Below are 51,167 nucleotides of genomic sequence, written 5' to 3'. Positions count from 1 at the left end.
CTTTTTCGTTGTAGATGGATATCTCTTCTAAACAAGACCGAGTAGTCTAGCCAGACTTGAAAACTGGAGTTCACGTATTTTGTTAACTTTATATGGGAAAAATGTATAGAACACATTAACTACAGTCCATCCTATTAGACGGAAGGTTTACCTTCATTGTCAATTAAAGGAATAAGAATTGGATGGTACCCTTTTTGCAAGTGTCATGCTTTTTCTTCCTGGCTGCGGTAAAGGGTGAAAACTTGGGCTTGTGTCATTACCTGACGATACTGTACAATGCGAATATTGATACAGGGGAAACATTACAATGCATTATCTCTTGCGCTCGAGCAAAAAATGTTTACAAGTGTAAGAAAACATCTTAGTCTTTGTATTTGTAAAAACAGCTCTTTTACTGTATAATAATTGCATGTAGACCGTAACAGGGCCATTTGAATAAAGGAAACACAGTGGGATATAGCCTTGAAACACACCACAGGAGAGTTTAAGTCCCAAAGTCACAGCATAGTGTCAGTAAAAGCTAATCCTGCCTTGTGAATCCCTGACACATGCAATGATAAGTTATGTAAAATATAAAAAGCTGCTGTAAATTTATATGAAAAGATTTCCTAAAGAACGCATATACGCAATGCTCGAACCGATATCGTGAAGAGCAAGTGATTTGAAGTCAGCCGGCCAAGGAGGCCCCTAGCCTCGTGAACCGGGTTACATGATTGTATAGAGCGATGAAATATTTCAAACATGAATAGATGCAAGATTTAGGAAGATTTCCCCGGGAAAAGGGCTTCTGTGAGGAGTGGGGATCACTCATAAGTAAAAAAAAATGGCTCGGTAATAATTTTGGAGATAAATATAACTTTTTCCTTCACGGAATAAATGCCATGTACATGTTAGTCAAGGTTTTAATTGTTTAATCAAACACCTTCAATTTACTATCACTTAATTCATATATACTGATATATATTGTAAATTGTGAATTATAATGAACATTAGATAAACATGAAATAAACAAACATTAACAAACACCGAGTGATGTCAACATTGTATGGCACATTGTCCCTCAATTGCCTTCTTTGCACAAATTTTTCTCCCGTTGATATATGGGCGGATCCAGTGAAAAAGGTAGTTTTTGTGCAAGAATATAATTTTGGCAACCTTAATAGCTTGTAAGTGAATAAACTTTCACAATAAAATAAAAGAGAGTGAGCCAATGGGACTCTTTCATTCCATAAGAGATGCCATCTTTTCAGTTATAACGTTTAAACGTAACAGATGATCATTTCAATGTACTCACATGTTTGTTTTTGTTGTAATACGCCGTTCTTTAGTTGGAGCATGCTCGTTACGTTGCTTGAAACAGTAACGTTAACCGGGAGCCCGTTCATTTTGCCTTAGCAATACGATCATTTACGTTGTGTAGTTAATGTTTAAACTATTTGACTTACATGACAGTAAATCAAAACCCAATCAGCCGTGGAAATTATTATTAAATGGATTATTTACGATCATTATTTGAGCCGTGTCATGAGAAAACCAACATAGTGGGTTTGCGACCAGCATGGATCGAGACCAGCCTGCGCATCTGCGCAGTCTGGTCAGGATCCATGCTGTTCGCTAACAGTTTCTCTAATTGCAATAGGTTTTGAAAGCGAACAGCATGGATCCTGACCAGACTGCGCGGATGCGCAGGTTGGTCTGGATCCATGCTGGTCGCAAACTCACTATGTTGGTTTTCTCATGACACGGCTCATATTTGTAAGACTTTCAATATAAAGTTTTCAATGTAAAGTCTACTAGTATTTGCTTGCTCCAAGCAAAAAGTTCAAACGGTAACTAAGTATGCGACATTTATTAAACTAATGGCCTACGGTAAATTAACGCAAATTGTTTGAAACAATACAGACAAGGTTGGCTGTTTACTCTTGTTCATCGCTTGCTACGAATTTGTAATACATTTGCACTGCTCGTCCCTTAAGAACTATGCTATTTTGAAATTATGAATTAGGTGGGTGGGGTACATGATACGATTTCTGAGGAATTTCGAAGTTACTGTAAAACAAACTTTTTTCCAATGTGACAATACATTAAAACTATGAAGTGCTGAACTCCTACTTTAATTAAAAGACTAAAGTGGGAAAAGTTATCAGTATGTTCATGTCACAATTTTCGGTGACAATATTCTATGTCAGCTTGCATAACTGCAAAAAACTATAACATACATAATAAACCTGAACTATCCGTGTAAATGAGCTGAGAGCTATTTTTCTATTTCCATTTATTACTTTTCTAAAAAAACACATTACAATTTACAAGGTGTTGGCAAAATTTGTCATTTTGTGCACATGCCTTTACACATTAAAGAAGTCCGAACTATAGGTATGGTGTGGGAAGGGTCCGAGCGCTTACGTAGTGCGCATTTACAGGGGTTGTACTGCTCAAACAGATATATATATATATAACTTTATCATAAGTCCGCAAAGTGCAACAAAAGAAATATCAGTATTAATTATGTAATAACATTGTTTATTTACACGGTATGTCTGACAAATGACATCGAGAATTCTTACTGACCTTTCAGAAAGCTGCATTTTCAAGTACCTGATATTTTCCACTTTGGTTAAAAAAGCATTTTTACAATAAATAACTGACTACAGAAGGTAATAAAAATACCCTTGATCTAGAAAATGCTACAACCGACTAAACTTCAAAGTTTAAAATTATATTGAACACGTTTGCTTTAATTTAAAGTGAAAATTAAACTAGAACTCTATGATTAAAATCGAATAGATCATTTCGGACATGTTCGACAGTGAGAAAGCAAACATATCGTACGTATTAATTAGCATGGATGATTTGCACTGTGAATACAAACTATTTACACTTAACATTATAATTTCACGAGTACATACTCATATACATATAAATGGGGGTGTTTGTCATGGGATTCGATCCGATAAGGCCGGTTTTTGAGCTGCGAGCTGAATGAATGGTTACCGACTTCTACCCGCATGGCGCCTGGCATAGTAGTAGGGGTTGGGAGGTGATTGGAAAGCACAATAACGGTGTCTCATAAGCCAAATTGGCTGGCCCTTTCAATAAAAGTGGCACTTTAATAAACAAGACCTTTACTTTTACCTTTTGAACATTAGGAATATGTTTGTTTTACATATAAGATCAAAGCATTAACCCTCGTGAACATATAATGCATGTGACGTTCACTGTTTATATATAATTGTAATTATATTACACTGAAACAAACAAATACACTTTTGCATATTCATTTATATAAAAATATAAACAAACAAACAAACCAAAACGGGAACAATTTTTATTTTGTATGATGAGAGTAACACCGAAACGACACAATGAACATTTCCCAAGTTTTGTTGGTGGGGAAAGACACCAAGTGCCCCTCCAGACATGTTTTGGGGCTTAGACTAGTACCTAGAGACACTAACCTCAGCTGGATGGCTTCCTTTCGTAAAAAGTATTACACATCAAGTGAGGGTTCCATCCCACGTCGGTAATGGGCGGGGAATTCGAAGCCAGCGACCATGACCATCACGTTTTTTGTGCGAGTATAAAACTTAAATATTCAATTAAATTTCGTGAACATAAATGATACTCAAAATGATATTTACGGTCAGAAATTACAAATGGTTTGTCGAATACACCATACTTTACCATACACATTACAAAAGTTTACACACCATGTGGGTCGGAAAGCACGAAATTTACGTTCTTGAACGTATATGTGAATCGTCATGTTTGAATGTAAACAAAGGAATAAAAGTTACTGTTTTCATGTTCGAGGAAAAGATCGAACTGTGATTGTCAATGTTCCCGATACGGAATATATATGAATGTATAAACATGAGCCGTTTCATCTTACAGGACTTGCAAAAACATTGTAAGCAATTGTTTATTTATTGTATTTATGTTCTAGTAACCTTTGACATTTTACTCGAGGACAAGCCGGGTTTGTGACATATACGTGTCTGTTGTTGGGCTGGAAAAAGATAGGTCCAAAATTTAAACTAAAAGCTATATTGCATAAATTCCTTGTTATTTCTGTGCATACTATTCGATTGTTTAAAGGTTAGAATATCAGAAAATTGCAGAAAATAAAACATATCTTTGAAAAAGTTCCGATCTTTCATGTTTGGTTGGCTCATTACAAATTCAATGTTAGTAGGTCGTGATGTCCATGAAGCCGTGTAAAGTCATAATTTTGATGACACGTTGGATTTATTTTATAATTGTGAGTGATCGTTAAGTGATCAAAAAGATCGGACGGTGGGATGTTATAAATATGTGATGCTTTATTTAGATTAGAAAGTGAATCGTACTATACAATAAGTAAATCCAAGGTAAAACACTACTTTTATTTCGTTCACTGAAGAAAACATGGCGGACATATTTTTGTAAAAAAGCGGTGCACGTGTGATTTGTGTAACAAAGTTTTACGGCAATTTCTTAGAAAACTAACGCTCAGCTCATTTACACTGACATATCCTTGATTTATTAATATATATATTGTATAAATATGAGAGACTTACGGTACCAAATAATTGCACCGAAAAGTTCTATGCATTTTTTTCTAGTACACTGTTGGGACATGCTTTTGAGTGTTTTTGATACTTTATAATTTACTTGGAGATACATTTTCTCATTATTATTAGTTTCTCTTTGATCCCCGTGCATTACTCGTGTTGTTACGACAATTTCAGTTTTACATAGGAATTTTACATATGTCAAAATAGCATAGGCCTTAAAGTCACCAAACTTCGATTTCTTATTATGTTTCCCTCGATATGATAATCAACGCTTTAAAGTGGATCTTTGGGTTCTGTGTCCCCTTGTTAAGTCGGTTGTTATGATTATAAGGAGCATAAACGCGCTGGCAAGAAGGGACAAAATTAATACACGTGGTACGTAACGCCGCTTTTCTTGAATGGAATGTTTGAAATATTACTTAAATCTGTAATGCTATTTTAAATCGCTTCGGCTGATCAGTACTGGGATTATTGCAAAATGAAACTTTATTTCAGTAAATTAAAACTACTACGTGCAAAATTGTTTGAGAGTTTTATTTGTACATCAAAAAAGCATTGTATTACAGGAAGACAACTCCAGTTAGCATTCTAAAAGAGAATTAAATTGTGGCCAACAACATAACATGGATGATGTTAATAATCGGCCGTTGTTCCAAGTAAACATTTAAGGTCTGTTACATCACTATAGGTTTTTATATGCAATTGCATGACTGGTGGTTACTCTTTCACTGAAATCTGGTGCGTTTGCAGCAGTGGTGTGAATATGATTTGCCATCTCTGTAAATAGAATAAAATTTCGTTTTTAGTTTTAGTTTGATTAGCATGATTAGTGCAATTTATATATTTTTTATATTTAAGCCCAGTATAAACCAATAGATAACTTCTTTTCGGTACAAAACCAATACACAGAAAGACAAGGCGCGTAGTTGCATTTTACTTTCAGCATACTTCGAGCATTCTTTCAGTATACTTTCAGCGAACTTTGAACATTCTTTGAGTGTACTTTCAGCATACTGTCAGCATGCTCCTAGAGTACTTTCAGTATACCTCCAGTTCACTTCAAATCTGCTTTTGCAGTATCTCTAAAGCATAAAAGTAAAAGTGCACACTTTATTCTATTCGTTGTTATTAGAGGAAACATGAATGCAGCATGTTTCAAGTATCAAACTGATGCGTCAACATATATCTGTTTATACACAAACACATTTTTGCGGTATCTTTCAGTTATTAAAATAATGCTTAGTGGTCATTGGGAGAACCGGGCACCAGTCCATGCACTGATTTTTATAACATTTGTCTAACTTGCAGCTGCTTTTCACTATAACTACATTACTGAAATGCTAGCTCCTTCGACATATTGTTAAAATGCCATATATACAACAACAACAATGCAGCCATGCTGCAAATGCAATAGATACCACCAATGCCGTATTTGTATCACTATGCACTGTAGCATGTACGAACTACTTTTCAAACATTAACATTATGCTGCAAATGCAACGCATATATACTGGAAAAGTGCTGCATGCATACATTATATATTGTAACAAATTCTTGAACTGTTAACCTGCTGATACTTAGAATAGCGGAAAAAGTATATTCGGACATATAAAAACTTTATGTTATTAGCAAAATACATTGTATTGTTGCAACATTACGCTATATTTTAAGAAAGCATTTTTAGTAATTTTTGAAATACTGGCAAAATAACAAATGACGAGTTAGCTGTTTTGTTAAATATATATAAGCAGTGTGTTTTGCGGCATAAATGTCGTTCCTTCTGCGCTGCAGAATATAATGCATTTCTGTAAGGGTAGAGCCAAACACTATTTTTCTCGCTGCTCCATTGCAGTTATAATACTGTTTAGGAAAACTTCAGGGGCATAGGTTAAAGAGGACTTGTCATGGCGTTCCCCTGGTAGAAATTAGCGTATACTTGAATCCTACAGTATCTATCTATCTATCTAAGTTATTTTCGTGTTAGGAAATATACAGAGACACGACTGAAATGTGGTGTTCCCTTTATAGTTACGTTACTAGTATTAGCGTATATCTGGAAGCTACAGGGGCATAACTCATGGATGAAATGGAACATATAGTTTCTGTCTGTGTGTTCCCTTTGTAGAAGACACCACGCATTGAAAGGGTTCTCGTCGCAGTGTTCCTTTTGTAGTTATTAGCTTATATATGAAAACTACAGGGACACAACCCACTGATGAACTGGCTATACTGTCTTATCGCAGTGTTCCTCTTGCAGTTGTCAACGTATATATGAAAACTACTGGGACGCAATCCATTGATGAAATGATTATACAGTACTTGTCGCAGTGCTCCTTTTGTAGTTTTCAACGTATATGATATGCAAAACTACAGAATCACAACCAACCTACCGATACAATAACCTTCAACCTTTAGCCTGCTGGCGGCTAGTGATTCTGCTTATGCGACCAGTGCAGACCAAGATCAACATGCACTGTTCGCTATTCAGTCAGTAAAGTTTCAGTGAACACCCCTTCGAATGGTAACTGGTATTGCCCAAATTGTATGATAGACCAGTTCATTATAGAAATTTAGCAGGGTAAAGGTTAAATTAGTTTAACTCGTTGAAAAAAAGATAAAAAAAACGGGCCGGCTGCATTGACTACTAATTGTTGTAATGGCATGGATATAAAATCTATTCAACCGTTTTGGATTTTTAGTTATTATACACTGTGTATGAAAAACTGTGTGGATACACAATACTTTAATACAAGATCCATGCATTACCTGATGTAGTATTTCTCTTTTAATCATTTTAGGTATTAGTGTATTAATATACTAGTATATATGTAATCTACAAGAACATAACTCGTCGATAAAAGGGCTATACATATACTAGTATAATGGTACCTACCGGTCAAACTGTTTATTTATAAATGTGTGTATAAAACTACTCAATTACAAATCATTAAATTAATAAATAGTACGGTACCCGTCGTAGTGTTCCCCTTGTAGTTATTAGCGTGTATATGAAAACTACGGGGATACAACTCATTGACACAAGAGCCATACAAAACCCAATTGCCTGAGCCCATCTAGGATAGATATATGTCTTCTCATAGGTCAGCGGTTTAAACGACACTATGGAGAAAATAAATATCGCCTGAAAATGAAAACAAACTTACAGTTAGAGCTGCAAAAATGAGGTAAACAATTAAATGTTGACACTTGTTGTATAGAACATATGTATATCACATAGTATATATCACATAGAACATATGTACATAACACGAAATATGCAATATGCAGTTGCGTCTTTCAGATGTTCATAAGTTGAAATCAAAATAACCTATGATGATATTTTAATATTTTATCATATCTGATTGACTTCTGTTTAAGACTAATGCGAAATATGCGTGCTAATAGCTGTAATACCAGAACCTTCCTCTGAGAGTATTCGCGAAAACAGATTCTAGTTCTCGAAAATGCTATGTGTTTAAATAGCTTAGTATTTCACAAGTGTGTCAATACACACATCCCGAAAATTTTACATTTAATTGACCTGTTAGCCTCGCGAAATTATCTAATTACAGTCAACATATATTGCCTACAGCACATCGCTTCTCTCAATTGCAATTATATGAAATAAACATTTGTTGCTTTTTCTATATTTTAAAATTAAGTTGTCGTAACAGTCTTTAAAGAAACACATTTTAAAAAATACAATATCATAAACATACAGAGGTTATGACTGGTATGATGTATTTCCAACACATAAAAAACCAGCATGGAAATCTCCGTCCTATCATCATCTCAGCTGCTTCCTGGAAACGTTCCTCTCCTGGAAGAGTGTTGAAATACTGAAGCAAAATACAAAGGCAAAACCAGTTCTTTAGACGTTTTTATTTGAGTCAGCTTATATATTTGATTTAATTGTAACAAAACATTGTTAAATTGAGGTTAGGCAATTTGATGGTTTTATACTCGTATGTATAGTGTGGCTTTATCGAACATGTTTGCATGGTCAATATTTTTATAGATGAATTGTGTGTTTAAAGAACAATTGACGGGAGTCAACTCCGCATTTGTAAATGATATAAGTGGCACGAATTTCAAATTGAAAAAACAACAGTGATACAGGAAAGGAAGTGGGGATCATGCAACTGGATAAAGTTCTTATCTAAAAGGTAAGATTTAGCTCTACTTTTTTCGTTGGATTAAAAGTTACACCGTTACAATTATAGGACATACGAAGATTTTGATTTTCCGTCTTTTTGTCATAGTGGAGGAATTCCATGGGTTTTTTCTCAAAGCATAACTATAGGCAGCGACCCTCTGCAAGCCAGCTTGATGGCTTCTTCAAATGATAACTTCTACACACCAGATAAGGGTTCAATTCCACAGTGCCGAGGGTGATTGAAAGTAAGCTAGCATTGCCACTCAGCCACGGAGGCCTCTACGATGTTTGTACTCAAAACAAACATAGCAGATCCTATAACACGTTCGTTTGTTAATATGATATTTTAAGACTTGATGCGAGTCACTGCAAATATCCTGCAGCATATTTTGGTAACATCGCATCAAATTACTTTGTTTCTTTTTAAGGACATTTTCATACAGAATATAGATTGACTATCATTATGTAATAAGTACTATTTTTACTGGTATAACTAATATAAAATATTTCTAACAGTATAAATGTATGTTTCTGAATTTTTATACCAAACACCCATGAGACAACAACTGCCTCAAAGAAGCAAATCCATAGCAAGACCAGTCCACTGGCACTGTAGTAGTCAAAGAGTTGAAACACATACATCCCACCCTGCATACAGAAAAAGGTCAACAAAGAATAATGGAGAAATAAAGAAATTATGCTAGTCATTTGTTTACACTTAGCAATTTACAATACTGCTTTCACTTATGAATGTACTTTAGTTTTTCTTTCACGTTAGATTCTAAAACGTATCAAGGATGGGGCGTGTATTCGAGTCGATATGTACCAGTACTTACAGACAACTGTAGAAGAAAAAAAATAAATTAAACCGCTGAAAAGCTGAATGAAATAATGAATTGATTATCGGTGTCAAATTTCTATTTCTATCATAGTTATCGGAATAAGAGCTATAAAATACCTCTGTTAGCATCGATAGTCCAAGAAAATAAGTAACTACACAGTAAACTGCGGTAAGAATCATTCTGTTTCTCTTCCGGTACAGGTATTGTGGGAAAGCATCTATAATTGGCGCCAATAATGCTTCTACAGCTACAAACTTTACATAGATAAGATTAACAAGATAAGTTCAAAATCACGCTTCTCGGCAAAATCGGATTTATGTATTGAAAGCAAACAATAAACATACATCTTACCGTTTTCATTCAGCAAGAGTCAGAAAGGGGGTAATCAAAAACGGATTCAGCTACTTCAGCTATGTATATCCCCATTTTTTCACCCCTATGAAATGTATCTCAGATTGTATTTACTACATGTATAAATAGGAAATACATTTTTACAACAACAACAAATTTGACAATCGAACTAAATAAAGCCATTAATTAAGCCTTTAAAAGAAGTCAAATGTTTTTTTTTCATAAAACCGTGTTCAAGTTAGAGTAAAAAGCTGTGTTGGCATTACCGTACATCAACTCACCTGACTGTCAAACCCAACCAGTAATATCATGAAGAAAAAAAGTACAGCCCATAGAGGTGATATTGGCATCTTCGTGATAGCCTTAGGATAGGCAATAAACACTAAACCAGGACCTTTCGAGAAAAAATACATTTATTTTGTTAAATGGTTTATTCATGATTATAAAAAGCGATTTTCCGTCAGCTTTTACTAGGGAAAAACAATGCTGCTTGGGTAGGAGATCGATTTATCTTTTCACTAGGCACATTGTAACTTCATTATTTTTCCGTCATAAACTAGATCTAAATGCATGGTGCTAGGGGGCGTGGGCAGTGTTTCATTTTCCATTTAAGATTTTTTTTATACTTTATTTACAATGGTAGGCTAGTGCACGCTTTCTCACTCCCGCTGTTTCTCGGGATAGGAAAGCTCTGTCATACAACTTCAAGCGTGTAAGATCCTTATAATTGGGAAACCAGGATACTAGGTAAATCATATTTTAGAAATACTTCAAGTGAAAATCTGATATGTATTAAGGACTCGGTGAACATAAAAATGTGTGAATGATCAGCTGATTAAGTTTTAAAGAAATTCATTAGTTGACCAAAATCTGATTAACCACCTTTAAAACTTAACTTTTCCTTACAACATTAAAGGTACAATAGTATATTTAGACAAAAGAAATTACCAGATTTGGCAACTTCACTGACAGTAACATTTTGCTCCTTCGCCATGAATCCAAGAACTGAAAACACTGCAAATCCGCCATAGAAACTAGTACAGCTATTAAACGTCGCTATGATAAAGCAATCCCTAAAATAAAAAACATCTTAGTAAAGTTATGGACGTTCGTAATTGGAAAATAATTTCTCTATATCTAAATTATCATATGAAGTGTGCCTGTTATTTGATAGTTGTTATATTTCGTTTGTGTAAATTTCCGTTGCATGATCTCCGAGATGTTAGACATGTTCTTAATAAACGCCAACTGCGTCGGTTTATTTTTGAAAAAGTCACATATTCAAGCATGTTCTAATGATCTCCAATTTGCTATAGTTTCTTTTCTGAAATGTTTTACGAGCTATTAATTTGTCAAATTAATAATACCTCAATGAAAATGTATACTGACGAGATAAAAAACGCCTCATCCAAAGTCGGCGTTAATTTCGTTACGTACGATTTTATTCCTGCTCATGATGTCTTCATGCTGCCCGTGTGTGTCAGCCATGTGATTTTAAGGGGAAATGGGACAGTTGTGTGTTTTATTTTTATATAGACAAAGAAAGAAAATTTTAACTAGCGGAGAGAATTTTCTTAAACATGGGGGTCCCGGTGCTACTTCTTGAGTTATATGCCCCTAAATGCGAGTGTTTTGTTCCTTTAGGTCATTTCCAAGGGCAGATAACTCAAGGTAATGGTTAGTTACACTTTATTTGATTTCAGATTAGTGTTTGTTACTTTATTTCCTGCAACTGTACAAAATTTGAGGGAATTTTATGAGACGGATTTTATTCTATAGTCGCTTACGCAAACAAATAGAAATTTCTTCCAATTATGCCCTTTTTTCAAGAAAAATGCAGTATGTTTATTCATTGAAACACAGCAAAAATACTGTTACATAGAATGGTTAAAAACTTTGCATAATGACTGGTAGGTAATAACAAAAAATAATGTGAAATGAAATAAGGTCTCCATATGCTAGATTTTGAGTAATCTGCCCTTGAAAATGACCTAAAAGAGCAAAAATCTTGCATTCAGGTGCAGATAACTCAGAAAGTAGCCCCGGGACCCCCAGTTTTGTTTGCATAAATTTGTTCCTAATAAGATGCTCTATGATCATGCAAAGTTTAAGAAAATTCTCTCCAGTAGTTTAAATTTTCCTTCTTAGCCTATATAAAAACCCAACACAACTGTCCCATTTCCCCTTAATGAGCGAATTTTACAAAGGTGCATGTGTTAGTCGACATACGAGAATATTTTCAGTCATTTTCGGACAATAAATCAGTTTTTGATAATGCCGACTTATATTGCCGAGGCTAAATTTCGAAGAGAGGGCCCAAGTTTTGGACAAGCTCGAATGTGGGCGAACGCAATAACAAGTCGCTAGACCTTTTAACGTCTCTTGTTTAACAATACTGCATCTTATTCGGCGTGTCAGAGACATAGAAACGTTTGTCGATTGACCTCTGTCGGACAGACAGCGTGTAACGTCAGTACGACAGGACAATTACATATATATCAACGCTTTTTGCGTGACATATTTGCGATGGCTGAATCCGCATCACTTTTAGTGGTAGGTGACCGTAGACGGCCTTTAATTCGATATAATGAGAAATCGGCTTAGAGAACGGGAAATTATCTGCCGTAGGCCCTACTGGGATTTAGTTCTTACGGTACGTCACCGTCACCAACGTCTAATGTGGTCCCGCAACCACCGCGATCACCGTTTGCAGAATGTAGTGTTTAGTGATGAGTTACGTTTCAACATGTGGAACGCCGACGGACGTATCCGTGTCTACAGAAGACGCCGTGAACGTTCTAATTCGTCGTGTGCCAAGGTAGTCTCACAGCAAGGTGTTACATCGATCAGATATTAAGTCCTGTGGTTGTCCCTATGTTCTGTCAACGGATTCTCAGCATGACAACGTGCGACCTTACGTTCCACGCGCCACCTGCAACCTTTTACAGACGAGCAACATTGAAGTTTTGCCTTTGTTGGCATGCTCACCGGACTGCAATCCGATTGAACACACATTATTTTGGACGACGGTTACGTCAACGTCAACCGCAGCCTGCCGATATCCAGGACTAGATTGTAGCGCTCCACCAGGAGTGGGCCAGAATTCAACGGTATCTGCTACATTACATTTGCGGGCCCATGGGCGGCGTCTTGCTGCTGTGGTTGCCAGTAGAGGTGGCCACATGCACTATTGATTGTGTCAGTGAAATTCATCTGACCAGTTTGTTGAAATTCAAGGTTTGAAGCATATGCGACCATAAAATGCTGTCTAATTAACTATTAATTCTTTTAAATTATCAGATTTGTGACCCTTTGTTCTTTTCTAATTTTGAAGCACGGTTAACAAAATATTGTACAATGAGTTTGGATGAGGCGTTACTTTTTCTCGTCTGTGTATATTGATATGCAAAATATTTAATACTTCTATATTGACATACTCTTTGTAATATAACTTAGTTAATGTCTAATTCCAATATTGCCATGCAAGTGTTGTATGGTCTCCTTTAAAGTTGAATATCCACCTGACGAGCTGCAAACCGTCTTGATGTGATTTAAGACGAAACAGAAATCTGAGGAAAACATCAGTGTAGCAACAGAGGCATTTAAGAATCCCAAGTTGTTACTCTATGTTTCTGAAAGAACATGTAGAATCTGTTATTGTAACATCTTGTAACTCTTGACACTACCTGTAGAAGTTGTTACGATATTTATTGTAACTGCTGAGCGTAGTAACAACGCCAGTTGCCAGGACATAGGAGAAGAAAATCTGCGTCCCCCCGTCTACCCAAACCTGTAATTGAAAGTAAAACATCAGATGTTACCACGAGGCATCATTATGAGGTAGTTATCGTGTTTATAGCACGTTTTGAAACATCAATAAATTTAAGATGCGGGTAAGAGGTTTCAAACGACATTAACGAAAGTTAATTTAAAAATTTTCATACCAAATAATCTTCAGTACCTTGCAAAAATATATTAAATAGGATCGTGCCTTGGTTCATTTTACATGTTGTGCTATTGAATGAAGAACAGATAGAATATGCGAAACAGCGACCGTGCGCATTGTATCCAATGTAATACTATACCATTGCTATGCTGATTTTGATAATATATTGCTAACCTGTGGATCTAAAAGTCTTGAGAAGTCTGGCTTGAGGTAGAAATATATACCGTCCCTTGCTCCATCTAGAGTCACCCCACGTATAAGCAGTATTGTTATAATCACATATGGAAATAAAGCAGTAAAATAAACTATCTGAAAGACAGAGAGGAAATCTGTATTAGTTTGAGCACAAATTAACGTGATGGTTACAATAGTAGTTCAATAGATTTATATTTTTGAAGCAAAATAGAAACCGATACTGCTGGAAGACTAGTATCATTTGTTCATATACATGGGAGGCTTACGTTGTCGATTGCTTCTGTTTGTTGACCTCGAGGTCAAGCTTTGAACTCACGTTATCAAAAACATTGATTTTAATGCCTTCAAGTTTTATTATATCAAATCTGTTCACTGTGACTGTGTCACGTTTGTTGTCATGCACCATAAACCGGGTCGTCATATTCTCTGTGTGACAAAAAAAAAATGACAATATATACCATTCCTAATAACATAAGGATTGTTTGTAGCCGTGTATTTAGATGGCTGACTTGAAATCATTTGTTTCTCACTAACTTTGTTTGGGGTTTAGACTTCGTTCAGTAAGGAAGCATTCCAGCTGGCTTGCTGAAGGTCGTTTCTGCCAAGGTACCCCCACCCGAGCCAAAATATTGCTTGAAGGTGTCTGGGGTCTATACAAAACTAGAAAGATGCCATATGACATAATTATGTCGGTTTGATGTTAAACCCAATGAAAATCTAATAACGCGATAGCGTACCTTCTATTAATCATTGCTTTGTTATATAACTGAGTAGATATTTTACTTATACTCTTCACTATTAGTTATAATTAGTGGGCACAAACCATGAATATAGTTTATAATGACCTTTTGTAACATTTTAATAATTAAATAATTTAGATGATTGTGTCTGCGTACAATCAATGTATTTCTCACGAGAAGCGTAGACGCGAGCGTGGAATTATTATTATTATACCAGATTTATATAGCGCCCTTTTCATGTTAAACATTACATATAGCAAACGCAGTCAAACAGGGTGCGAAATTCGTCCTCTACTAGTACAGACACAGAGCGATATGACCAGAGGGACAGAGTAAGACAAAGCCCCCAGAACAGATAGAGAGAACTTTTAAGATACAGACTTGTCCGGCTAACTTAGCCTAGCTTTTTGCGAATAGACAGTCTGGTTATTTTACGTGCCCGGTGTATAGCACTGGTACACGCGAAGCCGTCTTTCCTAGGAAGAACCAGTACAGGCCTCTAAGTTAGGTGGGGGACACTCAAGAGCATCTCAGAAATTTACAGTGCCTGGACCGGGATTCGAACCCCGGACCTCTGGATTGACAGTCAAGCGTGTTACCACTAGACCATCGGCCCACAGAATTATCTCTTATGAACAGGAGAAATCGAACCGAGTCTGGTATTATTTTGATATTATTTTGTTTGGTGGAGTGTTATGTCTCTAATGTATCTTTCTATAGGGTTTTGTATGTCAGTTCTATTGATTAAATGTGACAAATGATTTAAATACAGTCTTCATCAGGTTATTGCCAGTTTTTTATGTACTTTTCCGCTAACTCTGACGCCTCTGCAAACACATAGATATACTAATATCCAGATAACGAGTAAGGATACAGCCAACTCCCAAACTATGTTTCCCGGCTCGTCAATACCTCCGGAAATATGTAGAACCTTTCTCCTGCAATAATACGATGAACACTATATAGATATTTAGATATACACTAAAATTTGTTTATGCAGCATGCATATGCAGTTTGATATTTAATATTTAATATTATAGTAAATGTGTACTACGAGCGTTCACATTTAGAACCATTTCTAGGTCGACTTTCATTCACCAGTTTAATTTAAATGTATAACTGTGAATACTGTAAAGGCTGTTTTCGTTTGCCTATTTACGCGTCCGGAAGTTCAACAGGGAAGGTCATCCAAATTTCCTATAATGATGTCGAAATCATAAAATATGCATACATTCTCTGCAATCAGATATATTTATCAGAAAATGTGATGTGAGCACGATGGAAGAAAAATTACCAGTTGTCCAATTTCGACGAAACAAACGTTTTACGTTGGCTCTAGCGCCAGTTGTCTATGTAACAAGCGGTCAGTTAAGCTAACCAGGGTCATTGATTCTGTTTTCCACAAGTTACTGCCAATTTCTATGCATGACTGGAGGTTGGGAGCGAATGCTTTCAGACACAATGCCGTTTGTTAATTGTAACGGGGAACATATGTCTGGCCAAGGAATGGAACTCACGACCGGGCGACCTAAAGATCTGCGCTCTCCCTATTGAGCCAAGCGGGACGGTTAAGTGAGAAATGGCCTATCGGAATGAGCTAGTCTATTTTTGCATTAGATTCCATATAGTTTTCACATTATATAGAGAGCTAGAATCTAGCATACAGTAAGGATTTTTTTCTGTTACGTTGCCCGTGATTCCACCTAGAGCTAATGAAGTACATTTATGACTGGATAAACCGATATAAGAACAAACTTAAGACGGTGTTAGGAGGCGTGAGGGGTGTTGCAGTTTCCATCAATTCTCATTCACGGACTCAATCAACCGATTATGCTATTATTTTGCTTTAAAGAAACAAATGTTACATTATGCGATTTCAAAGAATCTTCTTACATATTTAACCAAACAAACACTATTATTCAAAGTGCATGTTTTAATCATATGTTAATTACAATAGTTATTCAATCTCCCATTATATGGTTATGTCAACAACAAATGTTCTTCGTTTTCAATTTAGAAGGATATATTCTTCTTCATTTATGAACAGGTGTCCTTTGCACTTACAAATCTTCAATGTTTTCCACATGAAAATCGATCAATTTTCTGGCCTTAACTGATTATTAGACTTAAAATATTTAGTGATCTTACTCCCAGAACTCTATTACAGCGTCGACGGTCTTGCCTTGGGTTGATTCATTTGCCAGAACTGACGGAACATTAATAACTGGTGTTACATTCAGTTGCGTGAAACACCTGAAAACAAATACTGAAAAGTATACCTATGAAAAATCAATGAAATATTCACCAGATCTATTTTTATTCTAAAGTCTTGTTTTTCTTGTATTTCTCATACCCAATAACATGTGCGGAAGACGGCATGGAAGCATCCAAAATACTGAACAGAAATATTGATTTGTAACTTAGTTATTACTAGGATTTTATTTTTAGATTATGTTTGTATTCATTTTATTGCATCTGATATATTTTTAAATAATGGCATTCACTTTAAATATCACACTATTTACTAGGTCCAGTTTTTCAAAATGTTAACACGAGATTATGCTAATGGACAAATAACTTATAGGGTTACAGTTTGACATTTTAGAAGTCCAGCGCTTTGTAAGATAAACATATGAGTAAAGGATTTTTTCAAAATAAATTAAAACATCATAGAAGACCCATTTGTTCAAAATGTTAGCAGGTGGTTATGCTAATGGTTGATTAACTTAGTAAGGGTTACCGTTTTAGTTTGACATTTTAGAACGTGTAGTAAATTAAAAACACGAGTAAAAGAGTTAAAAATGTCAACAGTTAGATAAAGATATTATACTAATGTTCCCACTAACATGACTAAGACCAATATTTTGAATCAAACAATTAATCAAACAATTAAACAACTGGGCCCTGTACTATATTGTAAGTTGTATTGTTTCCATAAAACTATACTAAGTGTTGTTTTCTGGAGGCTGCGTTCTGGGAATATAGCTATTCCTATTTGTCTTTTGTCCTCATTTATTCCTACAGTAAACATTGAAATATTGCACTTTACCCACATATATCATTTCCATTTAGATCTACAATAAGCCAATTAAATCTTTATTGTTTACCAATGTTGTTTTAAAGTATTCATATACACGTACTAAACATATATTGCATTCTATGCTTTCATTTGATCATCTTACAAATTTGACTCACCAATCTGTATTCCATGCATTGTTACAATGTGACCACGGAAGCGTTGAAGTAAACGACATGACAAGAAAGTAGGCAGCCCAAGCCAAGATTATGATATAGTAGATGTTCATTTGGAAAGTGACAACAAACGATGCTATTCCTATTCCTTAAAGTAAAGTTATTTTATGTTAACTTAAATATATTTCAATCAGTAGTATAAATATAAAAACATGGACAATATTATTTTGAGATGAAGAAGCCATATTATACAAAGTACATATGTAACGAAGATCTTTCACCATTCTGTTACAAATGTTAACATTTGATTTAACCTTTTTTTTGCCAATTTGGTCGATTACAACACTACTGCAGGAAAGGTTTATTTCTGCATGTATCTAGCTATTTAGTGTTCTCTTCTATTTGTCAAAATGATTAGTGAGAATATTATGCTTGTTACTTCCTTAAGTAGAATTTTTGAACACCCACCTTTAAATGCTGGAATTAGTCTAGCCCATGTTTCCACATTGCCAATACGCATATATTGTCCGAGAGCCAGTTCCATCATGAAAAGCGGCAAACCGCAAGTGACAAGGCATATAATATATGGTATCAGAAACGCACCTGAAAAATAAAACAGAAAAAAACATACAAAATTTCAGCAGTGTCTATTTGCGACAGTTATGTTTGACGGTTTAATTTGATTTCAGAAAAATTAGTCTTTGGAAAAAATGTATGTTACAGTCTGCTTTCGCGTTGGTGCAAACCTTATTCCAACAGCACAGCGTGTTTGCCTACTGAAGTATCGTTAGCTCTTTGAAATAGCGTTTAAAATATGCCATTTGGTCTACAGTATAAAAAGAACATCTCTCCCCATTAAAGCAATAATCTATGATGTTATTTAAGTATAAATCGAATTTAAGCAGCCTTAACTTAAATCTAATATTCAACGGCCTTTTAGATCATACTAGAAATGACTGATGAACTAAAACCAATGTTCCCAACGGTATACCTCCTCCATTCTTGTAGCACAAGTATGGAAATCTCCAAATATTGCCAAGTCCTACAGCGCATCCTACACAGGCAAGAATAAAATCCAGTTTACTTGACCATTGATCCCTCTTCAGATTAAATTTATCATTATCTACAACATCTGGGTTAGAGCTTTCTTGAACATTGTTCAAGACACTTTCATCCAAATCATCACTTTCCTTTGGCTTCATGCGAATCTCTAACTCTGTACTCGCTATCATTTCTGTTATCCTGTCCCAATATTCTCATATGCTAAAATGAAAATAGTTAAAACAGCTAACGCTAATTTTTCGTGAAGAACAACAACAATCTGTTTCAAGTTGAAAAACTGCAGTTCTTTCTTAGACTGCATGAAATTTAGAAGATATTTTGGAAATGAACTACTATGAGTTTTACCAAATAACTATTCTAAAACACTGAATCACATAGTTTATAATTAATATTAATAATTATTGATATAAATTCGCTTTGTCCTAAAAAAATGAGTTGTCTCAAATGAAGAGGCTGTTTAGTTTAAAGTGGTGTATATTCTGATTAAGACTAATATATGCATAGAAACGCATACTATTTATTCTTGAGTAATGGTCACTTTTGTGTTAAAGCAACATACAAGGTAGTTCAGTTCAGTTTCAAGGTCATCGATGTGTGGTGCCTTTAAAAAATGGAACGGTCTCTTATAAGCTTAATAAATATGATAACAAAGTAGTGTGATAAGTACAGTTTATTCAGAATAATGGTTAATGTACTGTCTCAATACTGTTAGGTAAGTATAGGCATTGTATATTTGCATTGTGCGGGTGAGGGTGCGTCATCAACTCGCTGCAATGTTTTTGTACTTTACATTCTTAATTTTGGCGTATGTGATTTCATATATCCTTAAGGACAGGTATGGATGACATGAAATAGCATGGAAGTAAGTTGCGTTATGTTATGTCTTTTTTTCTAGTATCAGACATTTTAAAGAATAAACATACAATATACTGCATACATGTGAAAAATTTTGCGCTTGTTATTATAACTATGAACTCTGACCACAGACCTGCACTTAAATTACAGGTATCTCTGAAGCAGTATTAGCAATTGTACAAAATAGCATTTAAGTCGTAAAAAAATATAAAACAAAACATGGTTTCATGTTTTGTTCTCAACTGAAATAAATAAAACTGTGGGAGCATGAAACCACGCGGCCATGTTTAATAGTTATAACTGGTAGCGGGTCCTATCCAGATAAGATAGATAAAATTATGCCGATGTCCCTTATCAACAGACGAGTCTATAAATCGAAGATCTCCACTTGAAATGGAAATCGGTAGAGCAAGTTATTATACCCTACACACAAGTAATTCAGTTATAACGCATCCGAACTCAGGCTACCATATTTTATTAAATGATTTAAATACATTTATTATTTAGATTCCAACCATGCATATATTTCGCACTTTACAGCATTGCAATTTAGCTCGGTACGTTACGCAGGTCATTGGACTGATAATGAAATTTTCGATAATAAAAATATAAAGAAGTGATAATTATAGAAAAAAAAAAAAAAAAAAAAAAAAAAAACATTTAATGTATATTATTAAGAAACCAGAAGTAAATATATTTTGTAATTTATTCGAAAATTATGACATCTATGCTGTTTCTTAAAATAGCAAACGTGACTCACCTGTGACGATACACGAGTATACAAATACACACCAGAAAATTTCGGCATACAAAAAGTAGATATAAGCATAACAAAGTAAACACATAGGCTTGGACTATTTAAACATGGATTATAAGTTATTTACTTCATTTATGGTACCTGAATTAACTTCACCGGAGAAATAGTAAATGTCACGGCCAGACAGATGACACTAGTGACCTGAAAAACATTTTTCCGTGCTAAGAACTGATTCTTACTATGCAGATTAATATCTGATTTATATTTATTGTTCAGAATATCTTGTGTATTTAGAACCACTACCAATTAGCACTTAAAATAATAAGTACATGAACGACATGTAATGGAAGCAGAGGTAGAATTATGTTCCGATTATTTGCGTTTTTTCCATGACTGTGCAGGAGTAGAGCAGCAACCTTATCATGATAATACTTAATACCTCCACTCTAATATTCGTTTTGCATATTTTAGCCGAAAAACCGCCGCATGACAGAAGAAAAATAAGTTCAGAAGATAAATTTTAAAACTTACATTATATTTGATACAAACAATAAAACCTTCAAGGAGTCTACTGGGAGACTCTTTAGAAACGTAGAATGCAAGTAAGCAAAACAATAGCGGAACTCTCTGGGTTCCATGATCCCAAAGAACCTGGAAATGTGTAAACACTGAAGTTCGGTTAAAGCATTTACAAGGTGAGTGCCTCATTTTGCCGAGTTTTTCAAGTGTTAAATAGGACATCATATATAACAGAATCATGTTTTATTTACATATTTAAAAGTATATTAGACCTAAATTTCGTATATGAAAACACGAACAGTTACAACAAACTGTTAATGTAAATATATAATTACATGTTTATTTTTATCTAGCAGTACTATGGATTAGGTTTAAAATTGTATACCTTTAAACATGATGAAAACATTAACGCCAGTGGAATATCATAGGATTATGTACATGATTGTCTTACTAATGATTCATTTCGTTGGCCTAATAATGGATTCTGATTGTAATAACCAAGAGTAGCATCTTTCTTTGATTGTTATAATTTTGACTCTGATATGCCGTTTATCAAATATTGGGATCACTCTGTCCGACGCCGGTATGACGTCACACACTATTTGACGTGACACCGATTTGTTATAATGCCAATGAACATTATTTCTTTAGAGCTTTTAAAACAAGAAAATCAGACAATAATATGGATGAATGCTTTTGAAGTAAAAGCTGAAGAATGACAACACTTAAATTAATTTCTAATATCTGCTCAATATGTAAATATATTCACAAACATATTTCAATACGTTGCCCCGTACAAGTTCATGACAAATATATGTATGCTAATGTAGTTTTTTCCATGCGTCGGCATAAGACCACACATTATCAGTATTGTTTTTGCACAAAGGTCAATGTATGTTAAGTATAAAAAAACTGAATATTATTTTATATTAATTTATGACAAAACTTACATTTCTAACGTAGAGGACTATTTTATGCACCAAATACCCCACAATTCATTGATACTGACTGCGTTGTGAGTATGAATTATATACCCGCTACATCTGCTGTCACAAATATCATATGACAATGGAAATTTACATGGCTTTTGCAAAGAAAAAACAAAAATTATATATATTGACTTCAGATTCATATCTTCATTGGCTTTGTAATTGACACAAAACATTTTCAGTTACTAAATCCTTCCATCAAATGATGATACATGTAACACTGATAAGCATATCTGCATACTTGATTCAAAACATTGCCATTGTGATTTACATCTGTGTATATTAGCACCACAAATGATTGTTGTATATATAACAAACAGAATAATTGATATATAAATATTAAAAACAAAAAAGAACCGGGCATGGGAACAATATCGTCAAATTAGAAAATGACATCACACGCTCGCTTAGATTTTCTTAAATTTTAATACAATAGTCACAAACTAGTTTCGCCGAGAATGGCTCATCAGTGTGTCCTTTTTGATCACGGAGTTATCCAGCGTTAAGCAATATCAGCCACCAGGATATCTTTGCAAAACCAGAATTTTGGCAAACTTATTATTATAATAATATTATTATTATCATCATTATATCACATTTCACTACAGTTTCTAAGTGACATAGGAACTTCTGTTTTGGTTTGGATGGTAGTTCAGGGACCTTCTTGGAGCAATAAATGACTGAGTTTTGTAATATCTGTGTAAAAAATATCGAATTCAAAAATTTTGTCCAATTGTAATTTTCCAAAGTCCGATTAGATATATGGTATCCAACCGGATTTTTTTTAATCCACTCGGAATTTTTTTACATATTTCTGCGTGATGGATTGTTTTCCGAGCGGATAACCTTAAGTTTTTATTAAAGAAATATATGGTATATTCAACTTAGTTTTGTGTTGCACTATAATTTTGACTGGGGTTTAGGAAAAATCCAATTTAAAAACAGGAAAAAAATCCGACTGGACTATTTCAGAAAACAAATCAGATTGATTGTTGGCGATTATAAATATTACATGAGACTCTTATACATAAAACGTTACTTATATACAATTGTAGTGCTACTTGGGCATTTCAAACTGTTTTAAAACATCAAAATTCCAATTAGTTTATTTCTTCCAATTTTAAATATTGGATGTTGTTCCAACTTAAAAACTTCCGCACTTCTGACTTCTAACTTCCACACTTCTGACTTCACACTTCCTGACTTTTTACTTCTGATTTCCAACTTCCACACTTATTACTTCCGACTTCTTGACTTCTTACTTTCTTCTTCTTACTTTCGCACTTTTGACTTTTAACTTCCGCACTTCTGACTTCCAACTTCCTGACTTCTTACTTTCGACTTCCAACTTCCACACTTCTTACTTCCGACTTCCAAAGAGGGAAAGTTGGAAGTCAGAAGTGCGGAAATTGGAAGTAAGAAGTGCGGAAGTTGGAAGTCGGGAAGTTAGAAGTCAAAAGTGCGGAAGTTAGAAGAGGGGAGTAAGAAGTCAAAAAGTCGGAAGTAAGAAGTCAGGTAGTTGGAAATCAGAAGTCGAAAGTCAGGAAGTTGGAAGTTAGAAGTGCGGAAGTTAGAAGTCAGAAGTGCGGAAGTTAAAAGAGGGAAGTAAGAAGTCAAGAAGTCGGAAGTAAGAAGTGTGGAAGTTGGAGATCAGAAGTCGGAAGTCAGGAAGTGTGAAGTCAGTAATGTGGAAGTTAGAAGTCAGAAGTGCGGAAGTTAGAAGTAGGAAGTAGAAAGTCAAGAAGTTGAAAGTGAGAAGTGCAAAAGTTAGAAGTCAGAATTGGGAAGTACGGAACTCAATTGTCCCTCCAGTGCTTCTATACAAATGTGCGTTCGTGAAATTTCGCTGAGCAGATCGAACAATGGAATGAGGTTATTACGTTCAACTGTGGATAGTGAAATTCCGCTATAAAATAGCCAGTAGTTAGATGATTTATGTTAGTTGACGGATCAAATTAAACGATATGAAACTAGTGAGCATTTATTTGAAGTGAGAGTATCGTTATTCTACTATTGCTCTTGAACAGATCATCAAGACATTTCTGAATTATTCTTCTTTTCTCGATTTAACAGTCTATCCCTTGTAAAGATGTGACATATGAACTATTACATCTTTTTAGTGGATGATATATTCTAGACTCTCTTATGTAGAAATTATAAGGATAGAATATGTCAAACATTTTCAGTGAAAAATATCAAATATATTTCAGTAACAGGAAACTACATTCAAATATCATTAATGTAAAAATTACTTTCAATCAGGTTTACTGAATTATTGTAAGAACGTAAAAAATCGCAACTTTATATAAAAGCGTTATAATATCTGTAAATCTGCTAGATTTAACCTTTTTGCATAAACATTGTGACGTCACGATGTCGCCCCGTGATGAAACTCAAGTCCAGGGGTATATAAGACATGAAATTAAAAGATTTTTTTTCTGATTTGTACTTTCTTACCTTGTTATATCTTAAAATTTCCCTTCTCGTTCAAGCACAGATTTTACATTTACTTTGCAATTTTATTCATCCGTGAAAATAATCTTTTAAATTTGGCATCTGATGATTACTCGCTGAAAGATAGTTCAATATTCCGCTTAAACAAATATATATATGCTCCATATATGTGAATGTCTTCTATTTTTCCATTTAACCTTAGCCTGCTGGTGGCAAAAGATTTTGCTTTTGCGACCAGTGCACGCCAGATTAACCTGCTCTGGCTGCACACGTTCTAATAATAAATTATACTGCCCAAATTGATTGATGGACAAGTCCATTGTAGAAATTTAGCAGGCTTTCATTTGAATACATGTTAAGAAAAGCTAGCATATCAAGAAGCAAATTAATCTTACCTGAATAGATGAAGATTCAAAATGAAAATAATATTTTGTATCACCACTTTGTCCAAATCTACAGATGTATCTATATTAGTTTTCAGTTATTTGTGAAAACCATTAAATACTAAATATAAAACAAGTAAAATGTAATTTCATTTTCAAATTATTTTATTGGTGATGGTAAAGCACACGCAAAATGTAAATCAAATTTATACATAATTATATTAATTATATTATCAGATAATCTTTACCTGATACATAACGTATACATTTAAACATACATATACAGCCAAACCTGTATTAAGCAACCCACAAAGGAATGCACCAATGCGGCTGCCAAAAGCAGGCGGCTGAGTAAGTCTTAATGCAATGACCGATTTCAAACCGGTTGCGACCAAGGTAGAATCTATATCTATGACGACAGTACAAATATTCTAAAACTATTTTTATTTGACAATGTAGTCACAAACAGCAAACACTGAGCTAAATGGGAAATTGCCGCGACTTTTATATAATTCAATTTGACATTATGGCATATACCATGTTTAAATTATAGAAATGAATATAAACAGAAGAAAAATTGCTAGCTGAATTGCAACACAAAGTGGTGGATTTCCATGCTATAGGCTGACAACAAAGAAACTGGCAAGCTGCAGAGATTTCTCCATTCACAGCTGACGAGAAAGTGAGGCGAAATGTTCATTGTTTGCTTTAATTTATAAATTGCTATATGCCGATCCAAAATGCACATGCAGTCGCATGTGTATCGAGGGTATCCTGATATTTTATAAAATACAATTCGTCCAATTATTCATTCATTCATTCATTCATTCATTCAATCAATCATACATATCATAATTCAACATTTTAATAAATGGTGCATACTATCCATATATAAAACAAAATAAAGCAGGTTTTGCAACAGAAGAAAAAGATGGAAGTTAAACTGCATTAAATGATAAATAATATTAACACAGATAAAACTAGCTACAAGTTCAGTAAATAAGGTTATTATAAAGGGTTACTTTAATAAGAAATTTACAAACAAAATATATCATTCAAATAAAAAGCTTTGATTAAAAATATGTGTATATAATTAGAAGGAAAAATAAGAAATATTAAACCGTGTCACAACATTAAAATATAGGGATGACACAAAAAAGGAAAATCCTTATTTCCATTGTGGTCCTTTATCAAAATGTAGCCCCACACAAGAAACAACAACAGATACTGTTTTATTAAATGGAAAGAAAATTGGCACTTTTAGGTTTGAGATCATTATTATCACAGACAGAAAGGGGCTATCACAGAATTATCATTATTCTCTACAGACTATTAAAGGTGTAGAAAAGTTGCTATATATGTTGGAAACAATTACAAACAACAACACACAAAAAAGAACAACAAGATATTAAATCATATTGGACTATATATAGTATTACAGGAATAGAATTAAAACCACAGGCACCAATTAGCAATCAGAATGTTCTTTATTTGTTGAATTTTCAAGTTTTTTGTCAAACTTTTATATTAATTACACGAGTTTAAGAGTAAATAAAAGAAATAACTCACCTTTACTAATTTAGGACTTAAAAAAGACGCCTTTTTACTATTTATAATGAAGTTTCATCTGGATTCTGTTTTACAATAACGGACACCTTTGTATTTGTTACTGAAACTAGATGTCATGTTTTTGTACTTTAATTCATTTTACCACATATCTCTTCATAATGTCTGAATATTTTTAACAAATATAGTTGAGATTCACTTAACAAACAATCTGGGAAACTATTTCTAGATTGGTCAAACACTTTAAGAGACGATGACTTTTGAAGATGACGATTCTTGATAACATCAAAGGATAAGAACAACCTTAGTGGGGGTCCCACGAGACATATTTGAGCTGCGCCATGAGAAAACCAACATAGTGCGCATTTAGGTCAGAATCCATGCTGTTCGCTTTCAAAACCTATTGCAACTATTAAAACCGTTAGCGAATAGCATTTATCCTGACCAGACTACGCGGATGCAAATGCAATATGTTGGATTTCTTATGGTACGGCTCAATTTATGTAAAATTATTTTAGAATCGATTGTGTAATTCAGGAGAACGTGTCGTTTGAATACACTTCTATATTTAGCTTATACGGCGATACGTTTTGACAAACCAGAACAAATTCCGAGAAATTATTTTAAAATCGGACAAAGGGTAAAATGTTGATGTTATTTGAAGACTTTATACTTTACACTATATAAGTTTTGTTTATCAAATTTGAACGAACTGGAACAATTTTTCAAGTATTAGTAGGTGGTCTTAAAAAAGACATTTGCCTGGTATTATTCTAAAAATCAGGCATAACAATTTCATACAAGAAATTCTCATTGTCTCTACAAAATCCATATGAGAAAAACATACTCGTGTGCTGACGGTCAAACATTTTGACATCATAGCGAAACCACCTGAAGGTCATCAAAGGAATAGTTTTTTAAAAAATTATATTAAAGCAGACAAGAGATTTCAGATATTTGTAAAAATTTCCATACAGCTATAAAGTAAAAACAAGTCCAGTCTTTTTGTGACCATGTTTTTTTTTTACAAATTAACGTTATTAAAACGAATTTAGTAAAATGTCATCCGAGGATACTTGTTTGATATTATCAGGTTTCCATATAGCCGTACAAAGTGGCCATGTAAATAAGAACTTGAAGAATTTTGGTAGAGGGTCACCAAAAGACGGACTCTTGATAATTTTAAAAGCTGAACATGAGTACGAAGATGGGATAAACTCTTTTAGAAGGAGTCTTAGTTATTGCTATTTTATTTTGGAACAATGTTAAAACATGTACTTTTTAAAGTCCTACACAAAAGAAGTATTTTGCCACATGTTGCAGGTTAGTTGGTCAACCGGAACAAGAATTTTAATTTTTTACCTTTACAATTATTTTCCATTGTAGAATAGATTAAAACAAAAATTGAACTCAGTAAATTGTACTTTGTAAGCTGCAGTAGATGAAAACATGTAAGTAAAAAAAGCGTTTAAAGTATATGCAGTATGTAACATATTTTCCACATAATTGAAAAATGAACGTCATGGTTTTAATTATATGATTAGATTAGACCAGTCAAGTTTTCGCACGAGTGAACATATATTATACAGCTCATCTATTAGAATATTCGAATTTTTGTCTGTTCCTACAATTAGATATATACTTTACTTTTCCATGCCAACAAATATGTTTTAATTTGCATGTACTTCATGCATGTACGTTTTCGTGGAAAAGCAGTAATTAGAACTACATGTACATCAATAACATTTATATCGTTTTAAATCAAAATTAGGTGTTATATTATATTGTTGCATTGTATTATTTATTTGAGTTTTACATGTTAATATTCCATGAACAGTTAAATTAAATTGTTAAGTTTAAAATATTGAATTGATATTCTGCATTATTTCTTTGTAATTTGTTGGATTAGGTCACATTGGAATAGTTAAGATCAATATATAAAAAATGATTAAAATTAAATATTTGAAACTTCCATTTAGACAACACGTTAGATTGTGAGCGAGATTATTTTAGAATTCTTGTGATTTTGAGTTAATGATCTTATATTCTTTTTTATTTTCAATAAAAAAATCAGAAAGCAAATGTATCATTCTTTGTTTCTAAATTTCCCGTGTTACTGTTGAGATATATAAGTTTCAAATATTTACTTTGATTATTTATCAGCTCTTTAGACATTAGTAACTCTGAAAACTCAGTCTTTTGTGCTCTTTGATTGGCGCTGCTGCTACCAGGAACAATTATACACAATATAACGTTACTTCTATTGTTCGAAGGAAACTTAAAGGCAGAGCTATTTAACTCATCCTTGCGCCAGCATCCCTAAACATTAAACAATGATCTTATTCAATGACAAATCAGTGTTGGGATATATTGTTTCTTAGTTAATGTTCACTATTTTGTCATTTCTTTTGCGGTAGTATTGAAGTACAGTTCTAGTATATTCCACTTGTTCCAATTTTAAACATAACATTTCATTTCTTTATGAATCCCTTTTATAACGACAGACCTTCAAGGGCAAAGAAGAACCAACTTTATACAAAACTTATTTTCCAGTGCCAACTACACAATCCGATTCAACATGTCTCATTAGCTTATTTTTTTCCGTTTCAATTCATATCGCTTCTCGAATCAGCCTATAACGCAACCGTCCTGTCACGTGGTCCAGTCAGCAAGGTTTAAAAAAGACGCTACCTACTAATATATAATATTATCAAAATCAATTACTTGATCTTTCGCTCTGCTGTGTCATATGCGAATGCCGTGCAAAGTACATAAATAGAGCAAGGACTTCAGGAACCGAGAATATCTATCACGAATATGAGGCTTTGCTTTTGATACTAAGGTTATGATCAACTGAAAAAAAAAGTAGAACAAAAAGAAAACAAATGTAGTCTGTAACAGTATATATTGATCAATAGCAAAATGGTTATAATTGCAACTTACAGAGATATTTTAAAAGTGATAGGTCTACTAAGGGTCACATAAAAAATCGTACACATTTTCAATTTTACGCAAGAAGTTCTTATAATGTATATCATTTAACTGGTCGTATGTATTGTACCAATTCAATTAAATGCCTCTTTCTCTCTTTCTGGCTTAATGCGATTCTGTATTTATCAAAGAAACGTTTCTGTCCCTTAAAACTGACTGAGATAAACAATCGTGGTGTTTATGGGCAGTTCCATCGTTAAAAATACGAAGTTTTTTGTGAACATTTCTGTGGTTGCTTTAATTAGCAAACGGAGATTCGTGTATCATTATTTTTCCATTTCTGATGCTGCGGTGACAACATTCTTTGAAGGGTTGGTGCATGTAACCGTATGCTCTTGTATGCTGCTTTAGAAATACGAACCGTTTTAAGTAAATGTCTACAAAGCCCTAAACGTCGGGAGCGTTGAGGTTGAGAAAAAAACTCGACCCGGCTGATTCTTTTTGAACCCGATTGCATTCACACCTTAAGCCCCAGAAGGATTGTTTGGTCTGCAGTACGTTTCATCTGTCCATTGATTAGTGGTGTCACCGTCTTGCTACTTGGTCTTGCTGCAGTCTAGGCCATATATATTCACTCCAAAGTCTCTGACATAAGTCTTTGCATCAAACACGAATTTGTCACTACAGTGTCTGTCACTAATATGTCATTTTGCACAAATGAATGAAATGTCACTACTTTGTCATTTTGCACAAGTGAATAATACAAATTCCATCGGTTTTCAAAATTATTAAAACTAATGTCCCCCACATTATCCATTTTAGCCAAAATTAGTCTGTTTGCTTATGATCTATTCTGCACTATGTCTTCTTGAAAATTGAACAGGTTTGGCTATGCAATTTCACCATACATCGTGCGTGTGTCATGTTTTTTCTTCATGTTTGCGGTAAAGGGTGACATTTGGGCCGTCGATACTTTACATTGCGAATGTTGATACAGGGGAAACATTACAATGCATTACCTCGTGCACTCGAGCAAAAAAGAAGTATACAAGTGTAAGAAAACGTCGCCGTTGTATAGGTAAACAGCTCTAGGAAGATATCTTTTACGGTGTAATAATTTCAAGAAGACCGTAACAGGGCCAATTGAACAGAGGAAACACAGTGGGTATAGCTTTGAAACACACCACTGGGGAGCTTAAACGGCTTTTGCGCACCTAACCTCACTCTCTCCCAAATATGTTCAAAGTCACAGGATAGTGTCAGTTAAAGCTAATCCTTCCTGGTGAATCCTTGACACATGCAATGACAAGTTACGTAAATTATAAAAATGCTCTTGTAAATTTATATGAAATATTGATTTAGAAGGTTTCCTCAAAAACGTGTATACACAATGTTAGAACCAAAACCGGTTAATAGCAAGTGATTTGAAGCCAGCGATTTAAATCTACTCGGCTATGGAGGCTCCTAACGTCGTGAAGCGGATTACATGTATAGTCGGGGTAATAAAATGTTTCAAACATTAATATATGCAAGATAAAAGAAGATTTCCTCGGGAAAACTGTTTCTATGGGGATGGGTCACTCATAAGAACAAAAGGGCCCGGTAATCTTTTTGGAGAAAAATATCACTTTTTTACGGAATGAATGTCATGTACATGTAAGTCAGGTTTTATTTCTTTAATTCCAACACCTTCAGTAACACCACTTAATACATATATACTAAACAAATGACACAAATAGTATTCTTCTTTATTTCCTTTTTTTTCACGACACAAAGAGTCCAAACCACTTACCTATAGAGCAATGCGCAAAAAAGATATTTATATGCAAGTGTGTTGAAGATCCTGATTAGCGAAAGGTAAGCGACCGATAGAGTTTTGTAACTTTTCAGTTTCTGCACACGGCAGATTAGACCGGATTTTGTCTGCAATAACCCTCTGCCACTGGCTTCAGAATAACTCTACATTTTATTATGGATGGCGGGAAAGTATTTAGCGTGTTTTCGTGTTGGTGGTTCTTAAGTCACTGGTTCAGGAGAGTGGATGAAAAGAACAGTGTAACCGTCTTTATTACATTTCTTAAATCATTTGCATCTACACCAAAGATCGAGGTTTTGTTTCAATCTACAGAAATACAGAAATATTTGAAAATGCCTATTTTCTTTGAATTCATAATAGGACTTTTGTGCATTGTGCATATGGAACAGTCAGAAGAAATTCAAATTATACTCAACTTTGAAGTCCATGTTGTTATTAGGATCCTGGGATGTTACCGCTTCAGTTTTTCCGCTGAAAATGTGCCTGGAAAAGCTGGGAATCCGTTAGGGTTCTGGTTGAACACATTTTTTGACAGGAAGGACGGAAGACATTCCGCAAACAAGATATTGATCGGTTGGTATTGGAGCTGAGACAGATCTCGGGCTTCCTGAACATGTATTGACAAAATATGTTGTTTTCTTGGGCTAAGGGTACCATGACAGATTTGTTGGCGTTTCAAAAAAAGAAATATCTGGCATGTTGTTGAGCTAATAAGGAGAACAACGTGATGTAGAATTATACTGGTTATTCAATTAATATTTTCTTCTACTACCAGGCTCTTTTAAAATTACGAACAGACGTGTCCGGTATTTTTAAGTTTGTTTTGCTGTCTTCTTCATCGCTTGCCAAGTCGTGTTGTTCGAATTTTTAGACTACAAGCCAGCCGGCCGGAGAGCCAGTTGTATTAGTTTGATATGACAATAAAGCTTCTTGCTGATTTGTTACTCTTATTCGTCGTTTGCTACTAATTAGTAGTACCTTTGCCCTAATTCGATCTTGTTCATATGTTTTCTCTGGTACGATTAGCAACACTTTCAATGGATTTTTCAGGTTTAATGGTTCTGTGTCACCTTATTAGTTCGGCTGATATGAATATAAATAGGGAGCAAGAATTGGCACTATTGATTTACGTGTTACGCAACACCAATTACTGTAATCTTGCATAAAAACTATAAAGCTCTTCAAAAGCACTTCGGTAGATTAATGTTTTGACTATCTTGACTATAAAACAAGATATAAACATGAAGTATTATCTCAGTAAATTAAAAGCATTACCTACAAAGCTGTAGTATGAAAAGTGTATTCGTACATCAAACAATCATTGTATTACAGGACATATACAACTCTAGTTAACATTTTTCACAGGACATTTTCAAAGGTAAAACAACAACATAACACGCATGATGTTAGTAATCGGTCGTTATGACATGTAAAATACTAAATGATTATTGCATCTCGTAACTAAATGTACATAAAAATAGAAAAAGAAGCACACGGTTGGAAAGGTTGTTTAGACGCAATTGCATGGCTCGTGATTACTCTTTCGCTAAAAGCTGATGCGTTTGCAGCAGTGGTGTGAACATGATCTGCCATCTCTGTAAATGAAAGAAAATTCTGTTTTTAGTTTTAGTTAAGTTTAAGAATTATTACAACTGAAATATAAACCAGTAAGCTTCCCATCGTACTTTTCATTTTATTTTAACTTCTTTTTGATACAAAGCCAAAAGAAAAAAGACAAAGGCGTGTATAATAAAACAGTAAATAATGGTATCTACTTTAAGTACACTTTCAGCATGCTTTCAACATACTTCCGATGTGCTTTTGGATTATATGTAAGTATTGAAAAAGTTAAACATTAATTGCATTCAATGTTTCAACAGTGAAGGTTAATGCTGCAACAATAGTGCAGATATACTTAAATGTAGTATATACCGTAAACACAACACACACGACAAATTGGTTGTCTTCTAGCATGTATCTACATATTTGCAGTATGTTTCAATTATATAAATAATGCTAGGCTAAACCTGCTTAGTGTTTTGCATAAGTAGATCCCCCTCACCGATGTGGGTTCGAGCCTCACTCGAGGCATGGCATTCTTCAAGCCGGCTGCCGTATGGAAGGTCGGTGATTCTACTCGGGTATTAGCTCGTGATGAAATAAGTCACGGATGGGCACTTTGAGTCTTCTTTCACCACCAAAGCTAGAAAGTTGCCATATGACTTATAAGTGTGTCGGTGCGAGTTTAACACAACTAACACCAAAAAAAAAGCATTAGTGGATCTGGTCTCTTGGAATTCCCGGACACCAATCCCTGCACTGATCATTTGATACAGTTGCCCAACTTGCAGTTGCTCCACACACTATAACAACATCGTATTTTTTCCTGTATTTTTATCAATATGCAATGCAGCACTTACAAGGTATTTTCAACGAGTGATTATGCTGCAAAAATGCCGCATTTAACATTCATATAATATCCTGTAACATAGCCTGCGAGAAAGTGAAAAACGGCTCTTGCACACAATTCCGGAAATGGACATTTAGAAAAGATTTCTTACCTTTACTCTGCTAAATTTCTAAAAGGGACTGGTCTATCATTCAATTTGTGCAGTATCGTTTTTTATCTGAAGGGGGCTCGTATATCAAACGCTACAGACGAAGATTAGCATGCTCAGATGCACAGACTTATCTTAGTCTGCATTGGTCGGAAAGGCAAAATCCCTTGCCGCCAGCAGGCTAATGGTTAATGACGGTTTCTGGACATTTACAGAATTTTAATTTCAAGATAATGACATTATCAATAACTTATTAGATAAAAATAAGTTTCTGAAATGTTAACAAACTGGTATTTGGAAGAACTGATGAATGATGAATATATCTGAACCTTTTCTTGAACTGTCCACAGATATATTGCAAATTCAGATCTGTTTTATAATCAATAGAGTTAGTGAAGACAGAAGCGGCCCAAGAGTAGAATATGATAAATTGTGGCGTTCTTTTAATAAAGAATCACAACACTCATCAGATTCTAATCTGACTTGGTTCATAATCAAACTAGAACGAGCCACATCTATTTTCTCTAAGGTTGGATTAGATAGCTCCAATATTGTAACTCCTAAAGCATAAATAAGTCACAGAATGACAAACAAAGGGACATCTACCTCTACCTTTACTATCCTTAACGGGGTTCAGTTCAAGCCAAGATTTACGCCTGACACCGATGCTTTAAGCTCTTACTTTAGACGCGTGTTCAATATAAACTTGATCAAAACGAATTTTATGTATTGTACAATATTTCTAGTTTGGTTAAGATATTAAAGCATGAAATATTCTGGAACGTAATGTGTCTCAAATCTTTAAGGCCGAAATATTCTTAAGCTTCTCGAGTTCCAGATCATAAGTATAGCACAAGGACCATTACTTGCTGGTGAATGTTCTTGAACAGTACACATTCTAGAATCTATACGAATGTAAAACGGTGCAAAACGTTATTAAAACATACTGTTTAAAGTACGAGAGTAATTGTTGCATAATTCAGTTTATCAGTTTGATGGTAAGATAAGAATGTTAAACTGCAGTTTAGGAAGCCCTAAACAAAAGTTACTGCGGTACAAATCCATACACTGCCCTTCCAGCATAATTTTTCATCATACTGGAGAACTACTTCAATGTGAACTGAGAAAATCAGCCAACCAGTCATTTTCTACTCATTTTTAAAAATATTATATATACATTATTGTTAACAAAATGTAAACATTTCGAAAATGTCGAGGTACACAAAAAGATATTTTAAATCATTTTACTACAATATCACAGGTTTGTAACGCCGTATAAATTTTGTGATTTTAGACAACGGATGTAGTTATTAGCGTATACATGTACATTACAGGGACACAACATATTGATGAACTTGCTATACAGTAATTGTCGCAGTGTTTCCCTTGTAAATACATGTATTAGGGACACAACCCATTTATGAACTGGCTATACAGTACGTGTCTGAGTGTTTCCCTTGTAGTTATTACCGTATTCATGAAAACTACGGGAAAACAACCCATTGATGAACTAGCTATACAGTACTTGTAGCAGTGCTCTTTTTTTTTGAGGGGGGTGGGTGGGGGTGGGGGGGGGGGGGGGGGTAAGCATCGCACCGACACAATTATAGGCAATACGGCTATTTTCCAGCTGTTGGTGGAAAAAGACCCCAGGTGACCCTCCGTGCATTATTTCCTCACGGACGGGCACCATGTTAGAACAATCAACCTTCCATAAGTCAGCTTGATGGCTTCCTCAAATGAATAATTAAAAGTAGGCCAACAACGAAAGAAGCCGCAACGGAAAATATCGTAGACGGGTTGCTGAAAACATCCAACAATAAAAACACTTAGTCTACAAATATATGCAAAATACAGAAAACCATACAATCACAAGCAGCCTACAACAGTCTTAGTGGGTCGTGAGTTCGATCCTCGGGCGGAGCGTATGTTCTTCGTGACTATTTGATAAACGACATTGTGTCTGAAATCATTAGTCCTCCACCTCTGATTCATGTGGGGAAATTGGCAGTTACTTGCGGAGAACAGGTTTGTATTTGTACAGAATCCAGGAACACTGGTTAGGTTAACTGCCCGCCGTTGCATGACTGAAATACTGTTGAAAAAACGGCGTTAAACCCAAAACAAACAAACAAACAAACTGTTCCCTTTAAGAAAAAGTCATAAAGTATCGGGCCGATTCCCATTGCAGTATAATTAATCACGTATATTATAAAATCTAATTAAACTTAACGAACAATTAATTAATACATTGTTTATGAAAAACTACAAACTTTTAAAACACACATTTTATTCCGAGAGCCATATGTTACTTTATGTTGTGTTTCGCTTTTAGTTATTAGTGTATCATAATGCAATCTACGGGAACATATAACCAAACAGTACCAGCCCTACTATTTATTAATTTGTGTCTATAGAAAGACTACTTGTATGCAATTTATTAATACTAAAGCTGCACGGTACCTGTCGCAGTGTTCCCCTCGTAGTTATTAGCGTGTATATGAATGCCACAGGGATACATCTCATTGACACAAGAGCCATACAAAACCCAATTGCCTGAGCCCATCTAAGATAGATATATGTCTTTCCATAAGTTAGCGGTGTAAATGAGACTACGGAGAATATAAATATCGCCTGAAAATAAAAACAAACTGAATTTAAGAGCTGCTAAAATGAGGTAAACTAACATCGTTTCTATTAATTGAAGCTTTAGTTTTTAAATATTGACGTTAGTTGTATAGAACATATGTATATCACATATCACTTAGTACATATGTACATACCACGAAATATGAAGTTGCGTCAATTAGATGTTCAACTGTTGAAATCAAAAGAATTTATCATGATATTCTAATATTCTAACTTAGCTGAATTACTTCTGTTTTAGGCTGTTGTGTAATGAGAAATGGGTGGTTATAGCTGAAAATCAGAAACATTTTGCTAAGTGTATTCACGAAAACAGATTCTAGTTCTCGAAAAGGCGAGAGTTACTAATTTAAAACTAGCCAAACATATATCGTAAGTATGACGTATATCCTCAAAATATTTATCTTTACCTGAACTGATTCTAGTCTCAAAATAGCGAACTGTTAGACTCGCAAAACAGTAAACAGATACTAACTAGAGCACACATTGCATCTCTTACCTGCAATTGTATGAAATTAAAATTTGCTTCTTTAAATTTGGAAACAATGTTGTCGCAACAAGTTATAACTTAAAAGAAACTCATTTCAGAAAATACAATAGCGTAAACATACAGAGGTTATGATTGATATGATATATTTCCAACATATAAAAAACCAGTCCTATCATCAGCTCAGCTGCTTCCTGGAAACGTTCCTGTCCTGAAAGAATGTTGAAATACTGAAGCATATTACTTTTCCTCCAAGGAAAAAATCAGCTCCTTCGTCGGTTTTTATGCAATGCATCAGCTTATGAAGGTTTTGACGGCTTTGAAGGCTTTATACATATATGTATAGAGTTTATCGGGCATGTCTGCACTTTTGGTATTTTATACTAGGTGAATTGTGTATCTTAAATGGAAACTCTATAAATAACAGGAATTTCGAACTTAAAAACAACAGTGACACCGGAAAGGAGGGAGAGACCATGTAACTAAATAAAGTTGTTATGTAAAAGGAAGTGAAATGTTTGCTTTACATTTGTTTTAGTCGGATTTAAGGTCACACCGTCACAATTATTTGACGTATGATAATTTTTCCGTTCTTTTTAGTACTGGATGAAGTCTAGAGGATTTTCTCGAAGTATTATTTCAGACGGCGATTGTCAGCAAGCCAGTTTTGAAGGCTTCTTCACATAATAACTTCTACACACCAAGTGAGGTTTCGATTCTACAGCCCGGAGGACTGAAAGTAAGCTAACATAGCAACTCGGCCACGGAGGCTCAAACCATGTTTGTAGCACAAAACAAACATTGCAGACTCTGTAACAGGTCCATTTATCAAAATGGTATTTTAGATCTGGATGCGATTCGCTTCAAATATCCTGCAGTAAGTTTTTGATAACATTGCATCAAATAACTTTGTTTCTTTTCAAGGACAATTTCATACAGAATATAGACTTACTATAAATTTATATTAAATGCTCTTGTTCTAGGTAGAACTAATATTTATTATTAGTAACAGTATAAATTATGTTTTAGAATATATATATATACCAAACACCCATGAGACAACAACTGCCTCAAAGAAGCAAATCCACAACATGACGAATCCACTGACACAATAGTAGTCAAAGAGTTGAAACACATACATTCCACCCTGCATACAGAAAAAGGTCAACAAAGAATAGTTGAGAATTAAAGAAAGTAATTATGCAAGTCAGTTTTTATAGTAATTTACAATACTGATTTCATTTATGATTGAACTTCAGGTTTTCTTTCATGTTGGATTCTAAAACATATCAAGGACGAGGCATGTATTCGAGTCCATATGTAGCAGTTCTTACAGGCAAATGTATAGGTGTGAAATAAATTAAATAACTGAAAACTAAATCAAATGATATACTGATTATCGGTATTAAATTTCTACTCCTGTAAAATCTAAGGAAACAGAGTAATAAAATACCTCTGTTAGCATCGATAGTCCAAGTAAATAAGTAACTACACAGTAAACTGCAGAAAGAATCATTCTATTTCTCTTCCGTACAAATAATTTGGAAAAGCGTCTATAATCGGCGCCAAAAATGCTTCCATATCTACAAACATTACATAGACAAGATTCATAAGATACAATTGTATTTTCGAAATCACGAATCTCGGCGAAATAAGACTAGTCTTAACCTTCAGATGAATGCAAAACTAACGATCGGATCGTAGTTATTATTTATCTGAATTTCATTTAGTTCACACACATGTAATGCTTCAATTATAATCAGAACAATTTTATAACTGTGTAACATACCATGACTGAGTAAGATAAAATCAACAATATAAGGGATATAATTAAACAAAATATTCATTTAAATTAATTTCATACTTTCAGCTATTTATATCCAGTATGCAAACCTGTGACAATTATCTGAGATTACATTTACTTAAGTAGGTAATACAATTTACGTCCACAAAAACAGCCGCAATGGACAAAATAAATACAATCTGTAAAGATATCCTTAGATATGCATAGAGTGCAAACCAAGCAAAATAATAGCAGCCTTGGTTCATGAGAAGTAATGAAATATGCAACACCTCTCTCGCTCCTAGCACCGGCTTAAACAGAACTCTCTTCCACATCTTTTGAATGGATTCCATGATCCCAAAGGACAACACTAAATGAAAGTATGGGGAGACTTTTTGCACACGCCACACGGCATTTTCAGATTGCTGTTGCGATAGTTAATAAAATCTGTGAAAAGATCCTTTGGAAGCATAGAATGCAACCAAGAAGAATAATAGCAGACAGACTATTAAGTTTCTGAAAAGAAGTTTAGTTAAGAGTGCTTGCTACCGTGACATTACAGTAAATAAACTCACCTGACTGTCAAACCCAACACGCAATATCATTAAGAAGAAAAGTACAGCCCATAGAGGTGATATCGGCATCTCCGTGATCGCTTTAGGATAGGCAATAAACACTAAACCGGGACCTGTTGAGGAAAATTACATTGTTATTCATTACAAAAAAAAAACAAGAGCCATGTTAGACATGGCTAATCCCCCCGCCGGGCAAATTATAATTGAAGGCTAAAGTTCCTGGCAAGTTAGTGTCTGAAAGTATTAATTTTGGGGAAAGCTTTGAAGAACCGTTTAGTTGTGGTCCGCATCAGGGGTTTTAAAGATGTGGAAGATAGGATAAGTCAGTGGTGAGGTGGTTTACTGCTAAATTTTATTAATTTTCATGAACATTATAGCTATGATGTTTTTCTATATGGCTATTGTAAAAAGAACGAATGGAAAGCTAACAGGGAACAAGAGTGCCAGAATGTCACAATATACGCCCGTCACAGCAAATTTCTTTACTCTAGCAGCTGTATTTGCAAATGGAATTTTAATTTTGTGGTTGTTTAGTAATCATTGTAAGTCTTTTTTTTTCTAAGTCCACAAAAAAAACTCCTTACCAGGTAGAGATACCTTAAAATACACCTAAAATTGGAAAGTAACATCTATGTTGTACCAAAGAAAAGTGGTCTTGTTTTATCCCTACGGTCAATTATAAAAATGTTACAATATAAGTTATTTATAGTAACAACTAAGGGAAGTTAATCTTTAAAAAAAAAAAAAAAAAAAAAATTGTAAGTCCACACAAAAATATTTACCAGGTAGAGATTGGTCAAAATACACCTCAAACTTGGATGTAGCATGCATGTTGTACTACAGAAAAGTGGTCTCGATTTTTCCCTATGACTAGTAATGAAAAAGTTACAATAAAAGCTATTTAAAGTAACAACAAAGGGAAGTAACTCTAAAGAAGGGAACTGCGCATGACACTTCGTCTCATGATGGTGTATAATTGTGCCAAGTTACATCAAAATCCCTCCATGCATGAAGAAGAAATGCTTCGGACAAAGTTATTCTTGTATCTGACTTTGGCCTCTAAGTGTGACCTTGACCTTAGATCTAGGGACCTGGTTCTTGCGCGGGACACTCAGCCTCGTGGTGGTGAACATTTGTGCCAAGATATAATAAAATCCCTCCATACATGAAGAAGATACGGACAATTTTTTTAAAGAAAATATGATAATGGGGAATAATTAAAAAAGTAGGCAAGGCAGAGTTATTGTTCTTGCACACTGCACTTTCTCCCAATGTGTTCTGTCAGTGTATGAAGTATGAAGAAAATCCCTCCATTACTTTTGGAGTTATGCTCCGGACAAATTTTTTTAAGAAAATAAGATAAAGGGGAATAACTCAGAAAAATAGGCAGGTAGAGTTATTGTTCTTGCACACTGCACTTCTTCCCAATATGTTCTATCAGTGTATGAAGTTTGAAGAAAATCCCTCCAGTACTTTTGGAGTTATGCTCCGGACAAAATTTTTTAAGAAAATAAGATAATTGGGAATAACTCAAAAAATAGGAAAGGTAGAGTTATTGTTCTTGCACACTGCACTTCCTCCCAATGTGTTCTATCAGTGTATGAAGTTTAAAGAAAATCCCCCCAGTACTTTTGAAGTTATGCTTCGGACAAAGATCGTTGCGGACGGACGGACGGACAGACGGACGGACGCAAGCACGCACGCACGCACGGAGAGCATTTCTAATATCCCCTTCGCCTTTGGCGGGAGGATAAAAAAAGAGTTTCGGTCATATGTAACTAGGCATTTACACATGTAATCTAAAGAGAATTTTAAGATGCTGATATTACTCGAAGACTGTTTTCATTTGATTTCATACATAGTAGGCTTATGTTGTCGATTACTTCTGTTTGTTGACCTCGAGGTCAATGCTTGAATTTATGTTATTACAAATTATTGCAAATGTGCTCGTTCGTGATAGTGTCAGATAGTGTCGCCATTCACCATATACTGTATACGTCGCCATATTACTATGTAACAAAAATTATGTTGTATTTCTCATTCTAAATTTTACAGTGTATCTACCATTCCTGATCTCTTTCGGTTCTTTGTAGCCGAGTAGTTTAGGTAGTTGACTTCAAAACATTAGCTCCTAACCAAATTCGTTTCGAACCTTCGCTTGGTTTTAGACTTCTTTCAAATGGACAAACATTCTAGGTCTGTGGCTCTACCCAGAATTCCACCAGAGCCTAAATATTGCTTGGAGGTACCTAGGGTCTTGGGTCTTCCACCTCCATGAATAGCTACGAGAAAGACGCCATCTGACGTAATTATGTTGGTGTGATGTTGAACCCCACACCTCACGAATGCGTAATTTTGATTAATTATTACTTTGTTATATAACTGGCAAAGAACCTTATTGATATTCTGTACAGAGTTATAGTCAGGAAACATACCTTGAGTGGAGCAATGGCTTATTTTAAGATTTTAAACAATCTAGATAATCCGATCAATATATTTTTCATCGAGTGAAGTATGTTCACGAGTAGCGGAAAAATGCAAAATCCTGTGTTCCTGCTGAAGTTTAGTTCGATCACATGTAAAATAAATTTCCCTTTTACAGACACGCTGCGATATTTATTCTTTTAAGGTTGCATATCTCTTTTGAACTGGAACAATTGAACCAAGTCTGGTATCATTTTGCTTGGTTTTAGTGTTTTATGCATTTTAATGATCTCTTTATAGGTTTATGTCTGTCAGTTCGATCGTTTTGTTTTTCTTCAGTGAATTGATGTGCTAATATCATTTAAATACAGCTTTCAGTTACATGTAAAAATCAAGTTATTGTCAGTTGTTGGTACCTTTCCGCTCACTCTGACACCTCTACAAACACAGAACTATACTAATATCCAGATAACGAGTAAGGATACAGCCAACTCCCAAACTATGCTTCCCGGCTCGTCGATACCACTGGAAATATGTAGAACCTTTCTCCTGTAATAAACAAGATGATGACAAAATTGAAATATACACTGAAATGTGTATTAGCAGCATAGATATGCAGTGTGATTTTTAAAGATTTAATAACAACAAATGTGTACCATGGGAGTTCACATATTAGAAGCGTTTAAGATGACTTTCATCGCCCAGTTCGATTTTAACGTATAACTGTAAATACTGCACAGTCTGTTTTTGTTTGCCTGTTTACGCTTCTTCTTCATGTGCACACGGTCATGTCGCCGGGAAGTTCAACAGGGAAGATCATCCAAAGTTCCTATAATTATGTCGAAATCATAAAATACGCATAGTATCTCTGAAGAATTGTTTGTCTTGGGTTTAGGCCAACAGCGGGCAGTTGAAATAACCAGTGTTCCTGGATTCTGTACCAAGCGAACAGTTAACCTAACCAGGGTTCTTTGATTCTATGCAAGTACCAACCTGTTTTTTCACAAGTAACTGCCAATTTCTGAACATGAATCAGAGGCTGAGGACGAATGATTTCAGGCACAATGTCGTTTATCAATCGTCACAGAGAACATATGCCTGGCCCGGGTATGGAACTCACGATCTGAAAATCTGCGTTCTCCCTATTGGGTTGAGCGGGCTGGTTAAATGAGAAATGCTCGATCAAAATGGGCTAGTATATTTTCGCATTAGGTACCGTGGTTCTCACATTATATCTGGGGCTAGAATCTAGCATGCATAAAGGTATTTATGTCTATTTCGTTGCCAATTGGTCAATAGAAAAACAAACTTAAGCCAGTGCTGCTAGGGGGCGTGAGGGGTGTTGCGTTCCAATAATTCTCATGAACAGTCATGAACGGACTCAATCAAACCGGGTCTACTATTATTTTGCTTTAAAAATAAATTGTTGCATTATATGATTTTAAAGGATCTTCTTATAGATTTTATCAAACATACACTGTTATTCAAAATGCATGTTTTAATGATAATTATGTTAATTGCAATTGTCATTCGATCTCACATTATATGTTTATATCAACAACAACGACAACAACAACAACAATCCTTCGTTTTCAATTAACAAGGATATGCTTACAAATGCCCATTGTACTTACAAATCTTCAGTGTACTTCTACAGAAAAAAAAAACGATCGATTTTCTGGCCTAAACTGTTCATTAGACTTAAAATAGTTAGTGATCTTACTCCCAGAACTCTATTACCGCGTCGACTGTCTTGCCTTTGCTTGATTCATTTACCAGCACTGACGAAACATTGATGATCGGTGTTACAACATCTGGAACAAATATCGTAAAAGCAAACGTAGCATAGGTAGTAGAAACAATTTCAATAATTGAGTTAGAAAATAGATCGTATTATAAATAATCAAATTGAATAAACTATTTTATACTTGTGTTTCCCATCCCCCGTTACATTTGCGACGGACGGCAGGGAAGCATCCAAAAGCTGAACAAAAATATTGATTAATAACAAAACATTGATATTACTGGGATTTTTTTTTTTAAAGATCATGCTTCCAAGGTCCATTTATTGTTTCAATATGGCCATATACGTGTCTTATATAGTTTGTTCATGTAAGTTTGGTATGTAAGAGGTAATTATGCGCGTTACCTATAATTGAGCCGCGCCATGAGAAAACCAACATAGTGGGTTTGCGACCCGCATAGATCCAGACCAGCCTGCGCATCCCTGCATCCGCGCAGTCTGGTCAGGATCCATGCTGTTCGCTTACGGTTTCTCTAATTGCAATAGGCTTTGACAGCGAACAGCATGGATCCTGACTAGACTGCGCGGACGCACTATGTTGGTTTTCTCATGACCCGGCTAATATGAGTTTAATATTTTTGCAATGTTAACGTTCAAGATTTCTAAAAACTGACATTCACTTAACCTGTCAAATTTGAGATGGCACACTGTCTACCATGATACAGTTGTTCAAAATGTAAACACGTGATTAAGCTTGTAGACAATTAGACTGACTGGACCAGTCCTCGCCCAGAAAAGGCATTAAAATTGCAATATTTTTATTGTAATACTATATATAAACTTCTTTGCCTCGTTAGTTCTACCCAGGCATTGCCCCATTAAGATGACCCAATTTATAGTAAACACTTACATCCGGGACTTTGAAAATCGGGCATAACACCACTATACTGTTTTCATCGTTCTTCCAGGTGGACAGGACCCATGCTCGCCCAGTGGTATATTTTTAAAAGAAAACCATTTATGTATTAAATGATATGATAAACATTTAGTCTAATCAATCAGTATTCTCAAAAACATATTCACTTCCACAAAAAGCATGATAGTTATACAATAGAAGTTATCAAAACGTATTTACTGTAAAAACTAATGATGCAGCATTCTTGCCTAGAATTTATAGGTAGGATGCAGACGAATCACAAAATTGCATCAACAACATATTTTTAATTACATTTAAATAAACTAGATGTGAAAGATGACGGTAAAATTGTCTGTAATTGTTTTTGCCCTGGAAGCAGCATTTCGAAAACAATTTTGACAGCCCGGAGTCGACGAATATTTGCTGATATAAAATCATTATTTGGTCTGATAGTTTGAAAATAAACAGCATAAGAAGTTCATACTATGTGTAACCTTTAGTTTTGCAACAGCTTTTAACCAGTGGTTTTGAAAATATTTATTTTAAGTCATGTTTCTTTTTGGCCACTTTCACTTTTGGTTTCACTTTCACTTTTATTTTCGTCTGCTATCGACCTTGACTGGAACCGGAAACTCTTCAAAAGTGAGGACAGAAAGTGGGACACAATGGGTACAAAAAATAAACAACACATGTGATAAAAGTTTGCATCTTTATTACACAATCTGGCATCAAAATAAAAAGTGGGCGAGCATGTGCCTGGGCGAGCATAGGTCCAGTGACTCTAACTTATAGGGTATCAGTTTTACATTTTAGTAAACACTTAGTAAAATGAGTATACGAGTTAAGGATTTTAAACACTAAAAATTCTAAAATCTTAACATCACATCCAGTTGTTCAAAATGATCTACATGTATATGATTTGTCTAACGGTCGATTAACTTATAGGGTTATAAATTTTCATTTTAGTACTATTAAACACTAAAAGTATTTACAGTTATATGAAATCATCATACTATTATTTCCCACAGTCGGTTTCATTTTAAAAAAAACTGGGCCCTGGCCTATATTGTGAGATGTATTGTTTCCATTTTACTATACTAAACTATACTAAATGTTGCTGTTTGCAGGTTATTCCTATTGGTTCCTAGTCCTTATTTAAGCCTACTTAAACAGTGAATATTAAAATATTGCAGTCCAAAAGTATTTTTCCCAGTTCAGGACTACACTATGCCAGTCATACTTTTTGGTTGATTAATGTTTTGTTTTGTTTTAGAATATTAAACATTCGTTGCATTCTATGCTTCCATTGGTTCTTATAGATCTGACTCACCTGTCTGTATTCCACTCATTGTTACAATGTGACCATGGAAGCGTTGAAGAAAATGACATGACAAGAAAGTAGGCAGCCCAAGCCAAGATTATGATATAGTAGATGTTCATTTGGAAAGTAACAATGAACGATGCTATTCCTATTCCTGGAAGTAAAGTTAAGTTTTATATTATATTTTAGTGAGTAGTAAATATGTCAATAAAATGGGCAATATTGCTTCGAGACGAAGAGGCCATATCATACAAAGTACATATGTAAAAGTTGACGTAAAGATTTTCTGTCTCCATTCTGTAAAAAGAATGAACATTTAATTTACTAGTAATCATTTTTTTGCAAATTAAATATGGTTGATTAAAGTGCACTACTTCTAGAAAGTTTTATTTCTGATTGCATCTAACTATTTAGTGCTGTCTTCAAAACGATACATTTTAAAATAAATACAAACACATAAAAAAACTAAACGGAATGTGCCATTATCCATTTTAAAAGCTTTCCTGAAAAATATTTGTCAAAATGTTTAGGTAGAATATTTTCCTTGTAATTTTCTTACGTATAACTTTTGAAGACCCACCTTTAAATGCTGGAATTAGTCTAGCCCATGTTTCCACATTGCCAATACTCATATATTGTCCGAGAGCCAGTTCCATGATGAAAAGCGGCAAACCGCACGTGACAAGGCATATAATATATGGTATCAGAAACGCACCTTGAAAAAATATACATAATAACAACAATGTCTATTTGCGACAGTTGTGTTTGACAATTTAATTTGATTTAAGAAAGTGTAATATATGGATCAAATGTAATGAAGCTATATGTTACAGTCTGCTTTCGCGTTGGTGCAAACTTGATTTCAAAAGCACGGCGTTTTTGCATATTGTACTACCGTTAGCTCTGTGAAAAGAAAATGTGTACAGAAATGGTGTTTAAAAATATGCCTGTTGGTCTACAGTTTAAAAAGAACAAAGGACCATAATTATAAGTATATTTTGCACACTGATACTATTCTACTTCACGGCTTTATTTTGATTGCGGTTGCAATGGACTTTTCATAAATATCTCTCCCCATAAAAGGCAAATAATCATATGATGTTATGAGCTTATTTAAGTATAAATCTAACTTCAGCAGCCTTAACTTAAATTTAATATTCAACGGCCTTTAAATCTAACTAGAAATGACTGATCTAGAACCAATGTTCCCAACGGTATACCTCCTCCATTCTTGTAGCACAAGTATGGAAATCTCCAAATATTGCCAAGTCCAACAGCGCACCCTACACAGGCAAGAATAAAATCCAGTTTACTTGACCATTGATCCCTCTTCGGATTAAATTGATCATTATCTACAACATCTGATTTAGAGCTTACGTGACCATTGTTCAAGAACCTTTCATCCAAATCTTCACTTTCGTTTGGTTTCATGCGAATCTCTAACTCTGTACTTGCTATCATTTCTGTTGACCTGTTCCAATGTACTCATATGCTAAAATGTAAAAAGATAAAACAGCTTACGTTATTTTTTCGTGAAAAAAAAACCCAAACAAACTCAAAACGTTTCAAGTTGAAACACTACATAAAAATTGAAGATATTTTGGAAATGAACTTCTATGCCTTTTGCCAAATAACTATTCCAAAACACTGAATCACATAGTTTATAATTAATATTAATAATTATAGATTTAAATTCGTTTTGTCCTATATAAATATAAGTTGTCTCAAACAAAGAGGCTGTTTAGTTTGAAGGGGTGCATATTCTGATTTAGAATAATTTATGCATAGAAACGCATAGTGTGAAACAACATACAAGGTAGTATACAGTTCAGTTTTAAGGTCAGCGACGTTTGTGTACTTGTATTTAACTGAACAGTCTCTTATTAGGTAATGTTAACAAACTAGAAAGATTAAGTACAGTTTATGGTTATAATGCAGTAATTCGTAAATCGGGGGCCAAATGGGCATTATTTCACTCATGGAATGAATTTTACATATTTTATTAAAATAGGACATTTTTCATGCTAATATTCGCATGATTTCGAGTTGTTTACTTGAAAACGAAAGTAGGGTGTTTATTTTGCGGACCGCTTTCTGAAATGCGGCAATATGAGGGTACCTGACTTTAGTTGACTTGCATTTCACTGCATACTATTCAACACCCCTTTTTCTTTTCGTTTTCTTGAAGCAAATGTATGGATATCTTGTTGAAAATAGGTCTACGACGGAGTGAAAATCTAGAAACTGTAACAATATTGTTCTGAAGTAGCTGAATTTTATATGAAACAAAGAACAATTTCTTTTATTGGTATGTAACCTATAAATAGGTTATAATGCAGTAATTCGGTCAAAAATGTGCTTCCGTGGTGTAGTCGAAAGAAATCCCTAATAAATAGATCCTAATTTTTCCATTTTTCGCGCATTTGCGCGTAAAACGGGGGCCAAATGGGCATTATTTCACTGGTGGAATAAATTTTACATAAAATAGGACATTTTTCATGCTAATATGCGCATGTTTTCGAGTTGTTTTCTTGAAAACGAAAGTAGGGTGTTTATTTTGCGAACCGCTTCCTGAAATGTGGCAATATGAGGGTACCTGACTTCAGCTGACTTGCATTTCACTGCATACTATTCAACACCCCTTTTTCTTTTCGTTTTCTTGAAGCAAATGTATGGATATCTTGTGGAAAATAGGTCTACGACGGAGTGAAAATCTAGAAACTGTAACAAAATTGTTCTGAAGTAGCTGGATTTTATATGAAACAAAGAACAATTTCTTTTATTGGTATATAACCTTATTCAGGTAAATATATGGGCTCAATACTAATAGGTAAGTATAAGCATTGTGTATTTGCATTTTATGGGTGAGAATGCGGAATGCTTTTTTATTACTTTTTATCTTTAACATTGCATTATTTGATTTCATATACCGTTAAGGACAGATATGGATAAAATGGATTATTATGGAAGTAAATTGCATGTAATAACTTTTATCAAAATAAGTATAAAATAGTTTAAAGAATACACAGACAATATGTTGCATACATGTGAAAATAAAATAAGTAATAACTGTATCTTTGTGCTCGTTATTATAACTGTGAACTCTGACCACAGAAATCCACTGACGCAGCTTGTGAAACTACAAGTACCTTTGAAGCGGCATAAGTAACTGTACAAAAATAGCAATAAAATCATGAAATAAATATAACAAAAACATGTTTTCATGTTTTGTTTTCAACAGGAAAAAATAAAATTGTGGGAGTACTGAATCCAAGATGCTTATATTACGGGCAATCACGGAACCACCACGCAATATTTTGTAGTTGTAACTGGTAGGGATTCTTATCTAGACAAGATAAATCAAATCATGCTACTGAGTACAGACGAGTCTATAAATCGAACTCTCAAGAGTCCAAATCAATAAATTTGTTTTCTGTCCAGCTTATAATGGAATGTGAAACGCCAAGTATAATCTACGCACACGTGATTTAAATATTACGCATCCGAACTCCTGCCCATATTTTATTAACTGATGAATTATTGCAACCATGCTAATATTTCGCACTTTACAGTACAATCTACTCACCTCGGCCCTTATGCTACGCAATACGGAGAATGCGGAAATACCCAATGTTTCATGATTGTTGACAGTACTACCTTTTAGCTCGAAACGTTATGCGGGAATGAAATTTTCCGACAATTAAGATATAAAGCAGTGACAATTGTGAAAATCTTATTTACATTAACATTTGAGGGTCTGTTGTAAAAGAAATCAAAAGTAAATAATTTATTCAAAATTTATGACGTCTATACAGTTTCTTAAAGTAGTACACGTGTCCTGTGACGACACAGGAGTATTACAAATATTATTAGTTACACAGCTTATTGGTGACAGGATACGGGATATACGCTGTCGAGGAAATCCATATCAGGCGAGAGCAAGCTCGAGCCTGATATGGATTTCCTCGACAGCCTGATATGGATTTCCTCGACAGCGTATATCCCGTATCCTGTCACCAACAAGCTGTGTAACGATTTTATCTTACCGACTACCCTTTACTTACATGCTATAATCTAATATTTTGTAAATTAACAAAGCGGCAGCCATTTGTTTTAATCAAAATTCATATCTGAAATATATCCTGTCTCCACGTGACATCTATTTACCAATAGAAATGCAAGAAACTTGTAGGAGGCAAGATAAACAAATATACACCAGAACATTTCGGCAAACAAAAAGTAAATACACGCATGACTATGTAAACACTGTGGTCTGGACGATTTGAACACCGCTTATATGTTATTTACTGTATCTATGGTGCCTGAATTAACTGCACCGGAGAAATTATAAATGTCACGACCAGACAGATGATACTGATGTTGAACTAACGCTGACCTGCATAAACATTTTCCCTTGGTAAAAAGTTATTCTTACTCTGGCCCCAATTTCACGAAAAAAGTTATGTTATTGCTTAACTTTGCCCTTTATGCGTCCCCAGTGTTGACTTTTTCATCTATATCAGACCTGTATATGACTATTTTATAGATCAAATCACAACAATACTGAATTTTACAGAAAACTAAGTATAGAAATAAGAAATATACTACAGAAAATACTTAAGTTCGTTTCATCGTGTTTAAATAGAAATATCATATTTCCGTGACGGAAGTAAGTATTACAGACAAATACTACTAACCATAATATAATTTAGCTATAGATACATTGTTATATTAAATACCATTAACCTAAGCAATTGTACGGTTTTAAAATAACAGACTTATCAAATAATTACTTAAGTTTTTGTCGTGAAATTGGAGCCCGTATTATGCCACACAATATGTGTCGTGAACCCGACTTGTTTTAATGCAAATGAACATTATTATTTATTTTATTTTTTAAAAAGAAAATCAGGCTTTGACAATAATAGAGGTGGATGCTTTTGAAGCGAAAGCTGAAGAATGAAAACACAGATTAATTTCCAATATCTGCTTAATATGTAAATATATTCACAAACATATTTTATCACGTTGTCCCTTACAAGTTCATGACAAATATAGGTATGCTAATATAATTTTGCATGCTTTGGCATAAGGTCACTCATTATCAGAATTTTTACTCAAATGTCAACGTATGTTAAGTCAAAGAACAACTAAATATTATTTTATATAAATTGATGGCAAAACTTACATTTCTAACATAGAGGACTATGTTGTGCACCAAATGCCCCACAATTCTTCTTGATTTGTAGATTGATGCTGATTGCGTTGTGAGTATGAATTCATATTTATCTCCCTGCAGCGTGTATATTTCCTGGCGCTACATCTGCTGTCACAAATATCATGTGACAATGGAAATTTACGTGGCTACAACAGATTTACAACATGCTTTATTCAAAACATACC

General features: G+C 34.4%; 2 protein-coding genes across 3 annotated transcripts; both read right to left on the bottom strand.

Moving 5' to 3' along the window:
- Window positions 1-5,112: 5,112 nt before the first annotated feature.
- LOC123547291 (sodium- and chloride-dependent creatine transporter 1-like) lies at window positions 5,113-19,476 on the bottom strand. The gene is made up of 14 exons (XM_045334271.2): window positions 18,970-19,476; window positions 18,447-18,581; window positions 17,982-18,126; window positions 16,935-17,039; window positions 15,592-15,724; window positions 14,026-14,160; window positions 13,592-13,695; window positions 10,854-10,978; window positions 10,187-10,299; window positions 9,671-9,808; window positions 9,258-9,360; window positions 8,276-8,376; window positions 7,528-7,698; window positions 5,113-5,333 (listed from the first exon to the last, which is right to left on the bottom strand). The coding sequence occupies exons 1-14, from the start codon at window positions 19,208-19,210 to the stop codon at window positions 5,274-5,276; spliced, it is 1,809 nt and encodes a 602-aa protein (XP_045190206.2). The 5' UTR covers window positions 19,211-19,476; the 3' UTR covers window positions 5,113-5,273.
- A 13,145-nt stretch (window positions 19,477-32,621) lies between these two features.
- On the bottom strand, window positions 32,622-47,290 carry LOC123546256 (sodium- and chloride-dependent GABA transporter 1-like). Of its 2 annotated transcripts, XR_008372460.1 has the most exons (8): window positions 43,507-43,518; window positions 42,200-42,332; window positions 39,360-39,472; window positions 38,455-38,584; window positions 38,046-38,148; window positions 36,925-37,013; window positions 36,332-36,502; window positions 32,622-32,905 (listed from the first exon to the last, which is right to left on the bottom strand). XR_008372460.1 is itself a non-coding variant. In XM_053551564.1 (6 exons), exons 1-4 carry the CDS (start codon window positions 47,223-47,225, stop codon window positions 43,552-43,554), a joined length of 567 nt encoding a protein of 188 aa, XP_053407539.1. In that variant the 5' UTR covers window positions 47,226-47,290; the 3' UTR covers window positions 39,038-39,472; window positions 42,200-42,332; window positions 43,507-43,551. The 2 variants fall into 2 exon arrangements, 1 of the variants encoding a protein (XP_053407539.1); XM_053551564.1 differs by lacking the exons at window positions 32,622-32,905; window positions 36,332-36,502; window positions 36,925-37,013; window positions 38,046-38,148; window positions 38,455-38,584 and adding exons at window positions 45,774-45,918; window positions 46,345-46,479; window positions 46,985-47,290 and having other exon boundaries at window positions 39,038-39,472; window positions 43,507-43,597.
- Window positions 47,291-51,167: the final 3,877 nt, after the last annotated feature.

This window comes from Mercenaria mercenaria, chromosome 9 (genome assembly GCF_021730395.1).
Source record: "Mercenaria mercenaria strain notata chromosome 9, MADL_Memer_1, whole genome shotgun sequence".
Classification (NCBI taxonomy): domain Eukaryota; kingdom Metazoa; phylum Mollusca; class Bivalvia; order Venerida; family Veneridae; genus Mercenaria; species Mercenaria mercenaria.
This window is presented reverse-complemented; position numbering and strand designations above follow the sequence as displayed.

Coding starts and splice junctions, on each gene's coding strand:
- LOC123547291 (XM_045334271.2), bottom strand. CDS start 19,210: ATGATAGCGAGTACAGAGTTAGAGATTCGCATGAAGCCAAAGGAAAGT. Junction 15,725..16,934: donor GCTGTAATAGAGTTCTGGGA/GTAAGATCACTA, acceptor GTATTATTGCAG/GAGAAAGGTTCTACATATTT. Junction 14,161..15,591: donor GCGTCAGAGTTAGCGGAAAA/GTACATAAAAAA, acceptor TCTGTCTTTCAG/ATAGTTTATTTTACTGCTTT.
- LOC123546256 (XM_053551564.1), bottom strand. CDS start 47,225: ATGATAGCAAGTACAGAGTTAGAGATTCGCATGAAACCAAACGAAAGT. Junction 46,480..46,984: donor GTGCTACAAGAATGGAGGAG/GTATACCGTTGG, acceptor TATTTTTTCAAG/GTGCGTTTCTGATACCATAT. Junction 45,919..46,344: donor ACTAATTCCAGCATTTAAAG/GTGGGTCTTCAA, acceptor CTTTACTTCCAG/GAATAGGAATAGCATCGTTC.